At 34.3% G+C, this 72089-nt stretch overlaps 2 protein-coding genes across 2 annotated transcripts; one reads left to right on the forward strand and one right to left on the reverse strand.

Annotated features, from left to right (window-relative positions):
* Window positions 1-13036: 13036 nt before the first annotated feature.
* On the reverse strand, window positions 13037-21238 carry LOC141660629 (putative serine/threonine-protein kinase At1g54610). The gene is made up of 7 exons (XM_074467619.1): window positions 21013-21238; window positions 20303-20785; window positions 19609-20211; window positions 18106-18333; window positions 16979-17079; window positions 14732-14843; window positions 13037-13509 (listed from the first exon to the last, which is right to left on the reverse strand). The coding sequence occupies exons 2-7, from the start codon at window positions 20693-20695 to the stop codon at window positions 13225-13227; spliced, it is 1722 nt and encodes a 573-aa protein (XP_074323720.1). The 5' UTR covers window positions 20696-20785; window positions 21013-21238; the 3' UTR covers window positions 13037-13224.
* Window positions 21239-34646: 13408 nt separating this feature from the next.
* Window positions 34647-47284, forward strand: LOC141660636 (dynamin-2A-like). Its single transcript, XM_074467627.1, has 22 exons — window positions 34647-34957; window positions 35985-36035; window positions 36116-36236; window positions 36374-36463; window positions 37420-37481; window positions 37641-37755; window positions 37859-38201; window positions 38619-38766; window positions 38996-39097; window positions 39190-39309; window positions 39784-39867; window positions 39996-40123; window positions 41851-41935; window positions 42083-42221; window positions 43085-43161; window positions 43814-43870; window positions 44905-45049; window positions 45200-45348; window positions 45664-45777; window positions 45866-45933; window positions 46256-46425; window positions 46761-47284. The coding sequence occupies exons 1-22, from the start codon at window positions 34823-34825 to the stop codon at window positions 46982-46984; spliced, it is 2727 nt and encodes a 908-aa protein (XP_074323728.1). The 5' UTR covers window positions 34647-34822; the 3' UTR covers window positions 46985-47284.
* The last annotated feature ends 24805 nt before the right edge of the window (window positions 47285-72089 follow it).

Here is a 72089-nt window from a genome sequence, read left to right on the forward strand (position 1 = left end):
AGTCTGTAAAACAGATCTTAGTAAATGCTGATCCTGATTCCTATAGATCTGTTTATCCTGATGTCCAACCAACCACCACCTCCCAAATATCACAACTACCATCAGAACATACCATTCATTCTACTCAACCAACCCTCAGACAATATCTCAAATCCTATCTCTCCACTTCACAGACAGTTCAACCCTCATCCTCAGCACCTACTGTGAAGCCTTCATCTTCCAAGCCAAAGAGGACAAAGACTGTTCCTCAAACACCTCCAAAGAGAAGGAAGATTGCTTTGAGAGATGAATCTGATACTGAGGAACAGGTTCCTTCTTCAGAACCTGTTGTTAAAGAAGCTGAGAAAGTGACTTCTCAGAAGGATTCAGGAATTGGGGGCTCTAGGCTTCTCAAGAGGCTTAGAAGAATGACTGTTCCTGAAACTCCCAAGGAATCCATATCTACAAAGAGATACAAGAAACAGAGGGCAAAAAGGCCAGTTTCAGATGATGAAGAAGCAGCAGCTAAGGAAGGAGATCAGGAATCTCTGATCTCACAAGAAAAAGAATTTGCTAAAGTCACTACTTATCCATCAACTCCAACTCAGGACGCTATTCCTGAACAGACCAACACACCATCTGTGTCTCTTGTTCAAAAGTCTGTATCTCCTGTTAATATAGGTACAAGTGTTGATATTGATATCCAGACCTTGGTTGTGCCTGAAGTAATTCTCTTAGAAGCTCCAACAGCAACTAATCCATCAACAACACCTGTTACTGATGTTGTTCAAACTCCAAAGTTATCTACTACACCTTCTCTGCATCTAGATGCTGATGATCAGAATATAGGTGAGCATCTAGATGCTGATGATGGATATGGCTGTTGATCAGAACTTAGAACCAGATCAGCAATTAGAGGATGTTGAAGCCTCCATTGCTACTCACACTGTTGTTCTATCAGAAGATTCTGATTCTGTAAGTTCTGATGCTGCAAATGCTGGAGATACTGGTGATGCTGCTCCGACTGCAGATGCTGATGAAGCAGGTCCTTCAGGACATGCCCCTCAACAAACTGTTCTTAAAACTGAAATAATTAGGAAGTTTGTTACAAGAGAAGCACCAGTGCCTTGGAGTGAAACTCCTGCATGACAGGAGTGGACTAAGGAATGGAACTCAGTCATCTGTGCTCCTTCTGCACAGAATCTGGCTGAGCATTTGACAAAAGCTGATGAAATGTTAAATACTGATGTTTTCAAAACACAACTTAGAGTCACTACATTGAGTACTAAACATTTACAAGGTCTTCATTCAAAAACTCATGCAGAGTTACATCTCTTAAGGGAAGAACTAATGAAGCAAGAACAAGTTCAAAAGATTGATAAGAAAAAGTTCTTCCAACCTACCTTTGACAGGATTGCTTATATTGAGAAGACTCAAGAGACACAACAAGCTCAGATTGATAATATTCTGAAAAATCAAGCTTCTCAGCAATCCCAACTTACTGAAATCCAAGCCTCAGTGGAATTGCTTGTCTCTCTTCTACTACCTGCTGATGCCAAAAAGGGGGAGAGAGTAATTAAGTCAAAATGCAAGACTGCCAAGACACTGAAAGGGAAGGATGATGAAAAGGATGATCAAGGAAACCCTGGAATGGGTAGAGGTCATAGTCAAGGTAGAGGTTTCTCATCAAGAAAAGCTGAAATCACAAGTTAAAGGACAAGTTCTGATACTGAGAAAAGAATTAGTTCTGCTACTGGTAAAAGGATAAGTTCTGATGAACTTTTAGATCTTGATGAAGAAATGTCAAGACGGTTATTTCTTCAGGAAAATCCAGGAATGGACTTGGAGAGTTTAATGGAAGAAGAAGCCAGACTTAAATCAGAGAAAGTCACATCTAAATCTGAAGCTTCTGGTAAAAAGACACTTCCAAAACTCAAAGGCATTGTGATAAAAGAAAGGACAAATACTGAAGCAACATTGGCTAAATCACAACCGCAGATAGATCCAAGATCCAAGGGTAAAGAAAAGGTTGGTGAACCTATCAAGGTTTATGTGCCTCCTGAGAATGAAAAAATCACTGATGAAAAGGATGATCTTGCTCTGACTTCAAGAAAAGTTCTTAAAACAACCTCTGACATGGCTCAAGTTGTTCAGAGTCAAGAGACAGTAAGCTCTGATATTCCAAAGAAGCAAGTAACCTCTGACATAGCTCAAGTTAACTTGATATCAGAAGATAGATCAAAGACACTCCTACCAGGATTCACTAAAGCAAAACAGACTCAACCTTTGAAGACTGCTGCAAGTGGTTTTGAAGCAAGAGTAGTTACTGGAAAGGAAGCAAGAGATAAAACTGGATTGGGAAGTGCTGATGAAAGAAGAATACAGAACACTACCAATGAACCAACTTCCTTGAGTGAACCAGGTATTGGAGCAACTCCTGAGAGATTGAATCAACTGGAATCTGTACAAATGGTTTACCATACCTACTTGAAAGAACACATCTTGTTGTACTTCATGACAGATGGTAGGGTTTATCATATAAGGCAAAATGCTATTCCATTGAAGTATTTTGAAGAATTGGAGCATGTACTATTCTTACTTCAAGTGGATGACAGATTGACAGGAAGTGCTGCAAACTATTTGAAGGATCAGATTCAGAGACAGAAAAGGCTTTATTCTGTTAAATCTGACAGCACATATGTTCCAAAGTACAGAGATCACAAGGGTGATATAGTTGAAATGAAGCCCAACACTGCTAAAATTATAACTACCTTTCTGGGTTACAGGGCTGTGGAATTCAATCTTGAGTCTGATAAAGCTTATTTGATCAGACTAGATCAGGATATAAGAAAAGCAAAGATTAATGATCTCAGGGCTGTAATTTTTCAAATTGGTGAAGATAATGCAGAGCTTAAAGATGCTAAAAGGAGGATGATTGATGAACTTAGATATGCTGAGACATGTTTATTGAATAACTATCTCAGAACAACTCCTGACATTAGAGAGATCAGAAGATGAAGCCAAGTCAAGATCTACAACTGATTAAATTCTAATATTTGTACAGACTGAAGCTGTTATCAGAAGTTAAATGTTGGTAAAGCTTTAAGGACTGTAAGTTGTAGTTATCTAGTCTAATTCTCATGCATTTGTACTTAATGTTTTTGACATCATCAAATATTTGTTAAACTTGTATATTATGCTAATTTACAAGTTGGGGGAGATTGTTAGATATATTTGATAATGTCATGGCTAATATGATTTATGTTTAGTTTTCAGATCTTACGTAAACAAGATAAATCAGTACTTACTATAAGTCAGGACTTAAGGATATCAGTACTTATATTATCAAGAGATAATCATCAGAAGATGGATATCAGAACTTAAGTGCTGAAGGACGTTCAGATAAGGACAGTAGCTGATTAAAGGAAAGAAGATCGAGATAAACATAAGAAGAGATATGCATGAAGAAGGAATTCTATAAAGAATAGAATACTTGGAAGAGAAGATATTTGATTGATATATTTTTAGGAAGCAGAATTATATTTCATATCAATTAGCGATTATCTTGTAACTGTGTAGTATATAAACACAGACATAGGGTTTACACTATAAGTGTTATCATATTCGAGAAGATTATTTGTAGTAACCCTAGCAGCTCTCGTGATATTTGTTCATCACTGAGAGGTAACAGTTCTATACTGTAACAGAGTTTATTATTTCAATAAAGTTTGTTTTCTGTTACTTGAGATATTAAAGTTCGATTTGATTGTACTTTACACTGTATTTACCCCCTCTACAGTGTGTGTGACCTTTCACTGATGACCAGTTAAGTTCTGATAAAAATCAAGTTCTGATGCTGACGTGGCAGTATTTATTTACTTGGTTTATTTTTGGTCATTATCTCAACGATCATATTTTTTGAATATTGGTTTATGAGAGATAAAGCAGTAATAATCATTTATTTAATGGGATTACTTGGTTAGTGGGACGGTTTTTCTCCTTGAAAAACTGTATGTGATAAGTAATAATTGCTTATTTACCGTGCCCATTACTTTTTGCCTTAACTACTGCAAGTCTGACAGGTGTCAAGGTCTGTTCCACTACATATTAACTGCTGTCACGTGGGGTGTCTAAGTAAAAGAGATAAAAGACTTTAAAATCTTTTATTTTCATTCTTATTCTACTCTTTCTCTTTTCTTATTCTCTCTCACATTTACTGACGGTTTCTTTACAGATATTTTATCAAACACCTTACAGGCAATTTTATTTCTCACGTATTTCTCAAGGCACCCAAGGACATAATTTTTGATGGAGCTAAGTTTGTTCCTAATAACTTCTCCGCTATTCTTAGCAAGTCAGAAGCCCTATCTGAACTTTATTTCATTCAGTACTTTCTTGCTAGTTCTGATATTGGGTACGCTCTAACCGAACCTGAAGCAGTCTCTGGTACTCAAGTACTAGAGTTCTGGAGAAGCGGAGTATATGATAATGGTGGTTCTCAAGGGTCCCCAAGTATTATTTTTTAATCAGGGGAGGATGAGTATGTTGTGACATTGGCTACGGTCCGACAAGCACTGCAGCTACCTGAGAACTGTGTGTATTCTACTGTTAAAGAGCCAGTTCTTCAAAACATGATGGTCAGTCTGGGGTATGAGAGGACATTGGCCAAGCTGGGTCAGTTAAAGAGATCTTTCATAAGGAGGGAATGGAGTTTCTTTTTTGACTACATAACCAAGGCTTTTGCAAACAAATGTTATAATTTCGATGCAATTCTCATATTCAGCCAACAAATCGGGTATGCTCTCATAAATCAAATTGATTTTGATTATGCAAGTGTTGTCTCAGGTTTTATTGGGGATAGAATGACAGAAGATAGAAATACTATTTATTTTGCTAGATTCTGTCAGCTTATCTATAGTTTTTGTTGTGATAATAAGCCCCAATCTGCTAGTGAATTAATTTCATCATTCAAACTAGCTAAAAGAGCTTTTAATGACTCATTATCTACTGATAATAAGAAGGCTGTGTTAAGACCCCTCATAGTTCCTTTATCTGTCAAACAAGCCTTAATAAACTACGATCCAGTTAAATACACTGAACTATATCCTGATGTTCAACCATCCGAACCTCATCCATCAGCACCTACCACCTCTACACAAACACCTCAAACTTCTCAACCTTAACCTTCAGAACCTACAGTGCAGCCTTCATCTTCAAAACCCAAAAGGACTAAGAAAGTACCTCAGACTCAACAGAAGAGAAGAAGGATTGTTCTGAGGGATGAGTCAGATAGTGAGGAACAGGTTCCAGTATCAGAACCTGTTATTATAGAAGCTGAGAAGGTCTCTTCTCAGAAGGATGTTGAAATTGGGAGTTCTAGGCCCCTAAAAAGGCTTAGAAAGCTAAATTCTGATGATGCAGCTCCTACAGACTCCTCAAAAGCTAAAAGATTCAAAACATTGGCAAAAAAGCCTGAAGATTCTGGTAAAGGAATGGAAGCAGTAGCTAAGGAAGGGGGTCAGGAATCTCTGATCTCACAAGTTAATGTTGAAGCTCACAATTCTCCTAGTGCTGATCCAGACTTTCATGCAACTCATCACTCTCCACTTCATGAGCCAGAAACAACTCATATTCCCACACCTCCAGTATCTCCAGTACATGCTGAGAACCAGGGGCCAAGTGATGAAATTGACATCCATAACTTGGAAGTGCCTCAGGTTTTGAATCTAGAAGCTCCACCAACTCAAATCACTCCACCAACAACACCACTTCTTGATGCTGATTTTCATCCAGAATTGCCTACAACACCTTCTCTGCATCTAGATACTGAAGAGCAGATGTTAGGTGAGCATCAGAATATGGCTGTTGATCAGGACTTAGTTGGAGATCAGCACTTAGAGGATGATGATGAAGCCTCACTAGCCTCCCATACTATTCTTTTATCAGAGGAAGCTGATGATGCTGATTCTATAAGTTTTGATGCTGCTAATGATGAAGTTACTGGTGAAGCTGTTGCCAATTTAGATGCTGATGCAGCTGGTCCATCAGAACATGCACCTCAATAAACTGTTCATAAAGCTGATTTAGTCAAGAAATTTGTTACAGGGGAAGCACCAGTACCTTGGAGTGAAACTCCTATAGGAAAGGAGTGGACTAAAAAATGGAACTCAGTTAATTTTGTTCCTTCTGAAAAGATTCTTGCTGAGCATCTTGCAAAAGCTGATGGAATGCTGATAAATGATGATTTCAAGACACAGCTGAGAGTTACTGCATTGAGTACAAGGCACCTTCAAGGTCAACACTCAATAACTCATGACAAGGTGAATAAAATTCAAGAAACTTGATCCAGCAAGATATGAATCTAAAACTTGAAAAGAAAAGGTTTTTCCAACCTACCTTTGACAGAATTGCCTACATTGAGAAAATCCAAGAGAAGCAACAGTCTCAGATTGATGAAATTTTGAAGAATCAAGCTTCTCATCAAAATCAACTCAATGAGATCCAATCCTCAGTGGAATTACTTGTCTCTCTTCTTCTACCTGTTGATGCCAAAAAGGGGGAGAAAGTAATTAAGTCCAAATGTAAACCTATTAAGACATTGAAGGGAAAGGATGATAGGAAAGATGACCGGGGAAACTCTGGAATGGGTGGAGGTGATCAAGGTAAAGGTCTTTCATCAAGTAGAACTGGAACCACAAGTCAAAGAACAAGTTCTGATACTGGGAGAAGAATAACTTCTGATACTGGTAAAAGGATAAGTTCTGAGGAACATCTGGAACTTGATGAGGAGATTTCAAGACAGTTATTTCTGAAAAAAAATCCAGGAATGGACTTTGAGAGTCTAAAGGAAGAAGAAGCTAGACTTAAGTTAGAAAAAGTCAACTCCAAATCTGAAGCTTCTGTTGTTGAAAAGAAACTTCCTAAGGCTAAAGGTATTGTGATAAAAGAAAGGACAAATCCTGTGGCAACTAAGGCCAAATCACAAATAAAGATAGATCCAAGGTCCAAGGGCAAAGAAAAAGTTGGTGAACCTATAAAGGTTTATGTGCCTGCTATGGATGAAGAAATATATGATGAAGATGCTAATATTACTCTGATTTCAAAGAAGATTTCTCAAACAACCTCTGACATGGCTCAAGTTGTTCAGAGTCAAGATATAGTAAGTTCTGATATGATACTGAAGCAAGCAACCTCTGACATAGCTCAAGTTGGCTTGAAATCAGAAAATAAGGAAAAGGAAACCTCTGACATTGCTCATGTTAAACCTTCAAAGTTACTCCTACCAGGATTCACCAAAGCCAAATAAACTCAACCTTTGAAGACTGCAGCAAGTGGTTTTGAAGTAAGAGTTGTTACAGGAAAGAAAGCAAGAGATAAATCTGGATTGGGTAGTGCTGATGAAAGAAGAGTACAGAACACAACCAATGATCCAACTTCCTTAAGTGAACCAGGTGTTAGAACAACTCCTGACATCAAAGAGTTCAGTAATTGAAGCCAAGTCAAGATCTACAACTGCTCAAATTCTGATGTGTATACAGACTGAAGTTGTTATCAGAAGTTAAAGATGGTAAAACTTTAAGGACTGTAAGTTGTAGTTATCTAGTCAAATTCTCATTCATTTGTACTTAATGTTTTTGACATCATCAAATATCTGTTAAACTTGTATATTATGCTAATTTACAAGTTGGGGGAGATTGTTAGATATATTTGATAATGTCATGTCTAATATGATTTGTGTTTAGCTTTCAGATCTTACTTAAACAGGACAAATCAGTACTTAACTGGAAATCAGCACTTATACTGAAGTCAGAACTTAAGTTGTCAGAACTTAAGTTATTAGGAGATATTTATCAGGAGATAATATCAGGACTTAAGGAGACTTTCAGATAAGGAAGGCGGCTGATTGAAAGGAAAGAAGATCAAGACAAACGTAAGAAGAGATATGCATAAAGAAGGAATTCTATGAAGAATAGAATACTTGGAAGAAAAGATAACTGATTGATATATTTTAGGAAGCAGAATTATATTCCATATCAATTAGAGATTATCTTGTAACTGTGTAGTATATAAACACAGACATAGGGTTTACACTATATGTGTTATCATTATCGAGAATAATATTCATTATAAACCTAGCAGCTCTCGTGATAATTTGTTCATCACTGAGAGAGGACAGTTCTATATTGTAACAGAGTTTAATAAAGTTTATTTTATGTTACTTGTGTTCTTTTAGTTCGATTTGATTGTGATAAACATTGTATTCAACTCTCTTCTACAGTGTGTGTGACCTAACAGACATAACCTCTGGAAGATCTTCTTTGTTAACTAGTTTTCCCATGTTGAATCAATTAACGAAAAGATATGATAAAACCTGCTCTGATATCAATTGACGCAGCATGGAAGCGTAAGATAAGAAAGCGCCAATCCTCGTAAAGACTCTTACACGAGAAATCCTTTAAAACCTTGAATCCACAATGCCAATCTTGAATCCACAAGGATTTCTTAAATCCACAAGAAAGAATAAGAGAAAACTCTTAAGGGTTTTGATTTTAATAAAATATTATTATTCATTACATCTTGATGTTGTTTATATGGGGATAGAAAATTCTAAAACAAAATAAAACAAAGTCTAGTTAAAAATAAATAATAATTAAAAATGTGTGATCATGCAGCTTTGAGTATGAGCATGCAATGTCTTCCATTTGGCCACCAAAAAGCTATTGTTATTTTTTCCACTTTTGGCATGGCCATGCAATCCAGAGGTGTGAGCATGCCATCATATATCCTCAACAGCGTGACCATGCAATCCTCGTCGTGATCACACATTTGCTCTTCTCGCACTCATCACACCATTGATACATTTCAAAAATCCTCCTAAATCATTAGCCATTCATAACCGCTAGTCGTGGAACTCCTTAGCCATTAGAGGTTATTCTGCTACAGCTTCCCGTTAACCATTGATAGTCACTTGATTAGCAGTTGATAGGCTGGCGTATATAGCAGTTGATGTTTCTCTGCATTTAGCAGTTGAAGATTCAATTCACTTAATATGAATTACACGGCATCGAATATTTACATTTAGTCATCCTATTCTAGATTATCCATTGAGTCAACATGACTTCTGAATGAATAAATGCATTGTTATCTGTTTATTGAGATCTCAGACAAGATGTTACAATGATCTCATCATTTGATAAGCTATTCCTCCACTAGTTATCCCTTAAGAAGGTTAGCAATTGGACGTTACATTTCGTCTTAACATAATTATGCAAATGTAGTTTTGTTTATCATCGGAATTTAGACGTGATTCCTAACAATTTATTAATTCGAAATAGCTAAAAAAATAACACTAAAGTTCAAACAAACAAAAAAATTGCAGAGTTTCCTTCGATTTTATTTCAGCTCTATCTTGAGTTTTATAAATAAGATTTTGACGATTTTACAGCCCACGCGAATCTCACGAAAAAATATTTAATTTATTGATTGTTTAAAATCTTGGTTCAAAAAATTTTATTCAGAATTCGAGGAAAAATTAACTATGAATTTTGCATTATTATTATGTTCAGTTTAGGATGCCTACTTCTTTTTGGTGTAAATCGTTGGCAGTGTATGAAATTCTAAATAATTTAGAATATCTATTTATCGTTGGTTATGGAATATTTTCATTTATTTTAGATCCAACAACCATGATCAATTTGTTTAAATATTTAACGGTCCATATTAAATTAGTACTACGGGGACCATAATTATCAAAAATTTGAATAAGATCCCCCTTATACATCTTACGTGATTTTGTTCGGTAGGTTGGTTAATATCTTTCTAAAAAATTTATTACCGCCTTCGAAAAAAGTTAAATACATATAATTTATTAAAAACTTATTTTTTGTATTTAACATAACTACAAACTTTATCAATTGTATAGTCCCATACCACTTTCCAAAATGAATAAATCTTCTCATTAAATTATAGGTAAAATAAAACTTCTCATCATATTCAATTACATCCTACTCGAAGAGGCCTACAACACTTTTGACTACACTCTCATTCAACTTCTTTACCCGTTATCAATCAATCCAGTCCCATGAGTGGCCAGCCATCGAACTCAATCAAATGTACTGTTGGCAAAAAAAAAATTAGAAATCCTTCAATTAAATAACTGATACTCATAAAAATCATAAATACCAAAATTGACTATTTAACCCGTACATCACATCGATTATATGCCAGTATAATATAATAAGGATATAATTACTAAAATTCTTTCAACAAAAACTAAAAGAAAATGACGGTGGCGATGCTCTGTTATAGAAATCAGTCAATTTTTTAAAATTTATATATATCGGTCAAATGACTGATTCGCTTAATCAACGATAAATCAATCGATTATTCAAAAGTCTCCTGATAAATTATAAATTAATATTTTAACCGAATATTACCGATTTCTGAAATCTATAATCATGCCCCGAATGTAAGAAGTCAATGGACTGCATGAAAATGTACAAGGATGTGAAGAAGTAAAAGGTTAGACAAAGAACTAAGGGTGGTTTGGTTGGAGGCATTCTGGTATCAGATATGAGTTTCGTTCATTCCAACCCCACATCTGATATTTGGTTCAAATTTTTTTTTTCTCTAATTCCATTCCTCATACCCCCAAGGTATGAATTTTTGATACCCAAAGGGAGAGGTGAGTATGAGGAAGGGGTATGGTAAATTAATTTTATTTATAGTATTTCAACTTTATTTAATCAATCAAATGTAAATGTTTAATGCAAAAATAATTTAATGAATTAAAATTTATTAAAATGATAATTAAAACAATATTTAAATTAATTAAAATTAATCACTTAAAAATATTTTAAATTTAAAATATGCATTCCAACACTAACCAAACACATGATATCATAAATGATATCTCAACCCCATACCACCTTAAGCCGATTCCTGATTCAAACCTCATACCGCTTTTTCAACCAAACGACCCCTGAATTGACTGCTTGAAGAAAACATAACTAAGAAACATATGCATTTTTTGTAGGCTATACATTTGTAGTTGGGCATGTTAAACTTTTAAAATCTACAAAAAAAGAGGGTGAACAGATTGACAATCCACAGACCGGCAGATATGACAGACTATGTGAAATTAAACATTTAACATATGGCACATGATATATGTGATAGGTGTGCTCAAGATATATAATAATTGAAACACAACATGGTAATAAAATGAGAAACACAAACGCCACCGGCCCCCTAAATATCTGCACGAATAAGATGCTTATCAAATTTTATGGGACATTAATTTTTCTAAAGTTTGTAATGTTTGGTAGGCAGTTATGATGTATGAATCCCTGCAGATATGTGTTAGTGAAAAAATGGGTGGGCCAGCCAAATCAACCATATAAGGTATATCCCGTTTAATACATGGTATGGGAAAGGTAAGATATATGTAACATTTTTTCTGTTAGGGGTCATTTGTTAACCCTTGTACGATAACAAAAGTACTGGACGAGGCTTGAATCACTTGTTCAGATTGTTTGATAAATTTTTTTGTTAGCTGCATGAGCCAAGAATTTAGCTGGACGACTCATTTAAAAAAATATAGCTGGTTCATGTAATCTCAGGATACAGTAAGTTTTATCAAGTGATATCAAGCCACTAGACCATAATACAAAAATATAATATATTTATTTATAATACATACCTGATTTTCTTAAAAAAAGTATAAAATTAAAATTCCATGCCATATCTTAATTTTATTTAACATTTATACTTATATTTTTAGTTTTTAAATATGTTTATATTTAAATAATAATGTGGATTTTAATATGAATACATTTGTCTAAAATTTGTTTAATAATTTTAAAATTAAACTTACAATTATATATTTTTCATGTTTACGACTGAAAATATTGTTTACTCTTAAATCTTTAAATGGATAATATTTATTCAAAATATATGTATGTTTTTATTATTAAATTTTTAAAATACGTGTAAATTGTTATTTGATTATTAAGATTAAAATACAAATTAATTTTTACATATACGTAAGGATATGATCAACAAATATTATCGTTCAGAAATTTTGATATTTATTTACCAAACAGGATTAATAGTCCAGCATTCAGATTATCAATCGTTCAGAATTTTAATCGTCCAGAAAAATGATTCAGATTTAACAAATGACCCCTTATTGTGAATTTCACAATAAAAAGTTTGTTTATCGAAATACTTTCGACTTGTAAGTTCGTGTAAATATACGTAAAAAGTGAACAATACAACATATATGCAAGAATCGACACCAATTTGAAAAAAATCAAAATATGATCACTTAAATTGAAGATATTGGAAATAAAACTTAGCTCGTAATATTATTCACATAGGAAATACCTAAAATTTACTTTGAAATAGATAATGATAAAAGCGTTTGCAAATATCAAACAACTAGAAGATATGAAACTATTTGGAATCATATGCAATCGAATATGTTAGCGATCGAAAATTTTATTAATTTATCGAGATTTTTATATTAATTTATCGAGACTTTTTAATTAAGACTATACATGCATTATTTGAATAATCATCTTACCCTCCTGGAGTATATTTGATTTAATTTGGTTTAAACATCATTTTTAAAAATATTTTACCGGAAAAATTATTTGTCTCACCGAATTATTCGTTTATTTGAATTTCATTTTGTTGAGGTTCCACTTCATGTTCCATAAATTTTCAGTAGATACTTTATATGGTGACTTTCTAGATACTTCATCCCAATTACCATGAAGAAATGTTGACACAGAAAAAATAGTCCAGAGGTTAACAAGAACCCTGATCAAAAAATGTAAAATCTCGATAAATGAATAATTTAAACTTGTTATCAGTAAAAAAAAATATCGATGGTGAACCTTGTTGCCTTGATCCACAGAAACTTGGAGAATAACTTGAAACTTTCATAAATTTACTAGGTTGAGCCTAGAAGCAAATACTAATGCCAAATTATAGACAAGCATCTCTAACAAATACAATGGTAATCAAGAACAAACAGCCCACTTGAAAGATATAAAGATTGAACGACTTTAAGACTTTCATAAAAAGTTAAAAATCCTCTGCTATAAATAATCTACCCGAATCCTAAGAGTTTGTTACCGCTGGTCAATCTGCGAGTATCTCAAACCTCTGGTGTATACCACTAGACTTCAAACCATTTACACATAACACCTCAAAACTAAACTAGACTCGGTAAACCTTTTATCGAATCTGATGTTTTCTTGCATGTCGTGCATCAGTTGCAACCTGTTTCTTTCGTCTCGCGCCGCCAGTATTAGCAGGGTCCACCAATGGGCCTGACCAATTTTGAACAGGTTCCGCGGAGTAGGAGAGTGAGTTGGAACTAAATGGCACGTCAGTGGGAATATAGGTTGGATCCATGTGATGTGAAGCACCCAAGGGAACACCAAGTCCTCCATCCTCATGAGGTGGTGGAAACTTTTCGCTCTTGCTCTTGGCATTTGCATGGTTAACTAAACGTCGTCGCTGATAGAAAAGAAAAATAATCATTGGATGATAAAGAAGTCAACAAAGAAACCAAACAAATATTTTGACTATCATAAGAAAAATTAGTAATGAACAGTTAGATACTCTGAATCTCTGATTATCCAAATTGAATAACTATAATTATGAAAGACAAATTCTAGCAACTACGTTCATCATTCAATACACATATTCAGACAAGGGACTGGTGGAAAACAGATGCTGTTACTTGGCTCGAAAAATCAACACACCTTCATGTATTTAATGCACTTGAAGCATGAGCTTGTTCCTATTTATTTAAATAATACTGGATAATGTACAGAGATAAGAATTAGGTTCTCTGATGATGGCCTTTAAACTGTACTCAATAGTAGCCTTCACATATACTGTGATGAACTAAAATTTTCTTCTGGACAATCAAAATTTGCAAATATCAAAGGGATATGTCACATGACATGTCCAACCCTGATTAGCACAACCATAATATTATTCAGTAGCGTAAAATTTAAGTAATGAAGACCAATTTATGTCAACAAGGATAAAAAGATGAACGATACAAGTTTATCATAAAATTAATTGCTTCCTCGACTAAAGTTTCTTTCTTTACATTCCTACACAATTCTTTCTTGGTACAATTATTTTCTAATGTTAATCCCTGAGAAAATCATGAATTCAGGGATCCTACCAACTCAGCCAGATGTCCCCAGTACCAGTATCACTAATGGAAATAAGGCTAGATATCGTATTATTAGTTCTTCAGTGCTTACGCCTGAAAATTAAGACTTCTAAGATTCTTTTTTTCTTTTTTTTTGCCAAATGACTTGTTAGAATCTTAACTTCTGTAAAATGATACACCTGACTCATTCACCTAAACATGGTTTGACCTCTCCATCACCCACCTTTACACAACATCCATACACAGAGATACACATAGATTATAGTTAGTAATAAAGTCAAAAAAAAATCTTTTACTTGGAGTCTACTGTCCTAACTCCTAAGATGATATTACAAGATTCTGATTTGAAATATTGTTTCATCAGTCATAATACGTAAAAGCAGGCCATACAATTTTTTGTGGGGCAGAGAAGGGGGGTTAGGAAGCAAAGTACGAAAGTTTTACAACTTCGTCGATTATTTTTTTTACTACTTTGAGGAAAAAAAAAAGATAAACCAAACGCTCCACATATATCGAATAACAATGAAAAGAAGCACCATTAAGACATACATCAAGATTAGGTTGCAGCTCAGCGTTAGCTTCAGGTGCGGGATATGCCCGAACTGCCCGAGCACGTGTTCTCTTACCACCTTCACCTTGGACTTTACTAGAAGCTCTTGCTCTGCGAAGGAAAAAATTATGATTAGTTAGGCCTGATACATAAGGGAGAACAGATTAAAACCATAGTAAATTACTTGGAATGTAGAGCACTTAAACTTCACATACACTAATAAGATCAAATGAGGCGGTGTTTCGTGTTTACATACATCTTTCACTAGGGGGAAGTGTGGTTGGAAAAAGGATCAATTGAGCCATTAAATTTATATTAATTTACAGTAATACAATATGTACAATAATGAATTAATTTCTAAATGCTTTTTATCCTATTTGTCACAGCCATGTTGGTAGATAACAAATTCCAAATTAGGAGCGACACAACTTCACATCAAAATTAATTTTAAAATGCTTCAACATAGTAACGCATCTTATCACATTGTCAAGGCAGATCACAGACCTGATCATTTCAATAAAGTTTTAACATCTGAATTACAAATAGAAAACTTCAAGGGTAAAAAATTCGAAGAATCGATAAGGTTCGTTACTGGGTACATAAAGGATAGTTTATTGAATCACGAGATAGCAGCATTTTAGCTATTCGTACCACTTACTTTTGGATAAATTATAGGGATAAGATTTTGGAAAATCTTCTTAGATATATATCGCTAAGGAGAGAATTTTTATGATGTGATACATGTGATTCAATAATCAGATATTTATCAATCTGTAAAGATAGAGAAATAAAGGAAGGATAAAATTAAGAGAATAAGAAGTTGTCCGATTTTTTTTGCACCATTACCAGAGAATGTTGTTATCTTGTATATTATAATGAGGTGCTTTTCTTCCTATTTAAAAAGTAGGGTTTATTAATCTGTAACCTAATATTGTCTACTATATTTTGGTTATACCCCAGCCCAGACTCAGGTCTATCATGATATATTAAATTAAAACCAGAAGAGCAATTTTAATTCCTTTTGGGAAAAGAAAATAGCTACAATAGTGAACGTCAATGAGCCTCAAGGAACAGCTCTTATGTTGTGGGTTGAAGAGAAACTAAACAGTCATACTGGTAGTGAGATAACATAGGCTGGGATGTATGGTACATGCTATGACGAGTTATTTTCTCGGCCAATGATAAGCAGCAACATCAAAAACTCATTCATTCAACTACAGTGAGGCAATATACATGGGTGAGTAACACTAGTAAATAGTAGTATCTATCCTAGTTAGCATATTTTAGTTCATACAGAAGTACTTCGGTTACCATATATTGATCCCGATTGACATCTATATATGGTAAAAAGGATGCTGGACGATTGTCTTCTAGCAAATCAGAGAAGAACTATCTGATCAGATTAAGTTTTGTGAAGTAATAGCTTCAAGAAAGCTCTTGAGAACAGGACACCTGGTTCATCTCTCTTCATTCAAGGTGGAATCTTGTTTCTCCATCACAAAAGAATCAGTATAACAGAGTAAAAGCAACCAAACCTACACTTAATGATACAAACTAAACACTTATTTACTCTTAAAATCCTTGTTGCAAATCACATAAATAATATTTCAAGGTGCTTTAAAATTGTGCCAACAAGGCTCATACTTCTCCTCCTAGTAACTGAATTCATCCACATACTTCTTTTCTCCTTCTTCAACTATTAGTGGATTCTGAATCCCGATAAGTAAATGAGATGGGACTGCTAAAGTTGTCCTCACAATTTGCAAAGTGTTAGATTGCACGAAAGACAAACCTAAACAATATGTGATTATTTATTGTTCAGAGGGACTATTAGATTACAAAGAAATTAGATGGGACTGCTGAATTTGTCCTCAATCCTCACAAGTCGCTTTTATTCTGGAAAACTAGAAAGGTTTATTCAATGTGTGCGAGGCATTTACTAGAAACAAGAAAAATGTTTGCTACAAGGAGACAGATTTAAACGAAATTTTAATGTTTCTTTCACTATCATAGAATATTCTACACAAGGGGGATCAGAAAAAAGAAAGTCCTAATATGAGTTGAAAAGTGTTATTTTGCATAAAAGACGAATTAAAAAGCATAGCATACCCTAATCTTACAAATTATGATTATTTATTAATCACAGAGACTAGTAGAAACATAGTAAATTAGATCTTAACCCTTAAAAAGAATTGCACTAGTCCGATCATATTATGGTCAAATTCAGGATTTATTAATCTCTTTACCTTCGGGCTTCATCATCCCGTCTTTTAGCATCCATTTCTTTGCTAGGAGGATATTTTGGGAGGCTAGAAGGATCACAAGCGTATGGTTCTGTAGTGAAGAACTGCATAAAAACAGAAGTTAGAAGTTAAATTTATAGAACTGATGGAACTAAAACAGTGGTGAGGAATGTAATTAAAAGCTAAACGAGGCAAGCTGCCAGTACCAGCATAGGAAAAATTTAAGGACTAATGGTACTAAAACTGTGTCAAGGAACATACTTAACATAGGAACAACCTTTGGCACTTATATAATCTCTGCAATACTAGAAGCATGAAGTGTCAAAAAGGCGAGATTAAGCATATATTATAAATGGTCAGTCTACCTCACGACCAAAAGTGGCGGGACAGGATTTTGTAAGAGTGTATTGAACCCACTACCTATATCACTAATAAAGTTGTAACTCTTCAACAGAACTGGCTAACGATAAAACAATAGATTGATAATCTCCTTGGACCGCAAAAAAAAATCATAGCAACCCCTTGAGTTAATAGTCTACCAATTCAGATTGCTAAAATAGAAAACATTACCCGAAACATTCTAAGTTCTAACCATGTCATCATAACAGAATAATTCAAATTTAGGAAATAGAAACAGGAGAAAACCAAGTATGAAAATTGTAGCCGATCCACAATTTTAAAAAAAAAATCAAGGAAACTATTCATAACAAATGCTTTTGTCAATACAAAATTAGAAAATCACTAAAATAATTTCAGAGACTACGTTGTTAACTTGGACAAGTAGAGACATCAAGATTTTGGGTAATCACTTCAACTGCACCTGCAGTAACATGCATTTCCCAGCTGTACACAGATACTACAATGTGTTTGCAGGGAGTGGAAAATTTTAATAGTTCTCCCAGACATTAGTTTTTATTATCTTTTCTGTATTTGTTTAAAATATATATTTGCACAGAATATAGTATATGTATGGCCTTATAGCTAAAAAAAACAATATGAAACTCTTCTAAGGTCAAACGGAAATTCAAGCACGGTAGTAACTAAAAGGTTTAAATAAGCCTTACTCATATTTGGAGTTTATTAGGGCTAATCTGGCACGTAATGGAACACTGATTTACAAATAAACTTACTTCAGCTCTTAGTGCATTTGTAGCTGTCTTGCGCTCCACTGGATCAATTGCAAGAAGGGTTTCGATCAGTGGCAATGATGACGGTGGGAAAGCTTTAAATGTCTCTGAAATGTTTCGCTTGTAGGGTTGTTGAGGTCTAAATAAAGTAGCATTTGGCAGTTTATACTTTTTCCAATATTCATCAGAAGGTGACCCACACAGCTTGTATATCCTATGCAGCTGTTCTACCTTGAAAACAAGACATGGCACATGATATTAAAAAATCACAATACCCACATAACTGAAATTTCAAACCAAAATTTTAAAAGAAAACAAGATCAACTAATTCATGTGCAAGACTTTATGGTGACTGATTACTGAAAAGGCATCAAACTGCTCTTCTATTATCCGCCTGTATCTTTTCTTCTTATTTGTTTCTAAATTTTTAATATAAACAACTCACATGTAAGTATTTTGTCACGCTAACACATCGCAGTCTCCATCGCACATTTAATATTAGCATTGGGTGGACCTATGTTGCACGGAGACGAGTACAGGAACATATACCGGTACGGGGACGGAGACATGAAACGGCATTTTTAAAATGAAAGGGTACGGGGACGGCAAGTAATATATTAAAAAAATATTAAAAAAATTATATATATAGGATAGATCCAACATTCTCAAATATTAAAATCGTCGGAGATCAACTCATTCTCCATTTCAGGCTCGTCAAGTGAAAGTTATGCAAATTTCAAGAATCCAACATCTCCTAAAGAATCAAAATTATCTCCACCAACATCTTGTTCTTCACTGTTTCATATTGTTCAGAATTCCTGGAGAAGCATTATATTATATGAAGAGCGTGTGCATATAAGTCATTACAAGAGGCTCAGATTACGGTTTTGTATGTTTTATTTAAGTGGGGACGGGTATATTTGTTAATTTAGTTCAGGAAACGTCCCCAATATCAACCCGCCGTCCCAGCTTTTGGGGACGTCCCCAAACTTCGGTACGCCACCTAGTAGGCGTCCCCGTGCAACATAGGGGTAGACGTAGTGTTTCATATATTAAACGCAATACATGCTTGCCAATTTCAGAGTATGAGTCATATCAACTCTTAACAATACCCGAAGATGGTAAAGATTGCATTTTTATTGACAACAAAAGACTGTTCAAAATTCAATTAATTTGCAAAGTTTGATCAAGGCAACATTCCTCATGGCAATTGCAATTGAAGCAGATTAATTTTAAAAAACTTTTTGTCTTCTGTTATTTATTCTTCTAGGTTGTCCTGCATCAGCTAATGTTCTTATTCATGTAAATATATGTTATACAACCCTACTCAAAGATTCTAGATTATCTTTCAAAGCCATTTAAACTTCAAATAAATTTGGAAATATTTCACCAAATGTTAAGCATCAAATGAACAGTATAATAGGCAAAATGTAAGAAATATTTAAAAATTTAAGCCACACTGCAGAGATCAAATTAAAAATTTTAAAGAAATGGCAGTTGCAGTACCTCTGTGCGACCGGTCATGATAGGTTTTCCTGCCAATAACTCAGCTAATATGCAACCTGCACTCCATAAATCAATGCCAACACTGTAATCAGTAGCACCAAGAAGAAGTTCTGGAGGCCGATACCATAGTGTAACCACCCGACTGGTCATGGGATGCTTGTGGTTCGGATTAAACACTGTAGCCAACCCAAAATCAGCTATTTTAAGGACTCCCCCATCATCAAGAAGAAGATTTGACCCTTTTATATCACGATGAAGCACATTACGTTTGTGACAGTGCTCAAGTCCAGATAACAGCTGTTGCATATAACATTTAACCTGCTCTACTGTAAACTTGATGCCTGGGCTAGCAGCTAATCCAGCCAAGTCATGTTCCATATACTCAAATACCAGATACAAACTGCATGACATCCTTGAAGTGACCAAACCTTCCAATTTAATGACATTTGGATGATCAAGTCTTCGTAAAATGACAATTTCTCTAGCCATGAATTTCACGCTCTCAGGTTCCAAATTATCAAATCTCACCTTCTTTAGTGCCACAATTTTACCTGTTATATTATCTCTAGCTTTGTATACATTGCTATAAGTTCCTTGCCCAATCTGAAAACAGAATATAACCGTGAAAACATCACCCATTAACAACAATACAAATCAACAGAAGATTTTTCTTTTTTTAAAAAAATAAACCTACCTTATCAATTTTCTCAAAACTGTCAGCACGTCGAGGTAACCAACCATCAAGTGCTTCTCCGAGAACATCCGAAAGCCAAGGTGGCCATCCAGCAGCAACCTGCTCCCCATGTCTATTCTTCGCAAAATTACTCAACCTAGGATTCGCCTTCCCCTTTCTTCTCTCACTTTTTGACCTCACCTCTTTCTCCACCTTCACCGTCTCGACAACCTCATTACCACCACCACCACCATTACCATTACTATTCTCAACCGTACTCGCACCAACTTCTAAACTCTGACTAACTTCAACACTCACATTACTCTTACTCCCTCCACCCCCACCCTCCCGTCCCACTTCCGGACCATTATACACTACAACCGACGAACCCTCTTTCCCTAAAACACACCCCATAAATCCGAAATCTAAAACTCATCACCCAACATAACTACCCTCTTTTAATCAAAATCTAACCACTAATCCAAAACCCCACTTCACAACTTCCTGTAATAACCACAAAAACACAAAATCATCCCACTTTCGAAAAATTGAAACACAAAATCTTCACTAAGTAACCTAACACCTCTTAACTTAACTCAATCAAACAACAACAATACAAGATTTAACCAAAAGGGGTTCACATAAATCACATATACAATCAAAACAACAATAGCCTAGATGAAAATAACGAATCAAAGTAAAACAAGAAGCTAAAAATTGATGAAACTCACCTGAAGAAGAGTGCTTTTTTGCTTTGTCTGTGAAGAAAGTTGTGTAATTTATAGTTTCTTGACTTTGGGAGTATATAATAATATGCAAGTATAATGTATATGTATATATGGTTGTTTGTGTATATTGATTGACTTGCAGCAAGTGATGTAAGAATGGGAAGTTGTCAGCTGTAATTGCGGACTTTCTCTTCTACTACAAAAAATATTTCCGGGTTTTATTTTGGGTCGGGTCACCAGGACATCAATCTACTTTGTTGGAGCCGAGTTTCGAGCCATCCCTAATTTCAGTCGAGTTTAAGTTAGTCAAACTGAGCCGACTCGTTTAAATATTTGAGCTTTAAATTTGTGTTCAAATTTGATTCGTTTATTTTTACGAGGTAATTCGAGTGGTCTTGTTTGGCCAAATGAGTCGATTTTAATAGGTCGAGCCTAAAATGCTACCCCGAAATCGACTCATTTAATTTCACGAATCAAGTCGAGCCAGCTTGTTTAATTAAAGGAGTCTAAACCACTACACGAACTCCGGCTCGTTTGACTAAACAAGCTGAGCGGAACCCAATAAAATGAGTTTGAGTCAGGCAAGTTAGCGAGCCGCCCGAATCGAATCACAGCCTAAAATCAAATTTTATGTATCACCTCCTCTCAAATTTCTTTGCCGACTGAAATCGCTACTCAAAATGAGGCGTTTGCTGACTGAAAACAATATAAACATATAAAAGAACTTTCTGCAATTACTCTATACTTTAAATATTATTATGAAATTATTATCTATATCGGTAATTTTCCAGATTTTGTATATAATTATCATAGGCCATTTGATTGTTGCACATTATAATTGTCGAGGAGGCTGTAATTATTATACTTCATAGTCATTGTTGCTCGAGGTTTGGGTGTTGAGAAATGAGTCCAATAATTTTAATATTAACTATGAAGATGTGAATTTACATACTAACTTCTATTTACGTGTGATTTTATTATTAAGCATCTTGAAATGATTTGTATCTAAAGATTTATCGGTTTGAGTTTAAGTACTCAAGATCGTTTGTAATAAAGCTATAAACTTACATATATACTATTTTTTGAATACAACTTCTTTAAACCCCTACTGAATTTGTTTTGCAACGTGCAATCTTATTAGTTTTCAACTTATGCATTTTTTATTAAGCTGTAAGCTTAATATTATGATTTTATCTGCCTTGTTCGAATGTTTGGCAAGTATCGTTTATTGGATTTAGGAACATTTCAATTTATTGGAGTTTTGTTTAAAATAAGTCTCGATTTTTTCATCATAGTGTGAGTTGATGATTTTCAGTGTATTTGAGTTTTTTATTAGGTGCATCTTGATGAGCTTATTATTAGATGGATTTTGGTGTATTTAAGCTTAGTTTTAGGTGCAGTTCATATAAATAAATGTTATTTCTTATAAATTGTTAATTTGCGGTTACAATTTAGTCGGTTAGTCTCGAATATTGATATTTTTCGGTGACGAGTTAGGACCAGTAACTAATCATTGTAGTGTGAATAAGTGTTCAAGGCATAGTAAATCAATTATCATTATACTGTGTTTTGATCTGACTTAAAAAAGAGTGTATGCTTTCACCATCTAAAAATTTCCCGGTTACTTAAACTCACAGATGGACTCAAAGATGTCAAATGTTTAGAAGATCATTTACACATTAAATCGATAATGTGATTGAATATGATGATTACTTAGTTATACTAATCTCCATAATTATTGTGCTCTCCCTTGAACACTGGTACTAATTTCCATTATTGCTGATTAGGATGATTGTTGTACAAGACATGCCTATACAATAACAAGACCAGGCCGAATTGACAGCCCTAAGATTTAGTTGGTTGATAATCAACTTTGTATTTTGTATTGTATTACTTGAGTCTGTAACAATGGTTAGAAGATTAGACTGAAGTATTTATATGTAAACAGTTCAAGCCTAAGGAATAAATTCTGGAAGAAAATCAAGTTAGATCATGTCTCAGAGAAATGATACAGAAGTTTGGAGTTGCATAAATCTGTTTTATGAAAAATGTTCAAAGTCAAGATATCGACAAGTCACAAATCAAGTAATATACAGAAGTCATTTGAGAACTCCATAACGACTTATCGAGAAGTTCAAAATGGCTTATAGAGAAGTCTCAGAGATATCGACAAGTCAAATTGAAGATGTGAAGATTGGAGATATCGACAAGTCAAATTATCATTAGAGGTCTCAGAGATATCGACAAGTAAAAATGTATACAGAGGTCTCTGAGATATCGACAAGTCAATTCTACATGTAGAGATCTCAAACATATCGACAAGTCATTTAGCATGCAAATATCAAGAGATCTTGACAAGTCAAATATACCTATAGAGAACTCAGAGATCTCGATAAGTCATTATACTTATCGAGATGTCACTTCTCTATAGAAAAAACCAGAGATCTCGATATGCCTTTCAAATACAAAATGCAAACAAATGAAGATTCAAGATTATCAGTCAACAAACAATCTATCAACTAGATTGAAAAGCCTACAAAGTAGCTGGGGAGAATACAAGATCAAGAGTCAAGATTAACTGGACAAAGGAGGGTCACGGATCTACAAGATTCTGCACAAATCTGCTAAGCCAGAAATGGAAATAGAAATAGTTTTTCTTTAGAAAATGGAAATATAAAGCATGCATGGGTCCTTAGTTCACATGTAACAAACAGATTCATAGTTCTTGTATTCTCTCAAGACAGAAGCTGGGTTCTTTACTCACAAAGAATCCATGATTTCTAGCAAGACCTGACTTAATTTTAAAGTGAGTTTTGAAATATTGTGTTTGTTGTGGTTTAAAAATATCCAAAACACATGCAACCCTCCTTTTTGTTGCACTTATTATATAACAATGATGATTAATGTTATAAAATTAATTTATTGCTCCTTAATTTTTAGCTCCTAAAAATTGGTTGAATTTTCTATTTAAGTCATTCAAGAAATTTAACAATTGAATACCTAATGACTCTTTTCCTAAACTAAATTAAGAAGACTTGTTTAATTTTTAATACCTTAAAAATTTTAAACTCCAAAATTGTCAAGGTGCATTAAAATGTGCTCTTCATTGCCATATATAGTATAACAATATTCACACCTTAAGTTATGTTGCATAATAATTAAAACAATGAATATTGTGTTATAAACCTTGACTGAAAATATTAGTTATGTTTAATGTAGAGGAAGTATAGGAGAATAAAAGATATGGAGAGAAAGTTGTATCTAATTTCATTAGCTAAATGAGTTATTTATAGTAGTTGGTTTACAAGTCTTGCTAAGTAAGCTATTCAAATCTTCTTCATCAAGTATTACAAAACTTCCTCGATAAGCTTTACAAGTCTTCCTCGATAAACTTTACAAGTCTTCCTGATTAAGTTTCTTTCTTAAGAAGTTGTGCAAGTCTTCCTCAGTAAGATTTGAGAGACTTCCTCGAGACGCTTTGACAATCACTTTATATTTATTCAAATATTTTAACACTCCCCCTTGATTGTCAAATGCAAGTTATTGCAAAGATTGACTGCCTCATTAAAACCTTGCAAGGAAAAACCCTGTGGGATAAAAATCTTGAAGAAGGAAAAAGAGTACATCCTCCCCCTGAATAAAATATCTCACATTTTGATGTAGCAAACTTTTTAATCTACACATACCCATATTATTTCTCAGTTTCTCAAATGTTGATGTTGGTAGTGATTTTGTAAGTATATATCCGTCAGATTATCGCATGAGCGAACTTGTTGGACATCAATATCACCATTTTCTTGAAGTTCATGAGTGTAGAAGAATTTTGGCAATATGTGTTTTGTTCGATCCCCTTTAATATATCATTCCTTAAGTTGTTTGATGTAGGTCGAGTTATCCTCGAATAAAACTATAGGACTGTCTGAAATACTTGATAATCCACATGATTCTCGAATATGTTGAATGACCGACCTTAGCCAAATACATTCTCTGCTTGTATCATGAATTGCTAGTAACTCTGCATGGTTTGATGAAGTTGCAGCCATTTTTGTAGACTTCCAAGAGATAGCAGTATCACAATATGTAAATAGGTAACATGTTTGTGATCGCCCAAAGTGAGGATCTGACATGTATCCATCATCTGCATATCCAACTAGTCGTGATCTTGAATTTTTTGGGAAGAATAGTCTAAGATCGATTGTCCCTCGAAGATATCTGAATATATGTTTGATTCCGCCCTAATGCCTTTTAGTAGGGTCAGAACTAATCTTGCCAACAGGTTCATTGCAAATGCAATATCAGGTCGTGTGTTGTTTGTAAGATACATGAGAGCGCCAATTGTACTGATATATGGAACTTCAGGTCCAAGAGCCTCTTCATCCTATTTTCTAGGACGAAAAGGATCATTTTCAACCTCGAGTGATCGAACAACCATTGGTGTGGTTAGTGGATGAGCTTTGTCCATGTAGAACCAATCAAGAATCTTTTCAGTGTAGTTTGATTGATGAACAAATATTCCTGAAGATAAGTGCTCCACATGTATACCTAAACAAAATCTCGTCCTTCCAAGATCTTTCATTTCAAACTCATTTTTCAAATAGTTAGCAGTATTAGTAATATCTTCAGTAGTACTGATAATATTCAAATCATCCACATATACAGCAATAATAACAAAACCAGTTGATGACCGTTTAATAAAAATGTAAGGACATACTTGATTATTAACATATCCATCATTTAATAAGTATTCACGAAGCCTGTTGTACCACATACGACTAGATTGTTTCAAACCATACAATGATCATTGTAACTTAACAGAATATAAATGTTGAGGCTTATTGTCCTCGATATTTAATCCTTCAGGAATTTTCATATAAATATCACTATCAAGTGATCCATACAGGTTTGCTGTCACAACGTCCATCAAACGTGTTTCCAGTTTTTTCATATAAGCCATACCCATTAGAAAACGAAAAGTAACTCCATCCATCACAGGAAAGTATGTTTCCTGTTAATCAAAACCAGGTCTTTGAGAGAATCCTTGGGCTACTAGTCGAGCCTTATATCTCACAATTTTATTTTTCTCATTTTGTTTTTGTACAAACACCCATCTATTCCCGACGGGGACTATACCAGCTGGTGTTTGGACTGCAGATCCAAATATATTTCTCTTGTGCAAGAATTGTAATTCTTCTTGAATCGCAATTTTCTATTTTGGTCAATCATCTCGGTATCGACACTCTTCCACACTTTGTGGTTCAGGATCGGAGTTCATAATAATATCAGATACCACAGAAAAAGCATATACATCATCAACCTCAATACTCCCATGATCTAGTAATTTCGCGTTATAGACATAATTCATTGAGATCTCATAGTTTTCAGGTACCTTTACTTATGTGGAAGCATTTTCCACTTCTAGGGCATGTGCCACTTCTGGGGCAACATTCTCTTTTGGAGGAAATCCCACGTCTGGGAGTTTTGTTACAGCCACTTCAGGGGCTTGAACCTCTTCAGGAGGCAATACCACTTCTGGGGTATTTTCTAAAACTTTTGCCACTTCTGGGGCAATTCCAATCAATTTCTGTTTTCGTGGTACAATATCTTTTGCACCAATAGGTCTACCACGCTTTTGGCGTGGCTTTGAATCATCAATCAATTCCGTTGAAATTGATTTATTGTCAGGGATTCCAATCCTGGTCGGAGCATTAACAGCAGGTATATATGATTTCACAATATTTCTAGAATTATTAAATGCATCTAGCATTTGATTAGCAATATTTTACATATGTATAATTCTTTGAACCTCAGATTCACATTGTTTAGTACACGGATCAATAGCATTTAATCCTGAGGCATTCCATGATATTTCTGAATTTAATTTATGTAAAATTTTATCTCCCCCTAATGTAGGGAACATAGATTCATCAAAACGACAATCAGCATACCGAGCAGTAAAAACATCACAAGTTAATGGTTCCAGATACCTTATAATAGAAGGAGAATCAAAACCAACATATATACCAATTCTTCTTTGAGGTCCCATTTTAGTTCTTTACGGTGGTGATATAGGAACATGCACAGCACAACCAAATACTTTTAAATAAGATATATTAGGTACTTGACCAAGAACCAATTCTTGAAGGGATTGTTTGTGGTAAGGAGAAAACCTTATTCTAATTATATTTGCAGCATGAAGTATTGCATGACCCCAATCAAATATATGTAACTTTGCTCTTAGGAGTAAGGGACATGCAATAAGTTGAAGTCTTTTAATTAAGGATTCTGCTAAACCATTTCGTGTATGTACGTGAGCTACCGGGTGTTCAACTGAGATTCCTACTGACAAACAATAATCATTAAAAGTTGCAGATGTAAATTCAGCAGCATTATCTAGTCGGATTGATTTAATGGGATGGTCGGGCAATTGAGCTCGGAGTTTAATTATTCGGGCAAGTAATTTATCAAAGGCTGTATTTCAGGTTGTAAGTAGACATACATGAGACCATCGAGTTGACGTATCAATTAAAACCATAAAGTACCTAAATGGGCCAGAAGATGGATGAATAGGACCACAAATGTCACCTTGAATTCTTTCTAAGAATTTCAGGGACTCAGTTTGAAGCTTAACCAGGGATGGTCGGACAATTAGTTTTCCCAAGAAATATGCTGAAAAATGAAGTTCATTTTGGGATATTATCTTTTGAGTTTTAAGAGGATGTTCTCTTATGAAATGGTACATAATGCTGATGTGCTTTGTCATTGAGTGTTGAACTGGATTACCTGTCATAGCAATAGCACTTTGATTATCACAGTAAATGGGTATTTTAGAAAATTCTAACCCATAGTTCAGTAACTGATTCTTCATCCAAAGAATCTGTTCACAACAGCTTCATGCAACAATATATTTTACTTCTGCAATTGATGTGGAAATTGACTTCTGTTTTTGCTAAACCAAGAAACCAGTCTGCCTCCAAGAAATTGGCAGCTTCCACTAGTGCTTTTCCTATCTATTTTGCATCCTACAAAATCTGCATCTGAGCAACCTATTAGCTTAAAATATGATTATCTAGGATACCATAATCTTAGATCAGCTGTACCCTTAAGGTACTTGAAAATTCTTTCACAACTATTAAGTGAAGATCTCTTGGATCAGCCTGAAATCTTGCACAAAGACAGGTAGCATACATGATATCAGGTCTACTTGCAGTTAAATAAAGTAATGAACCAATCATACCTCTGTAGTTAGTAATATCTACTGGTGAGCCAGTATCTTTATCTAACTTGGTTGCAGTGGCCATGGAGTGGATGCAGTTGAACAAACTTGCATTCCAAATTTCTTTAGTAAATTTCTGGTGTACTTAGATTGACAAATAAAAGTACCTTCTTCATTTTGCTTGACTTGAAGGCCCAGAAAATAACTAAGTTCTCCCATCATACTCATTTGATATCTTGACTGCATTAGCTTTGCAAAACTCTCACAGAGTTTGGCATTTATAGAACCAAATATGATATCATCAACATATATCTGTACCAAAAGTAAGTCATTTCCATGGTTGAGGTAGAACAGTGTTTTATCAATTGTACCTCTGTGAAATCCACTTTCCAGAAGGAATTGAGCTAAAGTCTCATACCATGCTCTAGGAGCTTGCTTAAGGCCATAAAGCGCTTTGTCAAGCATGTAGACATGATTTGGAAATTTTGAATCTACAAAGCCTGGAGGTTGTTCAACATACACCTCTTCTTCCAATTCTCCATTAAGAAAATCACTTTTCATATCCATTTGAAAGACTTTGAACTTTTTGTGAGCAACATAGCCAAAAAGATTCTTATGACTTATAATCTAGTAACTAGTGCAAATGTTTCATCATAATCAATCCCTCCTGTTGAGAGTAGCCTTTAGCAACCAGCCTTGCTTTATTCCTTGTAATTATGTCATCACTGTCAGTTTTATTTCTGAACACTCATTTTGTGCCAACAACTGATCTGTACTTTGGTCTTGGCACTAGGGTCCAGACTTAATTTCTTTCAAATTTATTTAACTTTTCCTGCATTTCTTGCACCCAATCAGCATCTTGCAGAGCTTCTTCCACTTTCTTTGGTTCAGTCTGAGATAGAAAAGAGTGATAGAGACATTCATTTGATGTTGCACTTCTAGTTTTGACACCTACTTCAGGATCTCCAATAATTAAGTCAGGTGTATGTGATTTGGTCCACTTCCTTGCAGATTGAAGCTGACTTCTAGAACTGGATCCTCCCCCATGATCCATGCTATCTCCATCAGCATTTTCTGATGCTCCCCCTGTAATTATGCTCTATGAGACTTTGGAATTTGACTTGGAACCTTCAGGATTTGAAGTATCAGAGCTTCCAGAATTATCAGAATTTGGCTCATCAGAACTTGAAGAGCTAGTGACAGGTTCTGATACTTCTTAAGAGTCTTGAGATGTGGTAGGATTTCCAGCTTACTCCCCCTGGACAGGTGCATTTTCTTTTGGAGTTGTTACCACAGATTCAATGACATCAGTACTTACAGGATCAGAGTTTAAGTCATCAGAATTTACAGAATCATAATTTAAGTTTTCATTTTCAAATCTCAGCTGATCGTGATCATTGAAATCTTCAAGTCCAGTAATCTTCTTATCATCAAAAAAATACATTGATAGATTTCATGACAACCCTTGTTCTTAAATTGTAGACTCTGAAGGCTTTTGTGGAAAGTGGATATCCAACAGCTTTTAGATCAAAATTTGACAGCTGCTCAGGATGAGTCTTAAGAACAAAACACTTGCAACCAAATACATGAAAGTATTTCAGATTTGGCTTCTTTTTCTTCACCATCTCATATGGTGTTTTTCCTTGCTTGTTTATGAGTGTTGCATTCTGTGTAAAACAAGCAGTCTGCACAGCTTCAACCCAAAAGTAGGTTGGCAGCTTTGCTTCATCAAGCATAGTTCGTGCAGCTTCAATGAGAGTCATGTTCTTTCTTTCTACAACTCCATTTTGCTGTGGAGTTCCAGGTGCAGAAAATTCCTGTTTGATTCCATGCTCTTTGCAAAACTCTTCCATGATTGAATTCTTGAACTCAGGGCCATTATCACTTCTTATAATTTTAACAGAATCTTTGACCAACTTATCCAGCTGTCTGACATGATCAGTTAGAGTAAATGCAGTTTCATTCTTCTTGTGCAAGAAGTACACCCAAGTGTACCTTGTGAACTCATCCACTATAACCATAACATATTTCTTCTTTGTAATAGACATGACATTGACTGGATCAAATAGATCAACATGTAGTAGGTGATAAGGCTCAAGAATTGATGACTCGGTTTTGCTCTTGAAAGAAGATTTTCTTTATTTTGCCTTTTGACATGAATCACAAAGGGCATCAGGAGCAAATACTGATTTTGGCAGTCCTCTTACAAGATCTTTCTTTACAAGCTCATTTATGTTGTTGAAGTTTAAATGAGAGAGTCTTTTGTGCCAATTCCAGCTTTCTTCAATTGATGCTCTACTCAACAGACAAACTGCAGAACCATCAGAACTTGTTGAAATCTAGCTTCATAAATGTTACCATGCCTGTAACCTTTCAAAACCACTTTGCTTGTAGAATTGCTTACAACTTCACAGTGTTCTTCAAAGAATTCCACATGATAACCTCTGTCACATATTTGACTCACACTCAACAGATTGTGTTTAAGTCTTGAGACAAGAGCTACTGATTCAATGATGACATTCCCAAGATTAATATTGCCACATCCCAGAGTTTTTCCCATGTTGCCATCTCCATAAGAAACTCATGGGCCAGCTTTCTCCACAAAGTCTGAGAGCAGGGCTTTGTTGACATTCCTTATTTCTTTCAGCTTATGCTTAAGCTTCTTTCTTTGTCATTAAGCCTATGTTGACTTCAGTTGGTTTATACTATTATAATTTGTCAGAAGTTGACTTCTCCTGAGCTTCTGTCACAGACTCTCTCATCTTTTCAGAATCAGACTTTACAGTTTTAGCTACAAAATTAACATGATTTACCTTTGGCTTAACAGTTTGTTTAACAATAATTGACTCAATTTGTTCAGTTCCTTTTTCACTTTTATCATCTCCATAACCTAAGCCCTCTTTCCAGTTTCCACTACTTAATAAATTCTGAGTTGTTCAGCCAGAGTTAGTCCAAGTTTTGATAATCTTTTTTTTTCTAATTCAGTTTTTAGAGATTTATTCAATTTTAGCAATTCATCTCTAACATAAAAAGCATAATCTCTTTCTTTCTGAGTTTGATGGAACATAACTAACTTTTTTTCTAAATAATCATTCCTTTTCCTAAAAGCAAGATTTTCAGAAGTTAATCTTTCACATGTTAAAGTTTGATCTCTGTAGCTAATAAACATGATTTTAAGATATAATTTCAACTCAGTAATATCATCAGTATGAAAGGCATAAGTTGTTTGAGGTACCTTTAATTCAGCAGTTTCAGGGCTGCCATCAGCATTTGCCATTAAAACATGATTCACCTCATCTTCAGAATCTGAAGAGTCTGTCCAGCTTTTCTTCTTTGTGACAAGTGCCTTGCCTTTGTCACTCTTTCATTTCTTACAATCAGGAGATATGTGGCCTCTTTAACCACAATTGTAGCATTTGACATTTGAGTTGTCTCCTCTTTCAGACTTTGCACTTTTGCCTTCATACTTTCTGAACCCTTTCTTATCAGTACTTCCACCTTTCTTGGAAAACTTCTTTCCCCTTCTGAATTTCTTTTAGGCTATCTTTGTGATACCCTTCACCATAAGAGCACACAATTTCATCATCTCTTCATCAACATCTATTTCAGGTAAACTTTCAGTTTCTGAATCATCATCATCATAACTTGATGATTCTGAATCAGACTTTGTGATGCGAGCTTTTTCTTTGCCTTTCTTTGAGATAGCCACTTTGGGGAATTCCTCCTCAGGCTTAAGAGCAACTGTCCTTGACTTTCTCCCATATCTCTTGCTTCTTTGATCCATCTCAAGTTCATAAGTCTTGAGCATACCATAAATTTCATCAAGAGTAGTTTCATCAAGAGCATAGTTGTCTCTTATAGTAGTAGACTTCAAATCTCAACTTTCAGGAAGAGCTAAAGGGAATTTTAGATTTGAATCTTCAAGATCATATTCCTTGTCCACCACTGACAGATCATTCAAGAGTTTGCAAACCTGTCGTATAAGTCAGTTAATGACTCATCACCTTTTGAATCAAAGTGCTCATACTCTTGAGTGATTATATTCCTCCTGTTCTTCTTGATTGCATCAGTTCCCTGGCATCTTGTCTCCAAAGTATCCCATATCTCCTTTGCAGTCTTGCAATGAATTACCCTGTTTGACATGACATTATCAATGACACTATGCAACAAATGCCTTACCTTTGCATCCTTGGAAATGGATGAGATATCTTTAGCTGTATACTCACTTTTCTCCTTTGGTATGGTCTTTGCTGGCTGATCTGCAACTACAACAAAGAGTTGGTTGGCTTATGCGGTCCTTCATTAATTCTGTCAAGGTATTCTGGATCTGTAGCTTCCAGAAACATAGTCATATTCACTTTCCATATGGGATACTCAGAAGGTCTCAGTATGGGAACCCTAATAGTCACATATCGACTGTGGGTTTGAGTCTTTTGAGTTTCTTCAGTTTTAGTGGGCTTGGTTGGATTTTCTGCTTCTTCAGACATGATTGTTTTGGATCTTTACTGTATGTGTGTTAACAAACAGGCTCTGATACCAATTGTTAGATCACACAACACTGTAAAAGGGGGTTGAATACAGTGTTTAATACAATCAAATCGATTTCGAACACAAGTAACAGTAAACAGATATATTCAATATAATAAACTCCGTTACAATGGAACTGTTCTCTCTCAGTGATGAACAAATATCACGAGAGCTGCTAGGTTACAATGTATGATCTTCTCGATAATGATAACACATACAGTGTAAACCTATATATGTGTTTATATAGTACACAGTTACAAGATAACTTCTAATTGATATGTAATATAATTCCGTCTCATAAATTATATCAATCAGATATCTTATACAATTCTTTCAGTCCTCTAACTCTTTCCATGCATATCTTCTTTTGTATTAGTCTCGATATTCTTTCCTGTAAATTAGCTTCATTCCTTAACTGTAAGTCCTCTCGTACTTAAGTTCTCATATCCATCTTCTGATATTTATCTTCTGATAATCTAAGTTCTGATATCCTTAAGTTCCGACTTCCAGTAAATACTGATTTCAGTAAGTACTGATATTTCCGTTAAGATCTGAAAACTAAACATTAAACATATTAGACATGACATCTTAAATATATCTAACATTTTCGATAACATACTATGTAATTTTTTTTTTGTCAAAATTTGGTCAATTTGACCGTAAAAAATCAAACAAGACAGATAAATTGGGAGGGAGGGAGTATAAAACTTCCTCGATAAACTTTACAAGTCTTCTTCGATAAACTTTACAAGTCTTCCTGATTAAATTTCTTTTTTAAGAAGTTGTGCAAGTCTTCCTCAGCAAGATTTGAGAGACTTACTCGATACATTTTAACAATCACTTTATATTTATTCAAATATTTTAACATATTGAATATTTTTCTTTCGAGCAAGTAATATTTTCATAATAATATGTAAGAAAAATTTACTTTTGAGCAAATGATCTTTTCTTTTCATAATAAGAACATGTAAGAAAAAACTTTTTCAAAATCTTGGTGAATGAATTTTTTAGAGGTCGTTTGGTAATTTTGGCGTGGTCGTCCCTGAATCCCACATATATTTTTTTTTCGTTTTATGTTTTCCCCTAAAAACACCCGTGAAAACAAATTATTAACTACTACAACAAATTAACTGAAACACGTAACAACACCGAGCTCATATACCTTAAACATCTAAAAAACATAATAGTTTAAAAATATACTAAAATATATATTATGAAGAAGAAAAATTTAATTTTAGTTTATGAAATAAAATAAAATAAAACAAAAAAGTTTAGTTTATTAGGAAAAATATGAAATTAAATAATATTAAAAGTTTGTAGAAATATGGAATGATGAAAAAATAGTATTAATAAAAATATTTATATAAATAATTTATAAAGCACCAATGCATTTCACGAGTATAAATTTTTATAAATTTAATCTAAAATTATGGTTCTCCGCTACTGTGTGTAGTACCCATTACCAAAATTTAATTTAAACTCAAAATGACCAAATTTGCATAATTTCTAATTCATCATAAATCATATTTATCTTTATTATCTATTTCCCTAATTAACACCACTTATTTATACGCATCCAAATCATAATAAAGTAAATACTATCATATATTTGGACAACTCTATTTGTGCATGCTTTATTATTTATCATAATTTACACTAATATTTTAATTAATAACTAAATATTACTTGCATATTATATAGTGCATGATTATAGAGTTATAGAAAATGATTATAGAAATCGGTTAATTTTTTTTAAATATTATTTAAAAATTGTTTAAAAAATATGATCGATTCATTAAATTTCCGATAAATAGCGGATAAATATAAATCAAGGGATTCTACCGATTAGTAACGATAACAGTAAGACGGAGCTATATATCTTCCTCACAACAACTCTCTTAATTAAACAGCTTTTCGATTGCCATTTGCCATAATAACATTAATACACACAGACCTACATACATAAAATTACCTATACATCTCTCCTCTAAGTCTAAATCACATTTATAATCCATTTACAACACACACATTTATATACACATTGATTTGTTTGATTAAATTATTGATTAATCAATGGAAGCGATTGAAGAATTAGAGCAATTATCCGATTCAATGCGCCAAGCTTCTGCGGTGCTCGCCGATGAAGACGTTGATGAAAACTCGCGTCGTCAATCCACGTTTCTTAATGCGGTTGCGCTCGGCATTACGGTGAGGTTTCATCGCTTTTATCGTGATTTTTGTTGATTAGCGTATTGTGTTTTGTTATGCGGATCTCTCTATTAGTTTTTATTTGTTTTTGCAGTTATTAGGTTTTGTTTAGGTGCGTTTCCGTGTATTCGAGCTTCGTATTAACTGCATTGTGTATTCGAGCTGAGTATGAGCTGCATTTTGGTGTTTTTTTAGATTAGTATTCTTGTGCGTGCCTTTTAGTGTATTCGAGTTTAGTTTTAGTTGAATTGTGGAGCTTAGGTATAGGTGTATCGTGTTGTATTTGAGATTAGTATAGGTGCATTTTGGTGTATTCGAGCTGAGTATTAGGTGCATTTTGGTGTGTTTGTAGTGCAACTTTTCTATGCATACTTATGTTAGGTTATTGTGTTTTGTTATGTGGGTCTCTCGATTAGTTGTCTTTTGTTGATTTATTTGTTTTTGTCGTTATTAGTTTTGGGTGCATTGCGGTGTATTCGAGCTTAGTTTAATCATAAGTAAAAAGATAAATTTCCTGTGATAACATCTAATGGTAACAATTAATTATTAAGGGGCATGAATGATGCTGATGAGAAGGTTAGCGTACTGTTTGTAATACTAATTTACGTGCAATTTTTCTATACATCCTTAATTTTAGCATATTGTTATGTTGTCTTCATGTATCGCGCATAGTTAGATTTAGGTCGGTGTATAAATGTCGGGATGCAGGTGAGCATGTAGACTGTAATTGAATGTTGCAGTATTAGTTGTAGTGGTAGGTTTTATATTATTATACTTAAATCGCTTTAATCCATTATTTGAACTTAAATGTCTATTTGATTACTCTGATCATAGTTGATATTCAGTTTCCACAATTAAAATTGATTGTGTAATTCTGTCTCCCTGGCTTTTGCGGTCATAATTACTTGCTGTGATGCGTATTCTCTTTATAAGTTTTGTTGTCCATATATCATTACAATTTCTTCTAATTATTGCGGGGCATCTTCTGCTATGAATGTACTATATTCTAATTGTTGGGTATTTTTAGGGTGCAGGTAAATCAGCTGTGTTGAACAGTCTAATAGGACATCCTGCTTTGGTAATTTTACCAGTCTCGACCTTCTTCTTTTTTGTCTGGAACATTGTATTTACTTGAGGGTAATAATCTGAATTTGGCAGCCTACTGGTGAAGGTGGTGCTACTCGTGCTCCTATATGCATTGATCTAAAAAGGGACAATTCCCTAAGCAGCAAATCAATTGTTTTGGAGATTGACAGTAAATCTCAACAAGTGAATGCAAGTATGGTCCCCTACTACCAATCAGATCCTTTATTTTCCAACAAAGAATCGCCATCGAACTATTATTACCACAAATCTCTATGTAATAATCCCCAACTGACATTTGATCTGGTTTGTGTTGCTTTCGATCTGTTTTAGGTGCACTTAGGCGTTCCTTGCAGGATAGACTTAGCAAAATTTCAAGTAAGAGTCATGATGAAATATATTTGAAGCTTTGCACAAGCACAGGTTAGTCCGGAATAACTGTCATGTTTCTTTTGCATGTTGTAGACATGTATACAGATACAGTACCTTTTTTTAATTTAAGTAATTTAGACTTTTTCGTGCTGCACATAAGGGTATGAGAGAAAATTGAAGAGTCCGGGTAACGTAGCTCCTTGGGCTTATGATATGTAAATCTCATCTTCTTTATTAACAATTCAAGCTCCTCCCTGCACACTGCTCCAGAGTACTAACCACAAAGAAATCTTATTCAAGACTTGAAACACCTTAACAAACTGATTTAGAACAAATGACGAGTTAATAATTGAATGTCATAGATCACTTGAGAGAGAGATGATTGAAATTAACTATTAATACAATAAGTTAGATGATTAGAAATGTTGTAGATCTTATTCCAGTCCTTGTATTAGCTGTGTTTTTTTAGTTGGATCAATATATGTTCCAACTCGCAGCATATGTGATGTGGGTCAAGGCTGGGAAAGGGGAAATGCATACTTTTGTGTTCTCCGCATTAATATGTTTGACAGATCTAATAACAATGAGTTATATTCTAGACTTTGTGAACCAAGAATGAGTTTGCTTTATATGTGTGTTAATTATCTTGCAAAATAGTCCCTTATGCCATTATATAGTCTCTTTATAGCCTTAAAATGGTAATCTCTGTCACCTGCATGAAAAATTGTTGAAATATGAAATGTAATGCACTTAAACATCAAAGGATAGGACCCTTTTAAACTATTCTTCTTCTATACTTCTTGTTTCTTATGTTTGCCAACCTGGGTAAACTTTACGTGTTCTCATCTGTAGAGTGAAGCTAGTGTTTAACTTGACTTTAAATGCAGTGCCTTCTTTCGAAATTGCATTGATGTATTTGCATTAACTGATCTGTCTTGTTCTATATTTTCTGTGTACCTCAAAAATTTACTTTCTTTTGTTTTGTGATTTCAATCGTTGAAATTTAGCTCCACCACTAAAGTTGGTTGATTTGCCTGGAGTGGAAAAAGGAAATCTCGATGATTCATTGGTGAGTTTCTGCATTTGACAGTAAACTGAATCTGTTTTTTCTTGACTTGATGACTTCACTATGAAATTGCAGATGATTATAATTTTTAAAAAGTAGCACTGGTTTATTTCTTAAACGTATATTCTTGAAGTAGATTTACGATGCTTGTTTCTTTTGCAGAGCAAGTATGCAGAACGCAGTGATGCCATTCTGTTAGTTATTATACCTGCAAAACAGGCGCCAGACATATCTTCTGCTAAAGCCTTGAGAATTGCAAAGGAATTCGATGGTGAAAGTGAGTAAATTTGTAACTGACTCGTCAATTTTCTTAGGGACACAAGAAATTTGTTTTTTTTTGCATAACAACATCGGTCAAAGGTGTTGTTTCTCCATTACAGGTACCAGGACGGTTGGTGTAATTAGTAAGATAGACCAAGCCGCTTCAGATCAAAAAGTTCTTGCAGCTGTCCAGGCTCTTCTCTTGAATCAAGGACCAAGTAGTACATGTGATATTCCATGGGTTGCGTTGATTGGTCAATCTGTGTCTATAGCATCTGCACAATCAGGAAATGTCGGATCCGATGATTCACTAGAAACAGCTTGGCGTGCTGAGACTGAAAGCTTAAAATCCATATTAACCGGAGCCCCTCAGAGCAAGCTTGGCAGATTAGCTCTGGTTGAGACTCTTGCTCACCAGATACGTAATCGCATGAAAATCAGGCTCCCAAATCTCTTATCTGGGTACATCTCTTTCCCTTTTTTTCTCATTGATAAATCATATATTAAATATTATGATCTTACACATTCTTTCCCTTTTCAAAGTCATCATGTACAGCTTACTTTTATTCATACTCCTTCCTTCTCATAATGAAAATCCAATTTAAAACTAATTGCAGCTAAACATAATTATAAGTTGCAATTGTTTTTCTTTTGGTTCCTTTAATTAATATTTGTTCCTCATAAGGTGTGCAATGTTGAACATTTTTTTTGCTGAAACAGTGCAACTACATCCATAGCTCATGAACAACTGCTTAGTGCTTTCTTTCTAGGTGTTGAATATTCTAGTTTTATAGTATGTACTTAGGTACCACAAAGTTATTTCATTATTTTGTTTTATTTCTCCTTTAAGTTGATCATTTACCCTTCCTATCTTTGCAGCCTTCAAGGAAAGTCACAAGTAGTACAGGGTGAATTGGTAAGACTTGGCGAGCAAATGGTTACTAGTTCTGAAGGCACAAAAGCATTAGCGTTAGAGCTTTGCCGAGAGTTTGAGGACAGATTTCTGCAACATATTACAACCGGTGAGGTGAGTATACAATAGGAATTTCTAAAACTATGTTCTTGCGCATTATTTTGTTTCCATTGTAGCCAAACTGAATATTCTGACAATATCGATATTGGATTAGTCCTATTTGTAAATATATTCGCTCAAATGCCAATCGGCATACATTTTGAAGGTCCTCTATGCTGTGGTCGTTGTTAAGAATATAGGTTTTGACTTGGGGATTTTGCTTAGAAACTAAATTTTGATGCAGGGCAGTGGATGGAAAGTTGTTGGCTGTTTTGAGGGAAGCTTTCCTAACAGAATCAAGCAGCTTCCTTTAGACAAACACTTTGACATGAACAATGTGAAGAGGGTATGTCGTTTTCATCTTAATATGCTCTTTATCAGAATCTACGTAGTCATCTTAAGTTTTTCTAAATGATATGCAATAAATTCCTGTTTCAGGTTGTACTAGAAGCAGATGGTTATCAGCCCTACCTAATATCTCCTGAAAAAGGTTTACGGTCTTTGATAAAGGGTGTTTTAGAGCTGGCTAAAGAACCATCCCGCCTTTGTGTTGATGAGGTGCACCTTATGTTATCTATGGTTATTGGCTTCTTACACGTATTTATGTACAAAATTTTAAGTTTGACATTGGGTAATAATGGTTGCAAAGTTTTTCCAACTGCCAATATCACTCTCTTTTTCTCATCTTGTTTTGAACGTACACTAGTAAATGTTTTATTCAAACTCAATTACTTAGCTTGTTTCTTATAAAGAAAATAATTTTTTTTATTATAGCCGCGTTGCTTTTGGTTTTTTACATTAAGTAATGCTAATTTTAGTGCTACACACACACACACGCACACACACACACACATATATATAAAATCATGATAACTTAAAGGACACAATGGGTTCAATGTATTATCTTAACTTGTCATGCCACATATAGAAGCTAATTAAATGTTGAGATAAATCATAAAATAGTTATGGTTTTGCTCTTCCTATATTTTGTTCAAAGTATTTTGACAGATGTACCTGGATAAAACAATATAGGTGCACCGTGTACTAGTGGATATAGTTTCAGCTTCTGCAAATGCTACCCCGGGACTTGGAAGATATCCTCCTTTTAAGAGAGAGGTATAATTTTTCATAAAACCAATAAATATGGTAATTGTTATATGTTCAATACTTTATTATCATATCAGCAGATTTAAATTTTGAAAATTTATAATGGATGACTTGCCTGTTGTATGTCATAAATTTAGGTTGTGGCAATTGCTACTACAGCACTTGAGGGTTTTAAAAATGAATCAAAAAACATGGTTGTTGCACTTGTGGACATGGAGCGTGCATTCGTCCCACCACAACACTTCATCCGTCTTTTGCAGAGGAGGTAAGCATAACAGAAGGAAAAACCTTTGAAATTTGTTTCTTATTGGATACCAGAGTATGCTGTAAGTTATGATATTACTGGTTCGATTTGGTGTCTAGCTCAATTTATTGTTGTTAGACGTGCTAGGCGCACATCCCTTGCTACGCTTTGGTTTCATTCTTATCTTTTAAGTATCAGTATACATCAACTAAAATTTGAACACATTGTTTTAATTGTTTTCATTTTCTATAACCATTGTGAACTTAGAAACTTAGATTATAATAACCATTATATTTTTTTTATTAAATCCTTGTATTACTTCAATTATATTGAATAATATATTTTTAAACTTATTTACTGTTATTTTGTGATTAATTAGTGAATAAAGTCTTGTCATTAGGGACCACTGGTTGATGTATACCATATATATCTTTTTTCAGTAATTATTTTGTTCTTTTACAAAATTATAACTTATTTATCTTCATTAAATTATTAAATCATTTGTTCAACCAAACAAAACATAACCAGCATCTACTACTCGTAGAAACAAAGCATTAAGAGAGTAAATTGCATGCAGACCGTACGTCTACTTTCAAGGCATTGTTTGACTACGTTCTCCAATTAGTTTGATGATCTTGTTCTTTGATCCTGCTCATTTTAATTAGAGGAGAGAGGCTCACCGAGGTGCAAGGCCCTGAAAAGTGGGAAAAGTTTCAAAGATATCTACATATATAATCACCATTACATACATAGAACTAATTTATAGAATTCCAAACGCGCAAATGCAACTTTAATTGCTGAAAGTAGCAAGAGTAAAGTACAACATCGTCAAACTCTTATTGATTTATAAAGTTAAACAGATTTATGATATAATGAAAATACGTATTCCGGTACAAGTTATTATCGTCGCATAAATGTGCACACTCCCAATTTTGTTCTTTGAATATATGCATCGATGATCTGTCTTAAATAACTACAGGAACTATGTTTGTTGCCAATTATATAACAAAAGCGGAGTTTAAGAATATGTTATTCTGCAAATATCATAATTTAAAGTTGAGTTTATGAACATGTTATTCTACAATTATTATAATTTAAGATATTATAAATTGATAGTAAACTAAATTAAGATTGAATAATAATAAAAATAAATTTTAAAATGTTTATAATGTATGGAATTTTTTTAAAATTAATATTATGATGAATTATAAAATTTGAGTCCTCGATAGTTGTAGAATTAAGAGGAAAATGTTCCAAGTAATATAATAGTTGATCTAAATTAAAATAATTATAGGAGTATAGCACGGACAAAAAATTAAATTAGTAATACAGTTTTTAAAAACATTAAATAAAATTTCAGCTTTTTTTAATTAAAACTTACTTTTTGAACCTCACACCTCTTTGAAGCCGTTGCGCCCTGCCCCACAAATAATGTGTTCCGACGTATGCTTTAACAAAACTGATTTTGCTACCATCTCGAATTCAGTAAGAATAAGTATTTAAACTATTACCCATGAATTTGAATTATCATTTATTTGTACGTGGTAACGTGTATAATAGTGCATATGTATATTAAAGTTTCGTACATAAGTATGTAAAGTTTTACAGCTTTCTTGCCTTTAAATAAACTGAATTAAATGTTTTTATATTTATTGACCATTGCTTATAAAGGTTTCTTATTTGATTCACCCTATGTTCTAAGTTGTACTTCAAACATTGTCCTTTCATAATGGAGTTAACATTACCAGGATGGAGAGGCAGAGGCGTGAAGATGAGCTAAAATATCGATCTTCTAAGAAGGCGGTTGACGCAGAACAGTCAATACTAAATAGAGTAAATCACAATCTTTTCTTGATCTTTAAGCCGTTGTTTATTGATTTAAGAAAATGAATTACTTGGTCTCGATTATGATTTGGTTTAGAAAGTAAGGACTTGTATAATTTAAAAAGTATTATAAACATTCTTTTATGATAAATGAAGGCGACGAGCCCTCAAACAGGTCAGCAGCAATCTGGGGGAACCTTAAAATCAATGAAGGATAAACAGGGCCAGTCAGAAAAGGATCCACAAGAGGGACCAGTCTTGAAAACTGCTGGCCCTGAAGGGGAGATAACAGCAGGTTTGTGCAGATTTAGTACCTTCAACAATTATACTAATTATTATGCATATCCACTTTGTGGTTCTGAAAATGTGTATAGAGTACCATAAAGATGCCCGGAGTAACAGAGTAAAATTAGTAGGGTACAGCTATAATATCTGTTATGTGTCTATACTACTTCGACAAATCTACAAAGAATTTTTTGGAATCTTTGCAGTGTTGGGGAGAATTAGACAAAGATTAAGAAGGAATAGATAAGAATTTAGAAAAGTTGTACAAATTAATTATCATATCAAAAGATTAGCAGTGGTGCACTTTTCTTGCATCCAATCCTTTCAGAAAACTGAAGGCCCTAATCTAGCATACAGTTAAGATCTAATTAGCGAGCTCTACCTACTAATTTCTGGCATGTGTTTTCCGGTAACTACTAATGTCCTCATGAATGCTGACAATGTGTTTCTTTTCCTTGTATATTTTTGTGAGGCCGGGTGCAACTACTTTATGTTCTTGAATAAACTCAAAAAAGTGGGATATACAAGATCTACAGATCTTTTACCGGTATTTTTTGACAGCATTTTCACCTCAGCTCAAATATTTTGGTATTTCATACTGTTTTGGAAGACACCCGCTTGAATGTATATCTGTTCAATGAGGGTAAAGTTGAGCCTTTAATTTAGTGGCTGAAAACTTGTTTTCTGTTGAACATGCCGTGTCCTCTTTAGAGCGTTGGTTTGGTTTCTTATCATAGTGTCAATATTTATGTAGATGCAAAATTGTTAGTATATTCTGTAAGCATGTGCTGTGTGCAGCTTATCTTGTGTTGATTAGCATATTCTGTATGCATTTGCAACTTATTTTACTTTTGTTATTTTTTGCCGTTGAAGGATTTTTATTGAAGAAGAGTGGAAAAGCTAGTGGGTGGAGTAAGAGATGGTTTGTTTTGAACGAAAAGACCGGAAAAGTAAGTATATGGTTTATCAGTTACCAGTTTTATATACTGAGGGTAAATCTAGATATTCATTTGGATCTTCAATAAATTATATCAAATCTTAACCCCTAAAAGGATGATTTTTTACTTTCTATATTAAAGTTTGCCTTGCCCAAGAGGCCCTTTTTCTTATAAATTCAATTTTGAGAATTAGCACAGTAAGATGGATATAATTGAAGGAAATGCTTAATTTGAATTTCGAATTATTGTTAGATTTGTCTGCCAGAAACCTTTTTAATTTTTGAAAACGGACTATGATTAGGAATACAATCATTCTGACGGTGAGGGAGTGTGATGAATGCTAAATTTCTTTTTCGTTTACTTTTCCAGAATTTTCGACACTCTCCTTTTCACGTTTGTTATTTGCATTTCTAACCATCAATGATTGGCTGTGAAGACATGATATATCTGCCGGTTATTATTGTAATAAACTTTAGAAACATATCCATAAAAGAGTCGTGATTTTTTTTTCCTATCTTGTTTTGTCAAGTAGTTGTGTGAATATCATATCTTAATTCATTTAAAAATTTCTTTTAATTGTTTTTTCAATTGCAAATGTAGCTTTATACATTGCTTACAGATGATATGTTTTGATAGACTATCTGATGTTATCCTTATTTTGCAGCTTGGGTACACTAAAAAACAAGAAGAACGACACTTTCGCGGGGTCATTAATTTGGAGGTATGATCAAATGTTTTAATTTAGATTTGAATGAGTTTTTTCGTTTATTTGTGTAATTTTCTGCAGAACTACCTACTGCATTGAATTAGATAATTATTTTCTTATTGGATTGACTTCTAAATGTTATTTTATAATGATGTATTTAGGAATACATCTAGACTATTATCATGTTGCAGCCTTGCTGGTAATTACTACACCTCCATTACCAAAGGTGTTACTGGTGGATAATTATCTGTTAAATTGACGCCCACTAGAGTTTTCATGCGAGTAACAAACCTTGGGCCATCTTTAATACCTAAGAGTAGAAGTTGGTTAGAATTGATTTTTATGTTAAATGAGCCTAATGGCATCCTTTTGAGGACAAAGGAGTACTTTTATGTTCATGAAGACATATTTAAGTCCATGGTTTAACACAGCCATTACTCTTAAGCCCTGCTATCAAGTTCTTTAAGTGTGGAAGATGGAGGAATGTAAGAGAAAGTAAATGAAGGGGAGTGTAATGAGTTTTACTCATTTGATCCCAAGTTTAAAAAATATGGAGCGAAACTACTTATATTTGTGTGCTCCCAAGTTGGAAGGAAAGCATATACATGACTGACAAATTACAATTTTGTCCTTATATAATAAAAAGTGATAATTTCGGTAGTAAGGGTTTATATTTAATATTTTAAGTGTTTTTATTTCCCCTACTAGCTTTTATTTGTGTTATCCACTTTCGGAGTGAAAGTTTTGGAAGGAGAGCATATACAAATTCTCATTCATCTTCACTTGCTTTCCTTTTTTAAAAAATTGGGAGCACGAATATGAATGCAATTTTCTTTTTATCTGTGTTCCCCCCTCTTTAGAACTTAGGAACAGGGTGTTGGAAACAGCTTGGCTCATTTCCTGACCGCCGCTTTGGAAAGTTTACTTTTTGATAGAATGTTTTTTGAGATTGGTGCATATGTCCTCAATTAGAATTTCATTTTCCGTATTTCAGTGAATTTCCTAATGACACATGTGAAAGCTGATATGATTTTATGCAAATAAATTAGGATTGTATCATTGACGATGGTTCCGAGGAAGAAGAAGCCCCCTCGAAAAGTTCCAAGAATAAAAAAGCTAATGGGCCAGATGCTGATATGCCCAATCTTGTATTTAAGATAACAAACAAGGTTGCATATAAGACTGTGTTAAAAGGTGATATATTTGTATGACCTATAAACACACACATACTGGCAAAATGATTTGATGTATGTATGTATATGTGTGTGTATATTTGCATAATTATATTATATTCAAATTTTAGCTTCCAAGCTGATTATTGTTTAAATTATATTTATTGTACAGCTCAAAGTGATGTAATATTGAAAGCCGAGAGTATGGCGGAGAAGGTTGAGTGGTTGAAGAAACTAAGAAATGTGATTGGCGCTACAGGAGGAATAGTTAAGGGTGAATTTAGTGTTCCCATGCGGCAAAGTCTCTCTGATGGTTCTCTTGTGAGTGAAAGTAGGCTGCAAGTGTTTTCAACTATAATTCTACTATTATGTTGTAATAATGTGTCTTCATTCTGCTTTTGTACATATTCTTCCGTTCTTGACCGGGCTAGTTTTCTAGTAGCTGCAATCAAATTTCCTTGTCTCAAGAGACTTCTGATTTTTTTTTTATAGTTTTATTAGTTTTTTTTGCTAAGTAGTTTTATTAGTTATTTAAGGGTGATGAGACTAATTTTCTGGGTTCACAAGATCTGTGGCCAGTCCTATTAAGTATTTATCTCTCCACTTGATAAAAATCAACCTTCTTGTCCAATGTAGGATGGGATGTCCAGAAAACCCGCAGATCCGGAAGAGGAACTTAGATGGATGTCCCAAGAAGTTCGTGGTTATGTTGAAGCTGTTTTAAACAGTCTTGCTGCCAATGTTCCAAAGGTCTTTTTATTCCCTAATTGTGCTTTTAGTATGTTGTTCTTTGCTAGATATCTGACTCACTGTATCTATTGATCCGTCTGTTTTGCAGGCTGTTGTTCTTTGTCAAGTGGAAAAAGCTAAAGAAGACATGCTGAATAAGCTTTATAGTTCTATAAGGTGAGCAATTTGTTCTTGTACATTACCTACTCAGAGTAATATATTTCATAGTCTCTCTTACTTGCTGCATCTTTTGGTGAAAAGACTGAAGGTGAGATGCTTAAATATGTGAACTGGTAAATTTAAAATTTTCCAAAATTCCATCTATTTAAACCAGGCAACAATCTTAGTGTTTTTATACTTGTAGTGTAAAACAGTCGGCCTTACATCATCTCCTCCGAATAGATTCTTAATTAAATTATTACTTTGCAGCCACCACCTTTAACTTGTTCCATTGAAGTTTGTTTGGTTGAATTAATTCTAATTTTTTACGAACTAATAGTTCCCAGAGCAATGCAAAAGTTGAAGAACTGCTGATGGAGGACAAGAATGTAAAACAAAGGAGGGAGCGTTATCAGAAACAATCCTCACTGCTCTCAAAGCTTACCAGGAAACTCAGTGTTCATGATAACCGAGCAGCTGCAGCCTCCACCTTGTCAGATGATACATCAGGTAGTGATGCGTGATTCTCTAGTCTAGACTCTTGACATATGTAGCACTGCTGCCAACACTCATAGGTTGATATATTAAACACCTATAGAATGAAATGCACATCGTCAGCTCGGAATTTGGTATTTTAATATCTTGTTCTAATTACCTTTAAAAGCAAATTGTGCAGCTTCTAGGTTTTTTTTTCCAGTTTCTAGTATATGCTTATAGCATACATTACAAATACTTTTTTTGAAGATAAGCAGTTCAAAGCACACCACTTGCAGCATTATATTATTGTTCAGATATATTTAAAGGTATGTCTTTGCACAAGTAATTGTATGTTATATCCTTGGCAGAGAGCAGTGCAATAAGCAGTGGGTCCTCGTCAGGTGACGATTGGAGATCTGCTTTTGATGCGGCTGGCAATGGGAGATCAGACTCCTTCGGTAATGGTCACAGTCGTCGATACAGTGATCCTTCACAAAATAATGACAGCGGCCCTGGCTCAAGTAGTGGTCGGCGGACACCCAATCGATTGCCACCTGCACCGCCCTCATCTGGTTCTGGTTATAGATTTTAAACAATGCGTCATTTTAGTTCATACATTATTGCATTCTAGGTGTTTCCTGCTCTCCGTTGAGTTCTTTTTGAACTCATATCATGCCGTAGTAGTCTTTTTAGAAGACTTGCCACACACCTCGTATATATACCTTGCAGAATAGTATCATCGACCCTATGGTTGCAATGTTTTGTTTCCCCAGTTTTGACCAGTAAACTCAAATCTGCACCATGGGCTTAGAATAGGAACAGGAAATAGGTCAAGGGACATTTTCTGTATTACGGTGGAAAGCACTCAAATTTTTATCCAATTATTCTTTTACCCGTGTTTTGAGAAAGGAGTGTGATGATATAATTGCACCTATTTGAAATAACCAGATATTTATCAATTCGTGGTTATACACCACTAATAATTTAGTCATCAAGAGACAGGAGCACACCAATATACAAAAAAAAATCCAAAAAAGTCGAGACTGTTGCTTCAGTAATTTGCAAGAAAGTAACTGTGCTGAGCCTTGTATGTTTTTGTATTCTTGTTTCTTTTTCCGTCTATGAATTATTATTGTCAGAATAAACTGCAAAGATGAAATCTCTGTCGATTAAATTTTGCAATAATAATTGTTTCATATATCAAAGCCAACGCATAGCTAGGTCGTGAAAGAGGCCCATGTCTAAGCCATGGCGCAGGGGTTGTTGAGAAGCCTCTGAGCTAAAGAGTCGTAACCTTTTCATGGCCACGGGGCATTGGAGGGGATAGATTCATTATTCACTAGGCTGTGTTCGAAAGTTTGATTCACTAGTAGGTGTTTAATGAACTTGCCCGATTGACGCCCGATTTTTCCATCACTTCCACGTGTCGAAAACTTTATCATAACTTAACCCAAGTATATTGTTTTACATATAAATTCTTAAATAAAAGAATAGTATATTTTAACACTTCAATTTTAAAATTTACTTTAACTTTTTTGGTAAAAAATTCTGATATTGTCCTTGAGATAATAGTATCATTATTGATTTCTAATGTAAGCCTGCGAGGAATACATACCAACATTCTTCGATTGTAATAACTTTCCGGCCAAGAAAATTATATTTATGAAATTACATCTAAAATTAATATAAAAGTTTCTTGCCAAAGAATTCATATTTCTGAATTGTAAGGCTTATCACGGTGTCTAGCATAAAGAATTCAAGAGCCACGTCATAAATGCAAGAATTTTATTATACCATCAGTACTACTAACAATATTTTTGTCACATATTTATGAAACTATGTAATTAAAGATTAAATTTGTTGTTATCCGTCTCTTTTGAAACCATTTCGTTCTCAAAGACTTGAATGTCGGTGAGCAATTTCAAAGACTTTGATAGTATAGGTATGATATGCGAGGTGATTTAAGCATTTTCTCAATACGTAATACACAAATGATGAAAAACTGACATAACTTTTATGCCTCCCGAGCCGGAACTTAACTTGTCGTTTGTTTAAATGTAATTTATCTTAATTTACGTGATTTGCAGGCTATCGCGTGAGTCTGTAGGATTTACCCATTGTGCACCCGAAACAGCTGCTGGTTACCTACGATAAAAAAAATGAAAAACTAAGATCTACTCTTTTTTTTTTTAAAATGAAAAACTAAGATCTACTAATTTTATAACCAACAGCTAGTCCAATAATAAGTTACAGTTAATCAACAAATATCTTAGAGGTCGTTTGGTTTGACCGTGTCATAAGTGGTATGGGGTTGAAATCAAGAATTAGGTTAAATTGGTATAGCGTTGAGATATATCATTTATGATATCATGTATTTAGTTAAATTGATACGAGATTTTTTTGTATCAAACATTCACAAGTTATTGCTATTTGAAATGAAATAATAAAATTAAATTTGATTGATACGTTTCCCATACACACTTTTCATCCTTTCTTGTGTATTATTGGTTGAAATTAACCAAACTCATAGATTTTAGAATAACTCCAATTAAACGATCCTTTAAAAATTTAATTGATAAGATGTGAATCTTTAATTGAATAGCACAAGAGAGGAGATTAAACAAAACATCATATCAAAAATTATCGATAATTAAATATTAAGGTAATGCCATAATGTCATCGTTATTGTTTGTGCTGTGACAAATACAATATTATCGTTTTAAAGGGAGTCGAATTTAGAAGTTCGGTCATTTTTAACTAAATACAACCGCTTACTAATCGATCAAATTTGATCTAAAAAGATCGAATTTGATTTTTCACTTGAAATTTGAAAATTCCGCATAAACAAATAAATTTTCAGGAAAAAAAATAATTAGCCCGCCCAATAATTAAATTCGACTGTGTAAGGTCAAAAATATGTTATAAAATAAATTCAAGAGCCATAAAAATTATATCACAAAATATTACGAGGAAATGAGGATTTACAACAAAACCTTCGGGTTGTTCTACATATATACTAGCGTATAATTTTTCAAATATTATATAATTTTTTAATTAAAATAAAAAAATGTATAATATAAAATTGTTAATTTTAAAATAAAATATGTTAATTTAAAAATTTTAAATGGCATTTTCAATATTAAACATACACACACATAATGTTCATGATAATTTTATAAATAAATTTATTTTTATTAGAAAATATATATAAAAAAACTTGTTTTAGCTGGATAATTGTTTGATTATTTGTAATAGTAATTCTATTATTCTATTTTTATAAATAGAATTTCCCGTATTTTATTTTATTTTATCTGTGATATAACGAGAAAAGGTGTTTCAGTTGAAAAAAAAGGTATCGTGTTTTAATTGAAACTAGCATAATAACCCGTGCGAGGCACGGGTTATTTTCTAGAGTTTTTTATGCATGCAATTATAATATTTTTAGTTATTTTATTATTTGTAAATGTTATATAATGTCTGACGAACATGAAAATACAAGTTGATTGTTTATCAATTTCTATCATTTTCATACAAGACATTACTAAATTACACAACGTTTCCAATATAGCTCATTAAGCAATATATATATATATATATATATATATATATTCTTCTTTGTGTTGTATAATTTGTATTTAATGAATGAATATAAAAATGCTTGTCAGTGTACGCTTAAAATATGTAGAATGTCGTTATTATGTTTACAAAGAAAAAAGTTAAAAATTAACATATATGTTCAATATAGAGTTGATCAAAAATTTTGAATTTTATTTAAATAAACTACATGTACTGATCTATATTATTATTGAGTTCTCTACTAACTTACAATTAACTTACTCAATTGAAAAAGATAAAAAATAAATAACTGAATTCAGAATTACTTGCAATCATAATATACAATAATGTAAAATTTACACTAATGATAATATAAAAGTTGATTTTAATGAAAAATGTTAGTTTTTGAAATTCAATGTATGTATGTTTGGAAAAATGTTAGTTTTTTTACAATCCTGTTAACAAAATAAGATTAAGTTATATGTGTTTGTGTTGGCATGTAAATTATCATATGTTACATTTCTTAGAAAATTTCGATGATTTCAATTATTTATATGCTAAATATCTGATTTATGTATATGTATAATCATTATTAACATCTAGTGAGGCAATTGATTACTCAAATAACATGTATTTATAATTATTCAAATATTAAAATTATATAATAATTAAATTGCAATAATTTATATATGGTATTCACATTATCACTGACAAACAATCTATATATGTTTTTTACGCGACCGAGTCTCAATCATGATTGTAACATAAAAATAAATTCTATATTGTAAGACTTATTATTGATGTTCATGATTTTTTTCAAGAATGTGAAAGAAAATTTGTAATTATATTGTTATTTAAACTATTTTTAAGTTTCTTTCATTACAACTCTAATATTTCTTCATATAATAATTTGATAATATTGTATATTATTCACCTAAAATTAAATATTTTTCAATTCGATAAAATTTTATAAATATTAGTTGAACTGGTTAATTCCTTCAAATTATTGAACATTATATTTTTTAAATAGTATAAAATGCATTGAATCAAATGCTACAATATAGTATAAATATAACTTTTATTTGAATAATTAAAAATATTTGTACAATATTATCTTGATGAATGAATATTGTTTATCTAAAAGAATTCTTTTTAAAATGCTAGTTTTTTTAAATGAAAAATGAAAAATAAATCAATTTAATATATCACCGTAGTTTTAACAAATCTCGTGAGATCTCATATTAAATTTCGAATATTTTTAAAATTGGGATAAGTCCCAAAACACTAATGCGCTACTAGTGAAGTTAATAATTGGGTTAAATATCAAAGTGGCTACTCAAAACTATATATCAGTTTTATCATCAAACTTAATGGTGTATCATTTGAATAATAAAGATCAAACGGATAACTCAACATATGTGCTCGAGAATTAAAAATTATTTTTATGAGGTTCTAGACATTTTTCTTGAATTCTATTACAACCACATTAAAATGTGTGAATTATAGTATTTTCGATAATATAGTGAGATTATTAAAAATTGATCTACTACTTATTTTTATTTTTGTAGTGATATTTTTTTATTTAAATAAAAATAATTAGTAGATAAATTTTTAAAAATCTCATTATATAATCTAAAATCCTAGGAATTCATAAATGTTTATTTGGTTGTAATATGATTCAATAAAAATGTATAGAACTCCATAAAAATAATTTTTAATTCTCGTGCACCTATTTTGAGGTATCCGTTTGATATTTATTACGACTTTAGTGATTCAAATGATATCCCGTTAAGTTTGATGATGAAACTGATATATGGTTTTTAGTTGAGTGACAACTTTGATATTTAACCCGTTAATAATTTTAATACAAATAATCAATTGACTTGATCATATAAATACTTCAAGCACATTAATTTATATTAATATAAGATATTAAAAAATTTCACATTATTGGTAAGATATTCTCGCCGAACTTGTAATTTAAATTTACAACACGTAGAAAGTGACAATGTTTTTCGGCCGGTCATGTAGTCAAATTTCGAGTATATTTTTAACAATGGACCAAGTTCTGATTTCAAATTCAAAATAAACTAAAATTCATTGACTCATTATAATTCAAATTTATCTAAATATTTAATATTAATCTAGAATATTTATATATAGGCGATTCTATTTTCAATATTTTCTTTAAAAATTATATATGTACATTTTAATTACTTTTTATAATAAAAGATATGTTAAAAAATATTAGATATATTTTCAAACTAAAAAATAATAATAAATAAGATAATAATACATTTATGTACAATGCCTCACTTTATATCTGGATTTCAGTTCTTTAAAATTAACTGTACAAATATTCAAGTAACTATCTTTTTTATTGCGGAGTTCAAGTAGCTATCTTTAAAGTTAAATAAAATATTCATTTAGCACACTTACATATTATGTATATGATAAAAAGCACATGTGATAATATGGTATAGTGGTATGAGGTTGTATAGAAGAATGAAACAACTCAGAGTTCGATTCACATAAAACACATCTTTTATATAAATATTAAAAATAGGGGTAATTTAGTCTTTTCAATGAGACCTTTTAATATCAAAATATTATCCCCTTATTCCTTCTATTATATATAGAAGAGAAGGGTAATTGGTTTCTATACTAATTAGGATAAAAATAGGTCTTAAAAATAATCAAATAGGAGTAGTTAAGTAAAAACAATGAGTATCGTGCGTACTGACCAATTAAAAAGTTTTTAATATTGCATATTTTAGATTATAGTACATATGGATATGATATTAAGTATTGAAATTTAATAATACATTTGGTTCTTGTCGAATAAACAAAATGGAATATAGAAAGGGAAAAGAGGAGAAATTAAAGGAATAATCATGAATTATTTTATTTGTTTACGGAATAAAAAGTTATATGATTATATTAATTTTGATTTTTCTAATATTATGTAATGTAAAAAGAGTCAAATGTATTTATATTTATAATAGTATAATTTATTTACATTAAAATAAATCAATATAATTAAATAATGAATTTTTTTAAATTTTAATTAATTATCATGTAAATTATATATCAAAATGATAAATGATAAAGTCAAAATTATATTTTTTATTTATTAAAATTAATTGATAAAGTTTTTTAAAATTTAAAAAAATAATTTATACTTTATCTATTTTTTGGTTTTAAAGATTTAAATTATAATTAAAATGGAAAAAGAGGTTTTTTTGAAAAATATTCAAGTTTAAAAATAATTTTTCAAACATATTGTCATTGTTTAAAAAAATTGTAAAAATATTTTTTTATTTACAAAAATACTATTTGTCAAAAAAACAATTCAAAAATACGGCTTTTAGCAACTCGAATCAACTATATGCAACCTTCGACGAGTTCTCATACAACCTCAAATGCAACAAAAAACTCAATTCAACTAATTGCATATTTGTTTGATTTTGGTTAATTTTGGTTGATTCCGTATTTTTGCAAAAAAAATCAGAAGATGATAAATTCGCAAAAAAACTTAGAAAAATTAGTATTTTTGGTATTTTCTCAAAAAAAATTGGAAAGGAAAGGTAAATATTTAGGGGAAGGTGGGGAATGAGCATCGAGAGATTTGTAATGCATGTAGTTAAAGTTTGTTCATCTTCTTCCACTTTAATTGTTATTGATATATATGAAATGGTGTGTATATCTGTGTATGTATATTCATATATATTTAGATTCTGCAAGTGAGATCCATAATCAATGGGTTACGAATTCAAATTCGTGTTTCTAAGAATTTCAATCGTTATTGTTCCATACCCAATTTAGATTCACAATGAATTTATAGTATCGTAAAATTTGCTTAAGGCGAGCCAACAGCTTAGTGCGCGCCCTCCCGTTTATCTGGGTGCGCCATCCCACTTTATTATCAATAGTGTATTTAGATTCTAAGCTTTAGACATACCTTCCCGGTTGAGGCGCGCCTTATCTATTAATCTCCCATTACTTCAACGTTTAATCCTTGTAACAGAATACATGGGTCTTATATTTGTTAGGGCGCGCCTTCCTTTTTTCTTTCAAATAACTTGCTTGCTGCATTATAATAGAAACACATTTTTTACTGGACGCGCCATCTTAGCGCAGGGCGCGCCTTTAAAGATTATTACGATAGCTGCTTTTTTAGCCTAAATCAGCATAAGTAACTTCTGAATGGGGCATGCTATCTTCTCAAGGCATGCATTCTACTATTTGCTTTCCATATTTTCTTCCCCTCTTTCTGAATTGGACACGCCCTCAATGATTTTTGCTTTTCTTTTGACAGCTGGAAGACGAGGGTGCGTCTTCTCCTTTTCATCCTTTTAAAGAATTTCTCTCAAACTTTGAAATCTATTCTCCTCCTAACACTTACTTCAAACCTCAACCTCCAAACGCCCACCACACTCCTGAGTTTTTAAACCGGGTGGCACGTCTTGTTCGAGATTCCAAAGAAGGCAACTTGATGGTAGATTCTTCAAACAGTTCCTCCATGGACAACGTCCCCTTATCTCGAAGACATGGCAAACAAAAACTAGTTCAAAAAGAAAGGTCCCATGCCTTTGTTAGTACGGTATTCGATGATGATGACTGGTTAGAGTCTTAAATGCAGACAGATATAGGAGCACAAAAATCGGAGTTAACGTTGGTACAGGTCCTTCAAAAGTTTCTTATAGATCGATTTCTCCAAGCGTTTCTCCTCAACAGTCTAAGGGCACGCCTAATTCCGAGGGAGCGTCTGAAGAAAACTCTCCACCACTCCGTGATGAAATGAACTTCTTTGATGAAGTTACCCTTCAATTTTCCAATTCCCCCGCTCCTTCACCCGTCCCCTTTGAGCACTGGGAGGTCTCTAATAGTGAGTTGGATTTTGACTGGAGCAAATATGAAAGTTGCACTGAAACCGTGAAGAAACGCCTCAGGAAAGAACAAGGTAAGTTGTTCTGCGTTAGATTGTCTTCATCATGTTCAGATGAACAGCTAGAGTTGATGATGGAGTTCTATGACATGGAAGGTATATGGGCGCGCCCTCTGAGCATGATGCGCCCACATATTTTTATCTCCGGAAGGAACTTCAGAATCCCCAGAATGGTCACAAGTCCCAAACTGGTATCCTTGGGTGTGGGCGCGCCTTTTCATCCTTTCTTAAGGGATGTGATTGAGCTGTATGATTTGGCGCCGCTCCAGCTGTCACCTAATAGCTACAAATTTGTTCTAGCCTTGTACATCTTGTATATGGACTTAAATTTTCATGCACCCACTATGGAATAGGTGAGTCACTTCTTCAGCCTTCGCAAATCTGACCACGACTACTATTACTTAGTAGGGATAAGCAGCATAACAAAAAGGGTTTTTTCTTTCGGAAAGGTTAGCCATGAGAAAGGCTGGAAAGAAAATTTCTTCTATTTGTACGACGTTCCTAGAATTAGGATTCAATTCAACACCGAACCAAATAAGGGCGCACCTTACTCTTACTCTCTTCGATTTTCTTATTTCCCTTATGTCCTGTCACTTATAAAATGTTATTATTATTGTTACTAGACAAACCTTCCGTTCGTGAGTTAGAGGGCGCGCCTAAAGCGTGCGTAGAGGCTGTCCTTAGAGTTGCTCCAGAATGGTGGAATTTGAAGACACTTGTTACGAGATCCAACCTGATGCGAGTTGGGATACTTTATGACCGTGTTGGTACCAAGTGCAAATACATGAAGTTCAGAAAAGGTGTCCCTATCAACCATGTTGTGGAAGTTGACATCGATGAGGAAGGGGACGAAAAGGAGTATGGGGACAACACTGCTCAAAACGAACCCCCTCTAGGTTTGGATAGCTAGAGCATTTACCTAGACACGCCTTAGTTTATGTTTTTATATCACCAAACCATATGTTGTACTTACATTCACCCTTCTGGGCGCGCCTTATATTCATATTGGCTTGCATCTGTATTCACTTGCAATCTTTACTTGTTATTATTGCATATTGGAGAAATGCACATGCATCATCAAAACCTACATGTTATTCTAAAGTAACTCTTTTAAAACATATAGGGCGCGCCTTCTCCTCTAGACGCGCCTTGTTTTCAATTGTTACTGATACCTTTGGCGTGTTTTTATGCAGAAATGGCTTCTCCTAAGATTCCTAAATTCTTTGGGTCGCGCCCTGGAGATAAGCCCAAGGTGCGGGTACTGAAAAAAAATGCCTCCCAGACACAAGCTCCCATTCCAACTCATGTTCCAATATCTCAGCCGAAACCTATTTCCAAGAGGTCAGTTGTGGAATTAACGGAAGGATCGAGCGCACCTAAGAAAGCCAGAAAGGATGGCGTGCCCTCTCACTCAGAATCCTTAGCCCTCAACCATCTCGTCCCTATGGCCTCCCTTTATGTAACAGATGAAGAGGTGAGAGAGTGGCAAGCTATGAGTCTGGAGGAGTCCGTTAGAGCTTCAGTTAAGGCAACTTGCCAATTTTTTTACCACTCTACTCAGTCTGTCAACCGACAATTGGAGGAGGAGCCGCACCTCGAGAGATTGCAAGGAGATAACAACATTCTCCAGAAAACTCTCAAGGATAAAGATTTAATTCACTCCAAGGACATCAAGGTCAAGGACTCTGAGATTTCTTTTCTCAAAGGTGAAGTTTCAAAGTTGACTTCTCAACTTGAGATTGCCAACAATAGAGTTGATTCCCTCCACACAGAGCTTGCGGAGACAAAGCTGAGAGTGGAGTATCTTGAAGATCAAGAGAAGAAGGGATGGATGGAGGAGAAAAGGATGATAACGGATGAAGCCTTTGCTAATGGTTTCCATTTTTACAGGATTGGAATTGTAACGAATGATCCTGAGTATACCATTAAGAAATTTGGCGAGGAAACTGTTGCTGAAATGGCAGAGTTCAAGAAGGAGTTTGACAAGGAGATTCAGGATAAGAGGGTTGAGATGGGCCTGGAAGAGGAAGAAGGCGCACCCACTGATGAACTTGCCAAAGACGCGCCTGAGGTTGATCCCTCAGTTCATCTCCAATCAATTCCTCCGACCAGTGATTCTCAGGGGGCGCCCTGATCTATTTAATATGTTTGAACTCTATTTGAACTCAATCCTTTAATACTTTGAGGTGCCAGCCCTCTTTTAATGCTGTACAAATTTTTAAGACTAAGTATTTTGCTACTTTTTATTTTGTATCATAACGATCATATGGTTTTACCCAATTTTATTTCTTTTAAGAAGTATATAAGGGTAAAATTTTGCGAGTAAAAGTTTCTAGGTACCAAACGAATGGTACGTCTTCATGGTTAAGGCGCGCCTTATAATTTATAGAACCTTTTTCTTTAAGGCGCGTACTAACATCATAGATGATAAATATTTTGCCTAAAAGTAATATTTTCTGATCATTCTTGCATATAATTTTTTTTAAAAAAAAATTGCCAAGGCGCCTCTACCTTTAGGGCGCGCCCTGTGTTGTACTGATTTTTGTCTTAGTTTTTTCTACAAATGCTTTACTATGACAATCATATGCTTTTCATTTTTGCTCTAATAAAATTTTCTAAGTGTAGAAACTCAGGGCATGTCCTGAAGTTCTGACTAGTTATTTAAAACATTTTTGAAAAGGCGAGCCTCATTATGGATACACTATTCTCGATTATTTTATCTATTATGAACCCTGATTTTCCAAGTCAGATTAATATCACTATCTTGCCTTATCTTACATCTTTAGACTTTCACAGACAAGTTTGATTATGGCGCGCCTACCCATAGGGCGCGTTCAAAAGTACGTAAACAAACAATTGAAGCGAATTTTGTTCCTTTATTGATAATGCGCTCTAGTGTGAAAATTACACCAGTCCCATGGCTACTATGTCTTATGGGGAAATTCTTTGAAAATTTTGTCTTTTAGCTAGTTCTGAGGTTTGTAGTCAACTACCCCCTAGGCTAGGAGGAATTTATTTTCTACTAGTCTATTACATATAAATCAACCATATAAGTGAGGGGGCCAATGCCGCACCCTACTGATAATACTTTCGCAAGTCCTCTGCATTCCAAGCTCGAGGGACGAGCTTGCCATCTAAATCTTCCAGGCGATAAGTCCATTTCCATAGTATAGGTTTGACCCTGTACGGTCCTTCCCAATTAGCTCTAAGCACTCCATGTTGAGCTACCTTAGTATTTGTCATGACTTTTCGCAAAACAAGATCTCCTACTTTATAAGGTACAGACTTCACCTTCTTGTTGAAATACTTGACAATTCTTTGCTGATATGCAACAAGTTTCAGCTGAGAATTCATTCTAGTTTCGTCTAGCAAATCCAGGTGAAGCCTTTGATTGATTTATGCATCTTCCTCAACGAACAAATCCCTTCGCAATGATCCAACTCCCACTTCTACGGGAATCATATCCTCATACCCGTAAGTTAGCAAAAAAGGGGACTCGCCCGTAGTCGACCTCAGAGTTGTGTTATAAGACCAAAGGACCATGAACATCTCCTTTGGTCAATCTCCCTTCTTTTCTTCCAGCTTAGCCTTTAAAGTGTGTTTGATAATCTTGTTTATGGCCTCTGCCTGGCCATTACTTTGTGGGTGATAGACTGCAGTGAAATCTTTCTTGATGTTCAAGTCTTCGCAAAGCTTCCTCAATTCTTTACTGTCAAACTGCTTCCCATTGTCAGAGATGAGTTTATATGGAATACCAAATCTGCAGACTATAGAATTGAAGACAAAATCTTTGATTTTCTTAGCCGTGATCGTGGCCAATGGCATAGCTTCCGCTAATTTTGTAAAATAATCAACAACCACCACAACATACTTCACACCCCCCTTAGCCATGGGAAGTTCTCCAATGAGATCAATTCCCCACATAGCGAAAGGCCAAGGACTTTCCAACGAAGTTATAGATGTTGCTGGGGCATGGGAATAATTAGCAAATCGTTGACAACAATCACATGCCCTAACAAACTTGAAAGTATCTTCTTTCATGGTTGACCAGTAATATTCTTGTCTAAGGACTTTCAATGCCAACGAACCACCCCCCGAGTGATTGCCAAAAATACCTTTGTGTAATTCTTTAAGAATATAATTTCCTTCTTCTAGATCCACACATCGTAACAGTGGTTGATTAAACCCTCTCTTATATAGCACCCCATCATACTCAACGCACTTCACAGCCTGATAGCGAAGGTGTCGAGCCTGTAGCTTGTCTTTCGGCAAAGTCCCTGTCCGAATATAGTTATGAATGAGGGTCATCCAAGTCTCTTGTGGGATCTCCTGCATCTGAAACACACTTACTTCTGGAATACTTGGAATTTCCTGAATTCCCAAAGGAATTTGTCTTAGCAACACACTGTCCATTTGTGAACCCATTTTTGCCAAGGCATCTGCATTTTAGTTTTCTTCCCTTGGCACGCCTTTTAGCTTAGTGCTGCCAACCCTTTTAAGTAAGCGCTGTGCACACCTCATATATAATTTGGTTCGAGGACCTCGGGCTTGGAATCCTCCATTGACTTGGTTTACTACCAATTTCGAGTCGCTCAAAGCTATCAAATTTATGACCCCTACTTCCAAAGCTATCTTCAGGCCGTTGATTAGTGCTTCATACTCAACATCATTATTGGTAACATAAAACTTGAAGTGAATGTCACTCATCAGATGATGTCCTTCCGGGGTAACTTAAACAATCCCAGCTCCTGCTCCGTTATTATTCACAGCCCCATCAACATGCAAGACCCACCAAGGGTGTGGGAACTCTTCTCTCACTTTTTCAGGGGCATTCTCCTGTGAGGTAGGTTCTGCCAGCACTATAGCCTTATCATCTACCTCAGAATCGAACTCAATTACGAAATCAGCCAACGCCTGTCCCTTAATTGTCGTGCGAGGGAAATATTCCAGATCGAATTACCCCAACTCTACTGCCAATTTTAGCATCCTCCCTGACAACTCTGGCTTATGTAAAATGTGCCTGAGAGGATAAGCGGTGCGGACCTCTATCCGATGAGCCTGAAAGTACGGCCTTAGTTTTCGTGCCGCAAGGACAAGGGCATATACTAACTTTTCCATCCTGGTGTATATAGTTTCTGCATCCAACAATCTCTTACTCACATAGTACACCAGTGACTGGCGTTTGATAAGTTGCCCCAGCATTAATCAAGCCAAATGGCATCCCGATGTAGCAATAAAGACCCCTGTCAGTGATGAAAGAAGTGTGCTTGTTAGGATGAAAACACGTGCTAATATTACATGCAGGTATACGCGTTCGCAAGTAATATAGAAATTAATTCTAGTTCATTCCCACAGAGACTCTTTTAAGTTAACTTCAATTTATACACTTATGCAACAATGGTATGGTTATTATTCAATGTTAAGATGATAAAAAGTTGAGATTATTTATAACTACGAGATTATACTAACTAATATTAACTAAAAGAATTAAAGTTGATTTACTTATATAACACAAATATGGGATTCTAACTTCATTAAATACTTCATTCAATAGCCTTTTTGTTCTTAAACTTAGCATGCAATGGTGATGACACTAATTAGATAACACAAAACTAGTAAACGCCAACTTTCGTTGTACGAATACCCTACTACCAGACATCCACAAAAGAGATAGAAGCTGAATGGACACCAATTATATTGAGACCCTATATGTCTATAGAATTTGACAACATAACAGTTTAATGCACAAGTTATCTATCGTGATTACATAGCGCCAGTAAGATGGTTAAAATTACCTACGAATCATGCATATCAAATACATGAACCTATGCTAGCATGGCAAGTTCTAAACCCCTATATTCACTTTCGCTTCAATAGAGATTAACACGCTATCTTATAAGTTCGCGACGCTCATAAGACGAATAAGCACAACCAATACTAGGATATCATACAATCACCACACACTAAGGTATCGAAACAAGTTAACTATATAAATCCATAAATAAATCCGTTAGAACCCCACGATAACGATTAGCCCATAACCGAACTCATCATCACCGTGGGTTCCGATGAAAACATGGTATAAATAACTAAGTCTTTATAAAACTGAATATAAAATCAAAGTATGTTAGACAAGAGTAATAGGTTCAACAAACAAGAAAACTAGCATCCAAGATTACAATTTAAAATAAAGAATCACAAGAATAAACTAGATCATCTTCACCTTGGTTGACTTTGTGCTCTTAGGTCTTCTCGTTACCTTCTCCTTAAGCTCTGGTACGTGCTTCCTATTAAAATGACCTTAAGTTGTCATTATATAGCATCCCAATCAAGCCAGAAGCCCAGAAAATCCATCTTCTACTTGCAACAGGATTCTGAAATCCCCACCTGGCGCGACCGTGCGCTTTACCAGCGCGTGCACGCTGCAACTCTGACAACCCGGCGTGGGCGCGCGCTTCACAGTGCGCGCGCGCTGACCTTCTGGAAAAACGTCTGATTTTTATTTTCTTGACTGGTTTGAGATGGCAATCCACGAGCAAACATCCCTAGCACCTTCCTAACACCAATTTAGCACCAAATCAATGTTAAATCTCCTTGATCCCTTATTTATGCCTGAAATGTAAAGCACTACAAAAATGCATCAAAAACATAAACAACTTGAGTACAAAATACCAATTCAAGCCTTTATAGGACGTTTTAAGTGGACATAAGTGCCACTTAATAGTGCTCTTGGTCAGGTTCATACATTGGAATTTGGTTATAGCCAAAGTATGCATCCATGAAACTCAGCAAAGCATGTCCTGCCGTAGCATCAAACAACTGGTCAATTATTGGCAAAGGGAAGCTATCCTTTGGGCAAGCCTTGTTTAGATCTGTGAAGTCCACACATGTTCTCCACTTCCCATTAGGTTTTTTGACTAACACCGGATTTGCCAACCATTCCGGGTAAAAAGATTCTCTGATTAATCTGGCGTCCAAGAGTCTATCTACTTCCTCAGTTAAGGCTACAGCCCTTTCTCCACTTACAACCCTGCAATTTTGCCGAATCCCTTTATGCTTGGGATCGACATTCAATCGATGGCACATAACTTTTGGATCAATTCCCACCATATCTGAGTGACTCCAAGCGAAAACATCAAGATTTGCTAAGAGAAATTTTGAAAACCCTTCCTTTTGTATCGAACTCAACTGAGATCCAATCTTCAGAATTTTGTTTGGATCTTCCTTGTCGACTCGGATTTCAATCGTATCCTCAGCTGACCCCATTTTTCTGTGGGCATTGGTATTCGGGGGTCCAAATCGATCGGATTATAATCCTCATCATTTTTCTTAGAAGGCGCATCCTTCAAAGGAGGAGCATCAACTTCCTTCCAGAATGAAGGCGCGCCCTGAATAACAGGGGCATCAACTTCTTTTGGATTTAGAGTATGAGAAGGCGCACCCTGACATTGCTGAAGGAAGGAACCTTGATGCCATTAACTGTCCGAGTGCTCATACTTTTAGATCTGCGAAAATTCTACAATACAACGTCTCAAAATATAATAACCCAAACAGTCAAAATCCACCAATACCAATCAATCAACCAATCCACAACAATCAAGAACACTATGACCACAAATTAATCCAAATCAGATCTACACACCGAAAGCACTCCCAGACTCCGTAATAACCAAAACCAACACAAAACTTACTAATCTTACGGATATGATTTGTATATCGATCAATAGGCTCTGATACCAATTGTTAGGTCCAAAAGGTACATACAGAGGGGGGTGAATGTATGTTCTTCATTTTCTAAAATTAATTGCAGCAGAATATCAAAACTAAAATGAATTAACCACACAAAGAGATTTGGGGTAAATATTCCTTTTATTAAAAGGATAAATACCCTGAGGTTTGCTTACAACTCCAAATAAAAATATTCGGAGCAACAAATATAAAAAGAACCAATACAATGGCTATCAATCTTGGGTTCTTTTTATCACTCTAAAAATATATAACTTCTTGATCCAAATATAATCAATACATACAAAGAGGCTACAAATAATGTGTGTAACAAATTGTAAGACTTGGATGTGGTGTGAATCAAATTGGGCAACACTTCTCTCCTTAATTTCAATAAATGAAATCGTTAAATTCTCTGAGAAATATTTCTGCAGAGCTTCGCTATGTAAAAATGGTGAGAAGTCTATTTACAATCTGCTTCAATTCTTGATTATATAGAAGGTAGATTGTAGGAGAGAGAAGAGGACATGTGGCATCACCAGGACCAAGCATTTAAATTACTACAGCTTGCACATTTGAGTTACTTGCGTCCCTGCGCCTTTCCTTTGATTTACTTGCGGCCAGGGACACAACAGGAGGTTTTTGTTTACTTGCGAATAGACAACCACAGTACATGTCTTGGTTTCTTTCTTCGTTTTATTCTTTTACCTGCGACCCGCCTTAACCTTGAATTTGTTTTACCAGCTGACTTACTTGAGACTTGCTAGAGCCAGGGAAGCAAGCTACTTGCGAAGCCTTAACCTTGTGCATCACTTGATTTTATTTTTGTGATCAAACTTAGTGGCGACTCCTTTACATACTTACCTGACTTGCACTTTTTTATATCTTTTTACTTGTGAATGTGTCAAGCAGAATGAGGATTTGTGCATTTGTTTTTTTTCTTTTCTGTGTTGTACAAACAAAACAGCACATGCACGTGATTCTCTTATTTCGACAAATAGCAAGAAGCAGCCAGGTTGGAAGATTTAAAGACCACGCGCGGAATAAAAAGCATGGCACCCGGTGATTGGGTTACACGCGCGGGTGGATGTGCAGTCTGCGATCCCTTGACTAATTCAATTTCTTGGCAACTGTACATGTAGTACATGCATTTCTTTGTTCTGTACACTGTTGCACGCGGGCCCCGTGGCGCTGTTTGAAATCAACGAAAACATTCAAGCTGCCAATTTCTGCTTGATTTGTTAACTGAGTTCTTTTATTTACTTCATCTTACTTGCGACTTGCCCAACAGATGAACCAAATGCCTTGTTATTCCTGAGCTGTACACCCGCGTTTCTCTTGCCAAAACAAATAAATACCCAAATACTTCATGCATGCAAATCCTGAACTCGAGCCAAAAATAAATAAAACATTTGATATTTAAAAAACAAATAAATAAATAAAATTTGATTTTATTTATTTATTTGACTTAAAATCAAATATTAATTTATTTTACCAAAAATTAAATACCGGTATTAAATTATATAAATAAATGATTTGGAATTCATTTATTCATTTAATAAAAGATCAATTATTAATTTATTTAGTTTAAAATCAATTATGATATAAAATTAAATAAATAAATGAATTAATTTTCATATATTCATTTAATAATAAATCATAAATCTTGTAAATCCTGGGGCTGTTATCCTCTGTATCTCCAAGCCTTCTAATATCCGGGCTTTCGTACCTTAAAATATTTCCAGTCTTCTCGAGTACAAAAACCACTTAACAGTATTTCTAAAAATAATACTTCGTTTCCTTTCACAGGTCACTGACATGTAGTGCAAGGGGCTGGTTCACAGACGACTAGTTCCGCTCTCAGACCTTCGTATTATACCCGTACAAATCACCGTTAAGTCTTCTACCAAATATAACCAACTTCACTAGGAATCCTTGAGGTCTTCACACTGATCCTGATAACTGCTTCGAATGACTCCAACTTTATTCCTTCGATGCCTGAACATATTAATGAACTTCATACGGATCACTGTTGACGTCTTCTTCACTGCAGCTAACAAAACCTTTTGTGTATATGCCCAATAAATAATTTGTACTGATTCTAGTGAAACATAGATTATTTCAAAGTCCTTGTTCTATGTTGAGTTATCCAAACCAGTATTGTTGAGTTATACATACAACTTAAATACCTTGGATGACCGAGTCTCCACCCTGTGGACGTCAGTTAATGGTCTAAACCGAGCTTCCCTGGCATATCTCGCCAAGGCTCTGTTACTGAATTCCATCCCAGGATCTCCTCCGTATATTGCTCGGATGCTGCCACCCCTAACAAACTTGTTTTCTTCCAGAGCTTCGTTGTTAGGCCCCCGAGGGGTACGACCACCATCATTTTTTTCCTTATCAACACCATTCGTATGCCTCATTACTTCCTGTACCAGCCACTCACCAAGATATCCTTCCTTGATTAGAATCCCAATTTCATTCTTTTGCTGGCAACACTCATGTGTGTTGTGTCCGGATGACTCGTGGTATTCACAGTATTTCTTCTTGTCTTTGCTTTGCCAAGACGACAAAGCTTTGGGTTTTCTAAAAAGTCCTCTGTTCTTGTTTACCTCAAAGATGTGCTCAATTGATGCAGACAAAGTGGTGTACCCACTAGGTATGTTGCCATAGCTCGAGGGAGGGCTCCACTCCCTCCTTATAGTCATAGCATTTATCCGATTTGGGCTTCGACTACTTCTTCGATATCTTAGGCTCGGAGATCTGTCCCTCTTCCTGGCTCTGCCTCGCTGGCTTGTTTCCAAAGTGGGCTGCACCTCTTCCAAAGACTGTTCTCTGGCCTTGAATGACTCCGCCAAAGCAAACACATCTGCCAGGGTAGCCGGGTCTTTTCTCTGTAAATGCTACCAGAATTTGAGCCAACCCTTAGTCCTGCTATCAGAAAATTCTTCAAAGCTTCGTCTGAAGCACCTCTCACGATGGTAGACTCAATATTAAACCTTTTAAAGTAAGATGCCAAGCTTATATTTTTCCTTTGTTTGACGTTAGCCAGAGTAGTGACAGATGGAACATATCTCACAGCTGCTTGGAACTTGGTCAAGAACAAGGTTTTCATCTGGTCCTAGGAAGTGATCACCTCCGGTCCAAGCTTTTGAAACCGTTGTTGAGCGCTTTCCCTGAAAGTTGCCGCCAAGAGTCGGCATCGGGCCAAGTCTGGAACTTTATACACGTCCATCTCTATATTGAATCGACCCAAAAATTCCACGGGATCTAAGCTTCCATGGAATCGGAGATCACTAGTTGTTTTACAATATCCGGTCAATAATTGAGCCTCTCTTACGACTGCAGAGAACAGTGAAGGAATTTCAGCTGTTGCAGTTACTCTTCCTTCTAAATGATTGAGTAGCCTCTTAAGATCATCCACATTAAATGTTCCCACACTGGGGATATTCTGCATGTGTGGTTGTGGACCTTGGGTCTGAGGTGGATGTAGCACTACTTGATTTCCACCTGGTGGTGCCTGTTGTTGATTAGCGTTCTGGGCATAAGTTTGTCCTCCTCCAGGTACTACCACTATTTTTTGGTTTTGTCCTTGATCTCCTTCCAGATTTTCTCCTTGACCTCGGCCGCGGCACCGAGGCGTCTCGCGATCATAATTTAGAATATCCCTATGACCATCATTCTCAGCATAGTTATCTCTTTCAGCTCGGTTATACGTGCGAGTATCCCTGTAGCCACGATGGTTGTCGCGACGGTATCCGTCTAAGTATCTACCTCGGCCTCCGCCTCTTCCCCTCCATTGGGGTCTTCTACAACGGTCACTTCCATATCCTCGATCATACCGGTCCTTCGATCCGCGATGAGGAGCTCTCTCATGATCGCGGTGCCGCTCCTGATTCTCATGGGAATTCAGGGGCACACGCGTTGTACCATGGGGCGTCACATCTCCGCGATCGGCCTCTCTCCGCGATCGGCCTCTCTCCGCCATTCCAGCAATAACATCCTTAGACCATCGTCACCCAAGCGGATCCCCAAGCGATCCTTCAAAGCAGCGAAGCCTCGTTACTCATTCTCCGGCATGGATTCCGCTTACCGACGTTCCTCAAGACTATGCTCAGACCGGTGTGGGTGAGTGATTACCCGGTTATCTGTCTGTGGTACCTCTCGATCATCAGTGTCTTCATCATCAAGTTCAATGATCGGGGTTACATCGTTGGAATAATTCAGCTGTCGCGGGGTTATTGGTATATGTCCGCCTTCAGTTCGACCGCGACCGACCAATGCACCTCTCTCACTCATGGGGGCTTTCCCTGGTGCGTGGGTAGAACGAATATGGGAAAGCCTCTTCTGGTCTTGCGCCGCTCCACGATGCTTAGCCTTGAGTCGAACCCGTTCAGAGCATCTCCCATGCGGTATAGCTGTTCTAGCAAATCAACGTTACTGATCATCACAGGCGGTTGACCTCCAACATCTGGCGTGGGGCGATTAGTCATGGGCGGAACATAAAGCTCATGGTGATCATAGTCATGATCAGACTACTCTTCAAAACTTCCATCATAAAAACTCCCATCATGATATTGAGACATCTTTCCTCTTAAATACAGATCTTGATTAGCCCCTCCTTCTAGCGCTAATTTGTTGACAGAGGAATTTGGTAGCAACAAAATTCGAGGTTCGTAGCCAGAAACAAGATCTGTGACGGTGGTTCTTCATCGAAAAATATGAATAGTGTTCATCGAGAAATGTGAACAGTGTTTGGTGGTGGTGATTATTGGTGGCTGAGTTTACTTAGGGTTGGTGGTGGCTCATTTTGCGCTCTCGCTTCTGACCCCTTACAATTTGCCTACGTATCCCTATTTATAGGGAATCAAGCCAACGTAGTTATTGGGGAACAAGAAACCTAATGGGCTTAGATTTCTTATCCCGAGGCCCAGTAGGAAACCTACTGGAAACCATCTTTTACTAGCTTTAGGAATGTCCGCCGATGAGGCCCAATCACAAAGGCCCAAGGCTCGTCCGCGGCTTTGAGATTTCACGGATAAGGCATCTCCTCCGGATAAGGAGCCCCTACCAGATTGCAGGACAAGTGATCTCAAGCTTTTGGGTGCAAAGTGCAGGATACTCCGAAGTCTCCCAACGAGGACACCAGTTGACTACAGAGACAGAGCTCCCAAAGCACACACCAAAGTTTACCCCACATCCCCAATGAGAACACTCATTGTCTACAGGTAGGGCTGAGCATTCGGTCGGTTCGGTCAGAAACCGAACCGAACCGAATTAACTGAAAACCTTTTTTTTCAAAACCAAACCGAACCGATTTAATATCTGGACCAAACCGTAAACCGAACCGAATTATTTCGGTTAATTCGGTCCGGTTTTTCAAACCGAAATAATTTTTCAAATCAGGTTTTGAACATTGCAAGGACAACTTACAAATAAAAAGAAAATTAAACAAAATATTAGCAAAAGCCAAAAAATATTTAAAGAAATTCAAATAAAAAGATCCAAATTACAAGCAGCAATACAAATTAAAATATCAACATCTTTGAGTTTATAAATTAAATATAATTCAGCCTTTGCAATTAAAATCCAGAAATATGAATAGTTGATTAGTTGCTTCCTGCAAGTCTGCAACAGTGGTGCTCCTAATTTGTAATGTGGTGCACTGGTGCTGTAGGAACCGAACTATTCTTTTTCAAATCCAATCTAATCTCTAATAGTGTTCAGTACTTCAGTTTAGTCTTCACTCTTCAATACTTCAGTTTTATTTCACAGACTGTTTTTTAATGCTTATTTTTTTACTGAATAATATAATATATATAAAATATAATTAAAAAATATATATATTCAGTTCGGTTAATTCGGTCAAAACCGAATCCAAATTCTAGTAAACCGAACCGAACCGATTTTAATTCGGCTAAAACCAAAAAACCGAAATAACCGAAATTTTTAAAAAAACTTAAACCAAACCGAACCGAAATTTACTGGTTCGGTTCAGTTTTTCGGTTTCGGTTCGGTTTTGCTCACCCCTATCTACAGGAGGAGGCCTTCCGTCCAGGCATACCCCTGAAGGTCTCTGACCACGAACACTGCCTTCTTGTGGTTGCATTACAGGAAGGAGTTCTTCAATAGAGTAACTGCAACAAATAGGTTAATAATAATAATCTTCTTTCTTCTTGAATCGTCCAAAGAATCTATCCAAGTCACCATGCTGAAATCCCATCTAAGCCTCCTCTTCTGCTTAGGGCGCGCCATAACATTTTCCACAAGTGAAGGATTTGCACTAGAAAATTAGTCAGCCTTTTTCTCAATAACAGTTCGCGCCTTCCTCTTATCATGAGGGCGCGCCTTCATCTACTACAGACTTTTATCCAATCAGTCTTTCATAAACACAAGGCGCGCCTTCCCTTATTAGTAGAGCGCGCCGGTTCCCTTTTCAAGAAGGAAACTTACTTTATCTTCTCCTTAATTTCAGACATTCTTATCTCAATTTTGACTACTCTATCTGATTTTCACTTGAATAATGTTTATACCAATTTTTGGGCATAACAGGAGGTATTATCAAAGATGTTTGTTTTTTTTAAAACACATTCTCAGTATAAGTAATATTTCTTATATGGACTAAAAGTAAACCATAAATATATAATTAATGTTGTATTATTTAGATTTAGTTTAATCCGAAAACCTCCGTCCAAGACCCATTCATGGATATGGACATTCCTTCCCCGCTCATGGACATAAACATTCATCAAGTAATTATTTTAGTAGTTTACTGAAATTGAAGGCTTCTTTATCACACTTAACAACATTCCTGTCTACATACTAATTCTTCATCTTGGATAAATTTCCGTAAATACTATTTATCTGCAAGTTTTATTCTATTATTAAATTAACATCTTCACATCTTCGCTTTTATTATTAAATTAACATCTTCACATCTTCGCATCTTCACATTGTTGAGTTAATAAACATAACTTCAATTTTGCTCTACATAAATTAATGACAAAATTAAAAAAATATCACATTTTATAAATATTTTTGTGTTCTTAATATTTTCTAGATAATATTTACAAAATATGGATTGTAACCAAAAGCAGTATAATGAAGAAATAATGCCCAAAATATACAACTTTTGGCCTTTAACTGCCAAAAATACTCATATGCGCGCGAAAACCAAAAATATACACGAAATACGCATTTGAGTAATGTGTATTCAAAATTCTAAAATTTAATAAAAAATACGCATGTTGAACATGCGTATTGACTTTTGCTTTGACAAAGAATGCACATATTCAACATGCGTGTTCACAAAAAAAGAAAATGTGAATACGCATGTTCAACATGCATATTTTTTGTTAATTTTTAAAAAACTGAATACGCATCCCCACGTGCGTGTTCCGTGGGTATTTTGGGCGCCCAGTACCACAAATATGCATTTTGGGCATTTTCCCCCAAATGGTGGGTATTTTGTTTTTTAACCCAATAACGAACTTCCATTTTTCTTCGATGCAAAATGTTTTGTAAAAGATAATTTAAATTATTTTGATTGTATTTCAGGTTACATTTAATTACATTTGACTGCAAACTGTATTTTTATATATTTTTTAAAAAAATCATATTTTTGAAAAAATAAAAAATTTCAAAATTATTCTTAGAGAACTACGTCAAATCCAATTAATATTTATATAAAAGACTAAATTACCCATATTTTTAATATTTATATAAAAGATGTGTTTCGTGGGAATCAAACTCAGGTTATTTCATTAAACAATACAACCTCTTACCACTACACCATATTCTTACATGTGCTTTTTATTATACACATAATATGAAAGTGTGCTAAATGAATATTTTATTTAACTTTAAAAATACTTACTTGAATTACGCAAAAAAAAGATAGTTAGTTAAATATTTGTACAGTTAATTTTAAAGAATTGAATTTCAGATATAAAATTAGGCATACTACATAAATGAATTATTATCTTATTTATTAATCATTTTTTAGTTTGAAAATATATCTCATATATTTTTAACATATTTTTTATTATAAAAAGTAATTAAAATGTACATATATAATTTTTTAAAAAAACAGATATAAAATTAGGCATAGTACATAAATGGATTATTATCTTATTTATTAATCATTTTTTAGTTTGAAAATATATCTCATATACTTTTAACATATTTTTTATTATAAAAAGTAATTAAAATGTACATATATATTTTTTTTTAAAAATATTGAAAATTGGATCGCTTATATATAAATAATTTATATTGGTATTACATATTTAGATAAGTTCGAATTATAACGAGTCAATGCATTTTAGAACTTGGCCCATTGTTCAAAAAATACTCGAAATTTGACTACATGACCCGGCCGAATAACAGCGTCGCATTCCACGTTTAATAAATTAAAATTATAAGCTCGGCGATAATATCTTACCAATAATGTGAAATTTTTTAATATCTTGTGTTAATATAAATTAATGTGTTTGAGATATTTATAGGATCAAGTCAATGAATTATTTATATTAAAATTACTAACTTCATTGGTAACGTATTATTGTTTTTGGGAATTGTCCCGATTTTAAGAATACTTGAAATTTGAAATGATATCTCACGAGATTTGTTAAAACTACAATGATGTACTAAATCGATTTATTTTTCATTTTTCACTTTAAAAAACTAGCTTTTAAAAATGAATTCTTTTAGATCAGCAATAGTCATTGATCAAGATAATATTGTACAAATATTTTGAATTATTTAAATATTTTGAATTATTCAAATAAAAGTTATATCTATGCGATATTGTAGCATTTGAATCAATGTATTTTATATTATTTAAGAAAAAAAACATATATTGTTCAGTAATTTGAAGGAATTAACCAGTCTAACTGATATTTATAAAACTTTATCGAACTGAAATTTTTTAATTTTAGGAGAATAGTATAAAATGTTATCAAATTATTATATGAAGAAATATTAGAGTCGTAATGAAAGAAACTTAAAAAAAAATAATTAAATAACGATATAATTAAAATTTTTCTTTCAAATTCTTGAAAAAAAATCATGAATATCAATAATAAGTCTTAAAAATATATAATTCATTTTTATGTTACAACCATGATTGATACCTGGTTGCGTAAAAAATAGATATGGATTGTTTGTCAGTGATAATGTGAATATCATATATAAATAATAGCAATTTATGTATTACATAATTTTAATTTTTGAATAATTATAAATGCATGTTAGTTAAGTAATCAATTATCTCACTAGATGTTAAATAATGATTATACATGTACATAAATCAGATATTTAACATATAAATAATTGAAACCATCATAATTTACTAAGAGATATAACATTCAATAATTTACATGCTAACACACACATATACATATAATTTAATCTTACTTTCTTAACAGTAGTGTAAATAAAAAATTAACATTTTCCCATACAAACATGA

The sequence above is a fragment of the Apium graveolens genome, chromosome 1, assembly GCF_009905375.1.
Source record: "Apium graveolens cultivar Ventura chromosome 1, ASM990537v1, whole genome shotgun sequence".
NCBI classification, from domain to species: domain Eukaryota; kingdom Viridiplantae; phylum Streptophyta; class Magnoliopsida; order Apiales; family Apiaceae; genus Apium; species Apium graveolens.

Excerpts from the sequence above, each read along its gene's own strand:
- LOC141660629 (XM_074467619.1), bottom strand. The coding sequence starts at position 20,695 with ATGGGGTGTGTTTTAGGGAAAGAGGGTTCGTCGGTTGTAGTGTATAAT. Across the intron at positions 18,334-19,608 it reads TCATGACCGGTCGCACAGAG|GTAGAACAGCTGCATAGGAT; the intron begins GTACTGCAACTG and ends CTTGTTTTCAAG. Across the intron at positions 17,080-18,105 it reads CAAATGCACTAAGAGCTGAA|TTCTTCACTACAGAACCATA; the intron begins GTAAGTTTATTT and ends GTTTTTATGCAG.
- LOC141660636 (XM_074467627.1), top strand. The coding sequence starts at position 34,823 with ATGGAAGCGATTGAAGAATTAGAGCAATTATCCGATTCAATGCGCCAA. Across the intron at positions 36,036-36,115 it reads TAATAGGACATCCTGCTTTG|CCTACTGGTGAAGGTGGTGC; the intron begins GTAATTTTACCA and ends TGAATTTGGCAG. Across the intron at positions 43,162-43,813 it reads TGAACGAAAAGACCGGAAAA|CTTGGGTACACTAAAAAACA; the intron begins GTAAGTATATGG and ends CTTATTTTGCAG.